This window comes from Nicotiana tabacum, chromosome 9 (genome assembly GCF_000715075.1).
Source record: "Nicotiana tabacum cultivar K326 chromosome 9, ASM71507v2, whole genome shotgun sequence".
Taxonomy (NCBI): Eukaryota; Viridiplantae; Streptophyta; class Magnoliopsida; order Solanales; family Solanaceae; genus Nicotiana; species Nicotiana tabacum.
Window position 1 is genome coordinate 64,260,094 of NC_134088.1, and position 72,089 is coordinate 64,332,182.

The 72,089-nt window shown below is 39.2% G+C and overlaps 2 protein-coding genes and 1 long non-coding RNA gene across 3 annotated transcripts in view; 1 reads left to right on the plus strand and 2 right to left on the minus strand.

Annotated features, from left to right (window-relative positions):
• The window catches only part of LOC107772530 (ALA-interacting subunit 3), an 8,885-nt gene extending 7,903 nt beyond the window's left edge, over window positions 1-982 (plus strand). The window contains exon 8 of the mRNA XM_016592033.2: window positions 666-982. Within this exon, the coding sequence (XP_016447519.1) occupies window positions 666-720 (55 nt within the window). The 3' untranslated portion in view covers window positions 721-982. The remainder of the gene's footprint in view (window positions 1-665) is intronic.
• A 13,360-nt stretch (window positions 983-14,342) lies between these two features.
• LOC107760018 (uncharacterized) lies at window positions 14,343-34,748 on the minus strand. The gene is made up of 8 exons (XM_016578038.2): window positions 34,258-34,748; window positions 33,890-34,115; window positions 33,654-33,788; window positions 31,814-32,036; window positions 26,602-26,788; window positions 17,128-17,312; window positions 16,295-16,432; window positions 14,343-14,555 (listed from the first exon to the last, which is right to left on the minus strand). The coding sequence occupies exons 1-8, from the start codon at window positions 34,352-34,354 to the stop codon at window positions 14,427-14,429; spliced, it is 1,320 nt and encodes a 439-aa protein (XP_016433524.1). The 5' UTR covers window positions 34,355-34,748; the 3' UTR covers window positions 14,343-14,426.
• A 27,912-nt stretch (window positions 34,749-62,660) lies between these two features.
• LOC142164371 (uncharacterized) lies at window positions 62,661-63,743 on the minus strand. The gene is made up of 3 exons (XR_012695151.1): window positions 63,063-63,743; window positions 62,883-62,972; window positions 62,661-62,799 (listed from the first exon to the last, which is right to left on the minus strand). It is a non-coding gene; the product is annotated as an uncharacterized LOC142164371 (long non-coding RNA).
• Between the last annotated feature and the right edge of the window lie 8,346 nt (window positions 63,744-72,089).

The window sequence follows — 72,089 nt, forward strand, 5'->3', positions numbered from 1 at the left end:
ATATTTTATTTTATTTTATTTATTTTATTTTTTGTAATTAAAGCATATACCTATTACATGTTCCTTCCTAACAACTCCAAAAACTCCATATATTGCTCCATATTTTCTGGTTACTCTCCATATGAGTATGTGTATCATTCACAATTAAGTGGGGGAACATACATAGGCTATAGGTTATTAACATTTCAGGATTAGCTGAAGGAAAGACTTGTATTGAGAAGAGGGACAATTGGGCTCCCTGCTCTCTCTCTCATTATGCTAGCATACTTCTTGTTAACTTGTGTTTCCACATTGTCAAAAGATAGACACATACGACCACCTTTGAACAAATAAAATGTCAGATGTTAACATTACATCCGCTTTTGGACCCATCTCCATAAAATAAAATAATTTTTTTTCCTTTTGCTGTAATGCCTAGGGAGATGGAGTATACATGTAGTATTCTTTGAGCATTTTGCGAGAAGACGGTTTAATTTTTTCCGGGGAAACTTTACATTTTGTGGGATGTTAGAAAGAGAAAGCTGGATATGAAAACTGCAATTCATCCATAATACTAAATATTTTTCTGCTAGTTGATTGATATGCACGAGAAACAAGGAAATCCGACTCGAAATCCAATTTCTTTGGAGGATACAAGGTTTAGCTGATAAGTTCTTATTTTCCAGGCAACTTGGAGATCCATCTTATTTGTCGTGGAACCGAAACCCAGGAGGTCACTAGGAAAGCCCATGAGGGCTGGTTTGGCTCGAGCACCTTACAGTCTGGGTGGGCAAGAGACACAGGTTGTGCATTGTAAGAACTATCTGTACAAGTTCATTTTTCATTGTTTGCATGTGGAATTAGACTCGTTTGCTTAGCAGAGGATATATGTAATGAAGTATTTCTATGATAACAATAGTCAAATTTACCTCTGGTTGATTGGCTGAAGCCTCTCTGTAAGAGTTCATTTAAACATGAAAGGTACTGTACGCTTTTCCTAAAATACAGGCTCTACTTCTGAGGGTTGCCACGAAGGAGCAAAATGAAAGACCAAAGCTTTTTTTTTTAATTGAGAGGCTAGAAAAGAATATTACTTCCTGATCGGTTCAGTTTTGGATTTTGTTGGAGTTCTAATAGTTTGGTTCAGAATGTTTCTTCGTACTTTGTGTTCGGAACCCTGTGTTGGGACCAAACACACTCACGCAAGTATACGTGGTCGTCAAGTAATAGAGTAGTGAATAGAGTATCGTTCCCACGAGGACTTATGATTAACTTTTGACTAATTCAAACTCAAATAGCTTATCAATTCAATCGATTCCTTATAAAATAGATAATTGTCTAATTTACTACCTAAAGACTATCAAGTAATGGAATACCAGAAATCAACACAACACTTAAATAGTTTTAAATAACAATCAATGGGAGATAATATTCCAGGGTCACGGGTTATTTAACAATCATGTTGCATTCTTAGCTTAAAATAACTAATTGATTTATCTGGATTGTTGGTTGACAGGGTTGATATTACTCATAAGAATCTGTCGAGCCCTTACTCGCCTATTCAAGCTAACTTAATACCTATATGTCTATGGAATTAAATTTAACAAGAACGCATGTACAATTACTGTATTGCAACCGAGCAAGGCAATTAGGTATATGTCTATCCCAATTGCGAATCATTTTCCCTATGTCCGGGTTTAAGAACTTGCTCTATTTAATTCTATATGCAATCTAGAGTTCCCACTTTCGAGTTCAACTCTAGATTCGTAGATAGTGTTTCACTGTTAGCTACTCAGCAAAATAATTGAAAACAGAATTAAATAAACAACCCGATATGATAAAATCAATTTCGTCAATTTACACTTCAAACATCAACATTCATGTATACCCATGACCCGAGAACAATAGGGTTCTTAGCCACTCATATTCAGGCAATCATCAAAAATTCACAAGAGTGCATACAAATCAATAAAAGAAAGAGAGAATAGGAACTCAAGACGAATTCTGTGGTTTTAGAACTTTGTTGTGCCTTTTTCCTCTTCTCCAATATGTTAGATAACCTAAAGGAGGCGTTTTTGGCTTATATATTGCGTACAAAAGTCGTGGGCCAAAGCTCTCCTATTCCTAGTCCAAATCGGCTTCAGGGATTGATGCTAAGGTGGATGCGACACATCCACCTCGTCCTCCATTTCAGTTTTGCCTGCGAAGGTGGATGCGACGCATCCACCTTGTCCTCTATTTCTCAGCTTTGCATGTGAGGGTGGATGCGTCGCATCCACCCCTAGTTCCTTCATCTCAGCTTTGCCCAGGTGCAGATGCTATGGCGGATGCTATGGGCTGACTTCACTGCTAAGGGTGCGCAAAATCTGATCTTTTTTCTAGATTGGATGCGACGTATCCAATCTCTCTTCCTCTACCTAGAGCACCTTTTCTTCATATTTTTGCACTCCAAACACCCTAATTCACCACACACAACTCAATTAGTCATAAAACCAATAATTAAACCATGTTGGGCATTTTGAAGATCAAATAACATCAAGAAGCGGTTAAAACATGGGTAAAGTAATACCAACACATATCGAAATATGCCAAACATCACTACCCCACACTTAAACCTTTGTTCGTCCTCGAACAAACCATTCTATAGTAGACGAAACAAAATTAAGCTCTTATCATTCAAAGCACATTGCACCTATGACCATGGTTATTTGCAATAATTAGGCTCTAGACTATGCATCACACACACTTCCCTTTACTTATGCCCTTCTTTAAACATATTCGAACAAAGACAACATGCTCACAACAATCCTAACCTCAAAAACCGACTCAATATCACAATGCACTCATGGCTTGAACAACCAACATCATAGAGAAGTCTAATAACGTTACCTATCCCTCGTGAAACCATGTGCCCTCACAACAAGAACAAGAGAGCGAGTTCAATCCACACATTCGAATCTCATGATCAAATATTTTAATGACTCACATATATCAAAGAAAATCGCTCACTCTCACAGAGAAGTCACATGCATGCAATTGGTACCATAGGCTTGCCCTTAATGTAAATCTCTACTAATGTAAGCTCGCTCGATCTAAAATCAATTAGGACTTTTTCATGGTTGTAATGTGGGCTAAGGGACGGGTAGGATATATTTAAGGAATAGTGACTCAACCTCCTAAGCACTTTAACACATCATCAAATAACTTAAGCGCAAATTCTTCAACACCACTTCAATTTCACAAATAATATCATCCCCAACAATATTTCCTCTTTCTTTAAGCACTACTTTAATTCATACCCACTAGCAAGAACAAGACAATAATTTATTTATCTATATTTTTTTTTTTTTTTTTAATTTCCGCTAGTGGTGTATTATTTTACAAAATAAGTGCACCCTTCTTTCTTTCATTGGTTCCACTCAAAAGTCACCCCACACTTAGTCCCTTCTTACTTCTTTTAGCGCTCATCTAACAATTAAAGTGCTTTAAGAGGTAAAAGGATCAAAACAATGTCAATTAAGAATAAAAAGGGTATAGGCTTGTAATGTGAGTACCAAATAAAAGGTCTACAGGCTCAAAAGGGTTAACTAGGGATAGATTTTATTTGTGATAAGCAATAAGTTCAAAAAGATCAAAGAAAGCCTAAAATTATTTTTCAAACCGAGCATCACCTAAAATTTCGCTTCAACTCACATACCGGACAAGTTCTAGATACAAGTACAATACATGGACAACACAAAAACCTCACCACACATGGCACATGACTCACTAAGGCCGATCACATTCCGACTCTCAAGCAATGCAAGTATTCACGGAGCCACGAGATATTGAGCATTAAGCGCAAAGTGAACACAAGTCAAGAAAACGAGAAATAGGTGCCACAAAACATGTTATCCAATTTATAAAGGCTTCATGATCAATTTTAAAACATAGGAAAGGCACTACACATGCCAAAGCCTGAACATGCTATTATCAAACAAGTCAAGAGCCCCAATGAATCTCATATTTCTTCCTCTATTTATTTTCTAAACTATAATCTATTCTCAAAGGAAAGGACAAAAAAAAAAAAATTTACTACCCGGTTCAAAATACATCCCATGGAAAAGAACCGATGCACAAAAAAAAAAATCACAGGGGATTATTACTACCTACACAAAAATTTTACTAATTACTCAAGGCTACTACTCTAATTTTTTTTTTTTTTTTTTACATTCATCCATACAGAAAAATATGAATAACCTCCACCCCACACTTAGAACTGTGCGTTGTCCCCAATGCACACAAATAAGGTAAAGTAGGGTGAGAAGAAACTCCCTCAAGTCAAGGTGGAAGGCGCATCCGCAGTCTGTGGAAGAGCATCGGCATCCATGGCATTCATCAAGACCCCCTCCGACCTTTCAATATCATCCTCACGCATAGGGAGAGCTATCATTGTCCTATCATCACCAACTGGAGCTGATTCTGTAGCAGGTGGTACATCGACCTCAGTAGGCCTGGTGTGTGGAGCCTCAGGGACTATAGGAGGAACAGGAGTGGATGGTCCGGCAGTGGACGATGTAATCAGCTGTGAGATGTCTATATCTGCACATTGAACCAGAGCTCTGAGGAGTAATGATATCTCCCTCATCATCATTGCCTGCTCAGTCTGGACTCGGCTTAGATCCGCACGAGTCTGACTCAACTCATCCCTAGTGGCACTCAACTCGACACGAGTCGCTATCAACTCAGCCCTGTTCTCTTGCATATCTGCTTGCATCTGCTCAAATAACTGTTGAATGGTGAGCTTAGAAGAACTTCCCTTGTTCGGCTCTAGAACATGAGTGACATCGTATGGTCCTGGAGCTTTAGCCTCAATGTCGTCATTCTCCTTGTCCCATAGTACTCCCATCTCTGTCAAGAAAGCCGATAGGGTATTTGCAAAGAACAGCCTCCACTTGTAATTCATCCTGGTGCGCTGCATTTGATCATGCATGATGGCTCCTAAGTTGAGCGGTATCCCCTCCAATAAAGCATACAATACTAGTGCGCGGTGACGAGGGACATCAGTTTTGTGTTGGCATGGCATCAGGCAGTTGCATATGAAATTTAGAGCCACACGTGCTAACGCACTCATGAATTCCTTGACTATAGAATGGTACTCCATACTCCCATGCTTCCAATTTGCATCCTTTACAACTAACAAGAATGACAGCCCTAAACCTCAGGCTTTTTTAGTCCCTCTCTTAATCACATGTGTGATATTTGAAATTGGCAAAACCTAACTTGTTGCTACCATTGAGAGAGGGAAGAGAGGAGAATTAGGAGAGAAGAAAAAGAAAGAACGAAGAAGATGATGCGTATCAGTCGCGTTTGGATGCGTCGCAATTGGGATTAAAGAAAGAACGAGGAAGACGGGCTTTTTTATGTTAGGGTGTCGTGTTTGTTTTTATGTTTGAATTTTGTTTTTGGCCTAAGATGTGTTAAAATATAGCACTTACCTGTGCGTGCGAGCTTGGACGCGACGCATCCCCTCTGCTTTCTCCAAAAATTGGTTGGACGCGACGCGGACGCGATAGACAGACTTCACTGCCTTGAGCAATTGGTCCGTCAATTCTTTTTTCATGCTGAGGGGGATGCGACGCATCCCCTCTGCTTTCCCATATCTGGATCCCCCACCTTTTTTTTGAGGACGCGACGCGTCCTAAGTGACTTCTCTGGACGGAACCATTTTTTAATTTTTTTTTTTATATACATACAAGATCTAATTCCTACAAAACAATGAACTAACTAACTTGGGTGGCCTCCCAAGAAGCGCCTGATTTAACGTCGCGGCATGACGCAACACGTTCTTCATGTCTCCACTAAATCCATCGAGGTCTTGTGACGTGCAATGTCACCACCCCAATAGTGTTTTACTCTCTGGCCATTTACCAAGAATGTCGCATTGGAACCTGTATCACGCAATTCTACCGCACCATGAGGTTTCACACTAACCACTTCAAACGGACCCGACCATCGAGATTTAAGCTTTCCTGGAAAAAGCTTTAGCCTTGAATTAAACAAGAGAACTTCTTGACCTGGCTCAAACTCACGATGTTGGATGTGCTTATCATGCCACCTTTTGGTCTTTTCTTTATACAATTTGGCATTTTCATACGCATGCAATCGAAACTCATCAAGCTCGTTGAGTTGTAGCAATCTCTTCTCACCGGCCAAGTCCATCTCCATATTTAGCTTTTTAATCGCCCAATATGCTTTGTGTTCAAGCTCGACGGGCAAATGGCATGCCTTCCCATAAACCAACCTGTACGGAGAAGTACCTATGGGGGTCTTGTATGCAGTGCGATACGCCCATAATGCGTCATCTAGCTTCCCGGCCCAGTCCTTTCTATTCCCACTTACTGTTTTTTCCAAAATCTGCTTTACCTCTCTGTTGGAAACTTCTACTTGACCACTCATTTGGGGATGATAGGCAGTGGAAACCTTGTGCTTAACTCCATATTTTGCAAGAATATTGTTCAACAATTTGTTACAAAAGTGAGTTCCCCCATCGTTTATCAACACTATTGGAGTCCCAAAGCGTGTGAAGATGTGCTTCCTTACAAAGCTTACCACTACCTTTGCGTCATTAGTAGGAAGAGCAATGGCCTCCACCTACTTAGAAACATAGTCGACTGCCACCAAGATGTACCTGTGCCCATTAGAATATGGGAATGGTCCCATGAAATCAATCCCCCAAACATCAAAAAGCTCTACTGCCAGAATGTTTTGCAAGGGCATCTCGTGTTTCCTTGTGATAGTTCCGATTCTTTGGCATCTATCACAATTTTTAACAAAGGCATGTGCATCCTTAAACAATTTTGGCCAATAAAAACCTGATTGTAGCACTTTTTGGGCGGTTCTATCCCTGCCATGATGACCTCTATATGGCGAAGCATGGCAGTCATGCAGTATGGCGTTCATCTCTTCCTCAGGAATACACCTTCTCACCAACTGATCTGCGCACTGCCTATATAAGAATGGCTCATCCCACATGTAGCACCTTACATCATGTAAGAATCTTCTTCTATTGTCAGGTGTCAATTCTAGTGGTGTCACCCTACTTGCAATAAAATTCACATAATCTGCATACCATGGGGCTTCACCTGAGGTGACTGCTAATAATTGCTCATCAGGAAATGTTTCTTTGATTGACCCTCCTTCAGTTACATGGTTCCGACTTTCTAATCTGGACAAATGATCAGCCACTTGATTTTCTGTCCCTTTTCGATCTCGGATCTCTAAGTCAAATTCTTGCAAGAGGAGGACCCACCGAATCAGCCTCGGCTTGGCGTCTTTCTTTTCAAACAAGTATCTGATAGCTGAATGATCTGTGTAGACGATGACTTTGGTTCCCACTAGATAGGATCTGAACTTGTCAAACGCCCACACCACTGCAAGCAACTCCTTTTCAGTAACTGTATAATTCATCTGAGCTGGATTCATAGTTTTGCTCGCATAATAAATGGAGTGAAAGATTTTATCCCTCCTTTGCCCCAAAACCGCCCCGATTGCTATGTCACTTGCATCGCACATCAACTCAAATGGTTGTGCCCAATCTGGGCCAATGATAATTGGTGCAGTCACCAATCTTCCCTTCAGCTCCTCAAATGCTTTCAGACATGCATTATCCAACTTGAAGGTGACATCTTTCTCTAGAAGCCTGCACAAAGGAGAAGAAATTTTCGAAAAATCTTTAATGAAACGACGATAAAAACCTGCATGACCCAAGAAACTGCGAATGCCTTTGATGGATGTCGGTGGGGGCAATTTCTCAATCGTCTCCACCTTTGCTTTATCCACCTGTAGACCATCTTTTGACACCTTGTGCCCCAAAACTATACCTTCACGTACCATGAAATGGCACTTTTCCCAGTTTAACACCAAGTTCGTCTCTTCACACCTAGCAAGCACTTTATCAAGGTTCATCAAGCAATTATCAAAAGAACATCCAAACACAGAAAAATCGTCCATGAATACTTCTACAAATCTTTCAACCATGTCAGTAAAAATAGCCATCATACACCTTTGAAAAGTCGCATGTGCATTACAAAGATCGAAGGGCATTCTCTTGAACGCATACGTGCCATAAGGACATGTAAATGTAGTTTTCTCTTGGTCCTCTAGGGCTATAGCAATCTGATTATACCCCGAATAACCGTCCAGGAAATAGTAGTATTCCTGGCCAGCTAACCTATCAAGCATTTGGTCAATAAAGGGAAGGGGAAAGTGGTCTTTCCGGGTGGCATTGTTCAATTTTCTATAATCTATGCAAATTCTCCATCCAGTGACAGTTCTTGTAGGAATTAAGTCATTATTTTCATTAACTACTACAGTCATCCCCCCTTTCTTCGGCACACATTGAACGGGGCTTACCCATTTACTATCAGAGATTGGAAATATAATACCTGCATCAAGCCACTTAATCACTTCTTTTCTTACCACTTCTTTCATGATTGGATTTAGTCGGCGTTGATGCTCTACACTTGGCTTGTCTCCGTCCTCCATGAGGATTTTGTGCATGCAGAAAGCTGGACTAATGCCTTTAATGTCAGACATTGTCCACCCAATTGCTCGCTTGTGCTCACGTAGCACCCTTAATATCTTTTCTTCCTACAATTTAGACAAGTGAGAAGAAACGATAATAGGTAAAGTGTCAGAACTACCCAAATAAGCATATTGAAGGTGAGGGGGTAGGGGTTTAAGCTCCAATTTTGGAGCTTCTTCAATTGACGGCTTTGGAGGGGGGCCACTTGGCCTATTCAGGGGCTCAAACGGGTTTATTCCTTGCATGTAAGCACATGATGCATCTAGGATATGCATCATTTTTTCAACTTCATCATCAATCATCAAGCTATCAAACAACATGATTGCTTTTTCTAGAGAGTCCTCTAGATATACACTCGTGTCGAGAAGTTGCGCATCCACCTCCACAACAGATATCATAGAGAGCTCCTCATAGTGGCGGGGAAGTTGGATTACTTTGTAGACATTGAAGACTGCTTCCTCATTGTCCACCCTCATAATCATTTTCCCTTCCCTCACTTTAATTATTGCATCACCAGTAGCCAAGAGAGGTCGTCCCAATATGATTGGAACTTGTTCATTAGCCTCGAAATCTAGAATAATTAAGTCAGCTGGGAAGATAAATTTCCCAATTTGCAGCAGCACATCTTCAATCACTCCTTCGGGGTGGGCTATGGACCTATCAGCTAATTGCAATATCACCGTGGTTGGTCTCGGAGCTCCCAAACCCAATTGCTTAAACAAGGACAAAGGCATCAGATTTATGCTTGCACCCAAATCACAAAGAGCATGACCCACATCAATATTACCGATTCGCACTGGAATGGTGAAGCTGCCAGGATCCTTAAGCTTTTGGGGAAGCTTGTTTTGGACCCTTGATGTGCACTCCTCAGTAAGCGCAACCGTCTCGAACTCAGTCAATTTCCTCTTGTGAGCCACTATATCTTTAATGTACTTAGCATACTTTGGAATTTCACGAAGTACATCCACTAATGGAATATTTAATTGAACCTGACTCAACATAGAAAGAAATTTGTTGAACATGCGATCGTCATTCTTTTTCTGCAATCTCTGGGGGAAAGGTGGTGGTGGCCTTGTAGCCTCCATTCGCTCTGAACTTGCATCATTTTCCTTTGACTCGTGTATTGTCTTAGGTGTCAGCTCCCCCTCAGGTATAGGTTTTTCCTTTCTCTTATTTGGCACTTCCTCTAGTTCCCTCCCGTTTCTAAGAGTAACTACATTAACTTGAGGGTTCTTCTCTGTATCACTGGGAAGAGAGCCTGTAGGTCTAGTATTTTGATTTGCTGCTAACTGTCCCATTTGCCTCTCAAGATTTCTGAAATCGGTCCTGAGCTATTGATTGTCTAGCAACAACTTTTTCAGCAAGTCATTCGTACTCTCTTCTATTTGTTGGGGTGGCTTCTGAGGCTGATTAAAATTTCCTTGAGGCCTATACTGATTCTGATTCTGTTGATTTCCGCCCCATGAGAAGTTAGGATGATTCCTCCAATTTGGATTGTAAGTGTTCCCATATTGTGCATGTTGATTCATAGAGCCTCTATTTTGTTGCCCCACATAGTATATAGATTCAGGATTCGTGGGGCACATGTCACTCATATGATTGTCACCACATATTTCGCAACAAATAGACATCTGTTGTACATGTTGCATTTGTTGTGTTGTCATTCGGTTCATCTGATTTGCCAGCTTTGCAATATCTGCTCTCATGGCTGAGAAGTCATCAAGCTCAATCAACCCGGCTAACTTCCGTTTAATTACTCCTCTTGCATCCCCATCTCCTTGTCAATTATGGTCATTGGCAGTGAAGTTATTTAGCAAGAGTTGTATTTCACTATACGGCCTCGCCATGCAACTACCCCCACAAGCTGAGTCAAGATTCATCTTTGATGCTTCATCTAACCCATCAACAAAAGTGTGGCCCAATACCTCATCAGTCTGACAATGATGCGGGCAGTCTCTGAGTAGCTTCTTGTATCTTTCCCAAGCTTGACGAAGTGTCTCGCCATCCCGTTGTTGGAACCCAAGAATTTGGCTTCTCAGTGATTTTGTCTTCTTAGTAGGGAAAAACTTGATTAGAAATTTCCTTGCTAAATCATCCCAAGTGTGGATTGAGTTTGCGGGCTCCTTTTGCAACCATTCCTTAGCTTCCCCCAACAGTGAAAAGGGAAATAGTGTCAGCCTGACATAGTCCTTGGAAACGTTCGGATAATTGTAAGTGTCCGTAATTTCCAAGAAGTTCTGAATGTGCCTCTGCGAGTCCTCATAAGATAGACCCACATATTGTCCTGTGGACTAAATCAGCTGTACCATGTACTGTTTGAGTTCAAAATGCCCAGTGATATCAGGCTTCACAATAGCCTGAGTCATATTCGCAAGATTGGGCCTTGCGGCTTCAATCACCGGACGCTCTTCATTACCTGCCATCTTTATTGGCTGTGGTTGAACTACGATGTCCAACTCTTTTTCTATTCTCGTTCTAGCTTCGACTTCCTTTCTCACTCTATGAAGTGTTCGTTCAATTTCTGGATCAAAAGGAAGTAGGTTGTTTGCACTTCTGCTCCTCCGCATTCAAGAGAAGAGCCTGTGAATACAAACAAGGCAAACTGAAAATTAAAACTTGAACAAATAAGTAATAACAGCTTAACTCAGTCAAGTAGCTAATTTCTAGGTCCCCGGCAACGGCGCCAAAAACTTGTTGGGACCAAACATACTCACGCAAGTATACGTGGTCGTCAAGTAATAGAGTAGTGAATAGAGTATCGTTCCCACGAGGACTTATGATTAACTTTTGACTAATTCAAACTCAAATAGCTTATCAATTCAATCGATTCCTTATAAAATAGATAATTGTCTAATTTACTACCTAAAGACTATCAAGTAATGGAATACCAGAAATCAACACAACACTTAAATAGTTTTAAATAACAATCAATGGGAGATTATATTCCAGGGTCACGGGTTATTTAACAATCATGTTGCATTCTTAGCTTAAAATAACTAATTGATTTATCTGGATTGTTGGTTCACAGGGTTGATATTACTCATAAGAGTTTGTCGAGCCCTTACTAGCCTATTCAAGCTAACTTAATACCTATATGTCTATGGAATTAAACTTAACAAGAACGCATGTACAATTCCTGTATTGCAATCGAGCAAGGCAATTAGGTATATGTCTATCCCAATTGCGAATCCTTTTCCCTATGCCCGGGTTTAAGAACTTGCTCTATTTAATTCTATATGCAATCTAGAGTTTTCACTTTCGAGTTCAACTCTAGATTCGTAGATAGTGTTTCACTGTTAGCTACTCAGCAAAATAATTGAAAACAGAATTAAATAAACAACCCGATATGATAAAATCAATTTCGTCAATTTACACTTCAAACATCAACATTCATGTATACCCATGACCCGAGAACAATAGGGTTCTTAGCCACTCATATTCAGGCAATCATCAAAAATTCACAAGAGTGCATAAGAATCAATAAAAGAAAGAGAGAATAGGAACTCAAGACGAATTTTGTGGTTTTAGAACTTTGTTGTGCCTTTTTCCTCTTCTCCAATATGTTAGATAACCTAAAGGAGGCGTTTTTGGCTTATATATTGCGTACAAAAGTCGTGGGCCAAAGCTCTCCTATTCCTAGTCCAAATCGGCTTCAGAGATTGATGCTAAGGTGGATGCGACGCATCCACCTCGTCCTCTATTTCAGTTTTGCCTGCGAAGGTGGATGCGACGCATCCACCTTGTCCTCTATTTCTCAGCTTTGCATGCGAGGGTGGATGCGACGCATCCACCCCTAGTTCCTCCATCTCAGCTTTGTCCAGGTGCGGATGCTATGGCGGATGCTATGGGCTGACTTCACTGCTAAGGGTGCGCGAAATCTGATCTTTTTTCTAGATTGGATGCGACGCATCCAATCTCTCTTCCTCTACCTAGAGCACCTTTTCTTCATATTTTTGCACTCCAAACACCCTAATTCACCACACACAACTCAATTAGTCATAAAACCAATAATTAAACCATGTTGGGTATTTTGAAGATCAAATAACATCAAGAAGTGGTTAAAATATGGGTAAAGTAACATCAACACATATCGAAATATGCCAAACATCACTTGTTATCTGGATAATTGGATTATTAGCTATCGCACTTGTGATAACTTTGATACACTTGTGTTACCTGTGTCTCGAATAAATGGAGGTTTTTCTCTTTTGGTCCCAAATAGACGATGTAAATTGGCCTTTTGACGTCTCAAATTAGAAATATTTTTCAACGTCTTTATCGTGAAATACGCAGTTGGACTCCATATGACAGCCATGTTACCCTTAAGGGCAGGCTATAAGGATTTAGGACGAAGTAGGGACTAAGGAGAAGCACATTAAAGCAAAAAAGATAAAATAGTAATGATAATTGTGAGAATGAAGTGCTAAAGAAAATGCTTTTCTTTCCGGTCAAGCTCTTATTTCTTAATTTTGAAAAAAATAAAAGGGATTTTTTTCGTTCCTATACAAATGTTTGTAACTTATTTACCAAAAATTTCAAATTTTGTATATTACCTGCCCTAAACAAGTTTTTCTTATAATTTATATACAATATATTATTAGTGTCTTAAACTAGGAAATTCTTTGCTGGGAAAATGGCGTAAATGAAGGGAACGAAGTTCAAATTGTCCTTCATCTAAATAATTAAAAATAAATTCCATACAACTAATTATATAGCATACAACTTATCTATAACTTTCATACATCATTCTTACCCAGTTAAATACAACTACAATATCATACAACTTAAATACAATTTTCATACAAATATGTTTTTTGTATGTATTTTGTATATGATTTGTATATATTTTATGTGGTGTGTTCTTCTGCTTCTTCGAATTTCAATATGAAATTCAGCCAAATCCAATCTAATCTTCATCAAATACCCTCAAAATCGAGATATTAACTCCATAGAATATTCCAAATCGTTTGCAATAACACCCAATCCAAACAAATAATATTTTTTGAATAATCTGAACTCGAAATCAAGGCTTCGAAGCTTTTTTAATGGTTATCAACGGTGGAGAGTTAAACACCTTCAAAATTTATTGATTGACAATTTCAATTCGAACATTCGAGCCAAATAATTAATATTCATCTGTTGCTAGCCCGCAATCAAAACGTCAACAAGAAAAGGGGAAGCCCAGAATAAATCCAAACTCCAGCCATGGCAAAATTCAGATCGATAAAAAATCAATCCCGTCCTTCACCATTGTTAGAGAAAAGTAGGAGCTTTAAAAGAAAAAACCTTAATAGAATCGGTGTAGAAATAGGTGATTTCAAAGAGAGAACAAATACTGTGATTGGAGGATTTACTAAATTAATGGGCTACAATCAAGACTCATTTAAAACTAATTTGTATATAATTGATAAATTGTATATAACCATGTAATTAAATTGAAACTTGATTAGGGAGTTATAAGTAAATAGGTAAAAATCCAACAAAAAAAGAAGTGCTAAAAAAGAGGCAATTCAGACAAGCTACACACATACTTAGATGTCTACATTTTCATTCCCTTGGTCGTAATGTCTTATAATTATAAGTTTAGAATGTTACCGAGTGGAAAGTGAGTTCGATTTCGATCACCCGTATTTCACTCTAGAAATCTTGTCTCTTGCTCAACTCACTCAACAAGCAAGTCAACGCGTCAGGGCACAAACCAACTTCGACCGTCAACAAGTAATACAACAAGTATGAAGGGAGTTAATACTAAGATAGGACTCCGAAAGAGGGAAAAAGAAAAAGAAATCTCAAAACGGAAAAAAAATGGCATTTTAACTTACACCTTGAACTTGCTGTATTCCATTAGTAAACAAGGGGTTCATTCGATATACAAAAAGATCTACAACACTCTAAGCAAGATATTCGTGAGATATGTTCCCTCTGGATAGGCAGGATCAATTGGATGATCACATGCTGCTCCTGCCTGACGTACAACAGTGATTTTCCTCCCAGCCATTGATGCAGCACCCTAAGTGCAAGCAAATCAGTCAAGCTATGTTTCTTGAAGGACTGGAGCAAGATATTAACATACAGTTCAGCTCGAAATAATAACCAAATTAAAATTGGCAAGTTCTCTTTTGAAAAGAGGCTGCATTTAAATACCACAAAGAATAGATCTTGTTGCCAAAAATGTGCTCATGCAGGCACAACTTGCACAATGGGTGAGGATGCTTCATTCAGTGACATGGTTATCAGTATTGTAACGGTCGTCATCAAAGAAAAACCTGTTTTCATCAACAAACTTCTGTCTATCCACAGCTATATAAAGAGCATCGAGTTATTAATTGCCCTTGTCCATAGACATTGTAAAACCACATAGGAGCAGAGCAAGAATTGACAAAGTTAAAATGGACTACCTTACAAAAGAAAAAAAGAAAAAAAACTAAAGCCTACTTTATACATTATATCATGGTGTTCCATTAGATAACATTGTCTTTTAACAAACCTGTTAATCAAACATCAAGTTTCAGGGCATCAAATGGATTTTGGGTGCTAAAACTATGCTGTATGTGGAAAACAAATGCAACTCACAAAGTGCCTTCTTTCACTGGGTAGCCCGAGAAGCTTGTTTAACACAGGAAAATCTCTAACAAGGAGGATTTCTGTTCTGCTCCAGATGTTATCTATGTGGAGACAAGGCTGAGAGTATCAAACATTTATTTTGCACTATCATCTTATGGACCAGCTATGGCAACTCTTTCTGAATATGGTGGGACTAAAACGGAGCATCTGAGGGTGTACTTGGGAGCTACTGAAATATTGGAGCATCAGAGGCAAGAATTCCAATCAAAGGAAATGCTGGCAAACCGTTCCCGCTTGCATATGGTGGACAGTTTGGAGGGAGTGAAACACTAGGTGATTTGACGATAAAGGAAACTCTATTCAGAAGATCAACCAGGAGCGGATCTAGAGCGTTGGTTATGGGTTCACATGAACCCAGTAACTTTTGCCCAGACCATGTATATATTATTAAGAAATCCACTAATTATATATAAGTATTTGACTGTGATTCGTAGTTATTATTGTAATATTGACTTGAAGTTGCTATAGGAATCCAGAATCTTCACATCCTAGATCCCTTTGAGGATGAACTGTTTACTTTTATTTCATTTTTGGCGTAAATAGAATTTCGTAAATGATGTTGAAGCAGTGAGAGAACTCATGAGTAGGAAGGGATATTCTGTTGGCATCTTGTAAATATTTTTACAGCACCTCTTTGGTGCCATGTTAATAAAGGAAAAAACTATGCAGTATGGAGTAGTCACTAAGTTTGGGTTCCTTTTTCTTGTAGGATTGGTACTAGAGCTAAAGGCGGATTTAGGATTTTAACTTGATAGGTTCGACCTTTAAAATTCTTAACATTGAACTCATTGTACTTTTAAAATTCTGGGTTCAGATCTAATATTTGTTAAAATTTTAGTGGATATTCACATATAAATATGTACTCCGAGTCAAAATACTAGGCCTGAACGGGCCCAGTAGTAAAATACGGAATCCGCCTCTAAAAAGAACCATAGTCATTCCTCCGCAAATCAAAAAAAAAATTGCAAATATTAGGGAAGGACAATTTCCAAAACTTTTTTTCAGAACAAGTTACTCAAACACAACATTCTTTTTACAGAAAACTTTTTCATAATATCGGCAAAGATTCCAACGGTGTTTGATATATCTTTTTACTAGTCCTTGAATAAAGCTAATCTAACTTGCCTGAAGAATGCGGAAGAACAGTCCACTTTGGGTCATAGCTCCAGAACATGAGCAGGTCATTAGGAGACCACCTCTTTTTGTCAACTGCATGGCCAAATAGTTCAAATTCCTATACATGCCAGACGCACTCTTTAAGACCTGTATTAAGTAACGAACAAGTGAAAAATGATTACAAAATGAAAGAGGTCTGAAACAAATAACACGATGTCATAGAAAAGCATTTTCCTGCCAATTAGTTGAAATGACTAAGATGGAATAAAAGCGATGAATCAAAGACACGACAGAGGCAAATATGACTTATCCTCACAAATGAGGAAGTTAGTAACCAGGAATGCTCTTTCCAAGCATATTCAAAAAGAACAGATGCTCTACGGCATCCTTCTCCTCTCACCATCCCGTTGGATAAAACAGATGTTCTATGGCATCATCCTCCGCTCACCATCTCATTGGGAATTTTTCCGCGTAGTTTCTTGGGAAGTGACTTTCATGTCATATTCTGTAATTTCATGAGAAGTTACTTAAAATGGTTAATGTATTGCATGCACTGGTCCTGGGATATATAAGTTGATCACCATTTTCTATCAGAAATATTCTAGAAGCAATATTCTTTCAAATCCATTAGCCATGTGATCCAACAACCAATACTTGAGATACCACATCAGTAAATCACTTTCCACCAAACGCGTCACAAAATAATTCATTTACCATAACTCAGAAATTGAGCGATGCCTACACTCCATACAGCAAATGCAAATCTTTTTAGATTCAGAACAAAGTACAGTTTCTCACCAAGATATCAACACTGAAATCCACATACAAAACATTTTAATTACCTTTTTCCGAGGCGCCAATTTAGGAGGATCCAATATAACTATGTCCCACGATTCGTTTCTAGAAACAGCAGCCTTCATGAACTCAGTTGCGTCTTCTCGCAGAAAAGATATCCTTTGGGAATCCAAGCCATTTAATGCAACATTTTCTTTGGCAAGTTCCAATGCAGGCAAAGATGAATCAACACCTTCAAAACACGGAGTATTCACAACACTAGAAAACCAGACGCAAACTTATAAAGTAGTACCAAGATAAGAAAAAAATAGCACGTCGGATTAACTACGAAAGTGTTCTGATACACCGCGAGGAATAAGATAAATATTGCTCGCATTCTTGAACGACTCCACAAACTTTACCGACTTGAACTACAGCTGTGAGAATCTACCAGGCCAATATTAGCCCTGTGCATTGCTTCAGGGAGGCTAATGAAGTAGCAGATTCTCTAGCAAAATTGGCAACTACTAACTCTGAAGCCAAAGTATACCTTTCTTTCCAACAACTCCCAAAAGGAGCTAAAGGTTCTTTTGTGCTTGACAAACACCAGATGCCTACTGTTAGGCTTAAGTATGACAAAACAAATTTTTTTGTTAGCTAAGTAGTAAATGTCTTGTACTTTAATAGAGGCGCAAACTAATGTAACAACCTCTGTTGGATGTATATCAGTGTGTTGTAATCCTTGGAGGTAAGGCTCACATCCCCCTCCTATCTTTTGGAAATAAATACCCCCCAGGAAGCCTGGGAAATTCTATATAAAAAAAAAAAACTTCTTGCACATGCTTAAGTTTTCTTGGATTATCAATTTAATAATTGTACTAGTTGTTCTGCTCTTGTTCTGAAAGAATGAAGCAAGTGCATAGCGCACATAAGAGCGAGGCGGTGGGGAAGCGAGAAGCAAGTGTTTCTTTCAAATCTATTACCCATGTATTAGTTATTATTGGGTGTATTATCCTCCTGCATGTGACTAAACCAATACCAGAGAAAAAAGAAAACAGAGAAAACAGCAAATGGAATAAGCCAATGTCTTTCTCTGCCTCTTTATTGCATTCTAGGTATATACCTTTCTCTCACCACCTGTAACTACAGATATGCTCTCATTGTGTCTTCTGCAGTGTTCTTCTCTGCACCATTTATCAACATGTAATGATAGCAATTTGCTAGAGGCACGTGAGCTGGTTGAATGTCACATGGGCAACGTCTTTGCACATCATCTCTCTGTTATCAATATAAACAAGAGAGGAAATGTGAATGAAGGCAGTGAAGAATCATTACAGAAATATCATTCTCTCAATCTACTCTGTTCTTCTTCTCAACTTTCCTTTCTCCTCCTTCACTATCTGTCTATTTCTCTCTCTATCTCTTAATGCTATAGCTCTTCCTCTCTCTTCCCTATTCTTCTTCTAAAGACTGTTAAATCATACGAAAGTTCATCATTGTTGAGGTTTCAGCCTTGACTTACTTTGTTGGTTCAGATTAGCAATTTAGACCTGTTGAGAATATAATTAACTAAATAAAAGTGTCTTCTCTCTAACAGCTTAAAATTTTAGATGAGATGGCCAGACCTTCAACATGGTACTTAGGCAGGCAAACATCTTAAGCTCGAGTCTCACCGCCACCCATTTTCAAAAAGAAAATTCCCATGTGCTTGGCCCATGAAAAAGAATCAGGCCTGCACGTGAGGGGGCGTGTTTAGAATATAATGAAGTAAATCAAATGTTCTCTCTAATAGCTTAAGCTTTTAGATGAGATGGTCACATACTTAATAAGATCCACTTTCTTGTAATTCACACTTCATTTCATTGAGAACTGCTGTACTTCTACTTTGAGTTGAAATCAATGGAATACCCTTTTGCTTATGTAATGATCCTTGAGGTTAGACTGTTACAAAATAGTACCAGAGCCATTTTCATGGCACAGCTCTGATTAACAACCATGGCGGAAAATATGGAGTTGAAGCTTAATTTTGCATCTACATCAGAGTGAAAGTTCTGGAGTTGATGAAGAAATTGACATCAAATGAGGCAGCACAAGGAGTGATAAACGAGCATGGGCTACAATGAGTAAATATGCAATGCCAAGGATTTAGGACCTAGGAAAACCAGATGAAGAGGTTGCTATAATTGACGTGCTTATGATTATTGATTCTAAGGTGAAGAAGGTAGAGGGTGAGGCAACACGAAGGAGCCTAACTATAATCAAGTGTTTGATCGGGTTCCTCACTTAAACCTCTTCTCTTTGGATGTGATATATTTGGTTAACTAGAATATGCAGCCAAATGGTATGAAATGGCACCAGTTTCAATTGAGCCAGCATTAGTGGCGTTCTCAGGAAGATGCTGTCCTTTTGAGAGGTCTGAGAGATGTCCAGTCTATTGATTTGGGAATTTTGCTCTTCCAATGAAATTAACTGAGTCGTTTAAAATCCTATTATTCGGGGTCGGGCAACTCATGGACATGGTGATAAAGCTCTAAAATGTTATACAGATATGGAACTGGATGGAACCAAACACGATGGAGTTTCTTCTTGTTGTTTTAACTGAAAGCTCTCACATGCTGGACAGGTGGATCAGGGTCTTCAGATATTTGATAGCATGAAGCGCGAGTATTCAATTGAGCCCACTATGAAACATTATGCTGTTGTTGTCAATTGCTTGGCAGCACTGGTCGATTGGACGAGGCTTTTAAATTTACTGAAAGCATGCCCTTGGAGTCAGATTGTGATCTGGGATGCAGTATTCTCTACTTGCAGAGCTCACAAGAACCTTGAAATAGCAAAAGTTGTATCAGAGAAGCTCCTGCAGCTTGAATTATAGCATGCTAGAGGCTATGTCATTATGTCTAATGCTTATGCAAGAGCAGAGAGGTAGGATGATGTAGAAAGAGTTAGAAGTTCAATGAAGAACAAAAATGTTGAAAAGGCAATGGAGTTCAATGAAGGTGGATGGTGTACTGCATTCATAACTTGCTGGTGATAATGCTCATACAACTAAGCAGGAGATATAGTTGAAATTGAAAGAAATGATAAGAGAAGCTAAACAACATTACATGCCAGAAACTAGTTGGTATGCAATTCAACTTGAAGACCTATTGATATTGTGGGATGAAATATTTTTTTGTGACAACAGGAAGTTGGAGAAACCTTCCGAAAGTGATGCCGGGTATGATTTAGTTACAATAATGTTAAGCTGGATCGGCAGGTCAGCATCATACAGAGAAATCCATTTTGAACTCAAGGATATGGTCCGACTCATTTTCTAACAACCTTGAGGACAAGGTTGGACAAGAGTGGGTTGCTCTAGTGGTGAGCACCCTCCACTTCCAACCAAGAGGTTGTGAGTTCGAGTCACCCCAAGAGTAAGGTGGGAAGTTCTTGGAGGGAAGGAGCCGAGGGTCTATCGGAAACAGCCTCTCTACCCAGGGTAGGGGTAAGGTCTGGGTACACACTACCCTACCCAGACCCCACTAGTGGGATTATACTGGGTTGTTGTTGTTGTTGTTGTTGTTTGTTGTTGAGGACAAGGTTGAATTCAAAGAGAAGGGAATGTAATGACCTCAATTTGTTAGAGGCACGTGAACTGGTTGAATGTCACATGGGCAGCGACTTGGCACATCATCTCTCTGTTGTCAATATAAACAAAGAGGAAATGAGAAGGTAGTGAAGAATCGACACAGAAATCTCATTCTCTCTATCTGTTGTTCTTCTTCTCAATCCTCCTTTCTGCTTCTCCCCGACCTCTCTATCTCTTATCTCTATCACTCTTCCTCTCTCTTCCTTATTCTTCTCCTTCTAAAGTCTGTTAAATCACTGCCAAAGATCATCGTTGTTGAGGTTACAGCCTTGACTTAGTTTGTTGGTTTTGATTAGCATATTAGATCCAATATCTTGTAACTTTGCACTTCATTTTGTTAAGAACTACTGATATTCTACTTTGAGTTGAAAACTTGAAATCAATGGAACACTCTTTTGCTTATGTAATGATCCTAGATGGAATGGCATGGGCTCCAGCATCATCGAAGTGATTAGATTATATACTTATATCAAGGATTATTGAGATTTCAACTGCCTTATACACCATGGATTCAGAAATAGAAGGATAGCTGGAATCCTTGAAGAAAGAGAGAATGAACCATCGCCTGATGTTTCAGTTGGGCAATATGGAGGTGAATAGTTTGAAGAGATCTAGAGTGGAATAAGAGAGAATTCAAAATCGAAGAGAAGGCAAAGAGCCAAGGGGGTGAAGAGGACACACAATGACTGCAAAACCTTCCAATTTGTTTGAACCTAACCCTAAATTATGAGGAAGGAGGTTACCTCCCTATAGAGCTGTCAATACGGGCTGGTCAAGCCCAACCCACGTGGGCTTTGGCATTTGACGGGCTGGGCAGGGCTAGCCCACTGTTTCGATGGGCGTTAAAATGGTCAGTCCAACCTAGCCCTACGCGGGTCACGGGCCCCCACAGGCTGGCCTACCATTTTTAAAAATTATTTTTCATACTTGTTGGATAAAAAACTTCGGCAAAACTTAATAATTTTGACATTGTTCCAATAGATTACAATAAAACACAAAAAATGAGGATAATATTTTATTCATTAAAAGTCAAAACTCAAAACAAACTACTCAACAATATTTTCAAGGTGCTCATGGCATATCCAACACCAACAGATCATCTTCATCAAGCACATTTGAATCCTCTTATGAAATAAAGATGTATTTCATCTAAATATATAACTATATGCAATGTTAATTTATTTTTTTTCGAGATGGTACCATATTGTATATTATAATAAAATCAGTACATAGGTTGTACTGAAACCATATTTACAAGTAAGTAGCCAAAAGCAAAAAACTTGGTCCTCAGGCCTAACAAGATTCTAGGACATCTAGGATTGAAACAGTATCTTCTGCGTAGATCTGTTTACACCAAAAGCAAAAAAGCAAAACACAATTAAGCTTGATCTTCTGCACAAAGTTTCTTCTATCCTCAAAACATCTGGAATTCCTTTCTTTCCAGATTGTCCACCAAATACATGCTGGGATAGTTCTCTATCTATCTCTGTCTCTTGCTCCAGTTCCAGTTTCATCCCAACTGAAAGGAACTTCAGCAATCTTACTAGGCATTGTCCAAGCTATGCCCCTGAGATTAATAAAGATATTCCATAACTGGTCAGTTATCTTGCAATGTAAAAATAGATGGCTAACTGTCTCAACATCTTCTCCACATAAGTGACATCTTGAGCACAATTGAATCCCTCTCTTTATAAGATTGTCTTGTGTCAGAACAACCTCATTTGCTAGTAACCAAGAAAAACATGCTACCTTATAGGGAATCTTGATTTTCCATATATGCTTCCAAGGCCAGTTGTTAATCTGCTGGTTAGCTTGATTCAGGATCTTGTATGCTACATTCACCTTATAGATGCCATTGTTATGTTCCGGCCACCTTATTGTGTCCACCCCACTCTGTAAACCTATGAATCTTACCAGATGTTTGATGAAGTCAGTCATTCTGGCCACCTCCCAATCATTCAACCTTCTTCTAAAAACAAGTGTCCATCCTTGGGGGGACCACATTTCAGCTACTGTGTTGTGTTGGTGTTGTGCCAGAACATACATATTAGGGTAGAGGTCCTTTAAGCATCCATCTCCCAACCAGTTATCTTTCCAGAAGGAGGTTTTATTACCATCTTGCACTTTGATGGATGAGTTGTTCTTTAGAATAGGCCAGAGTGACCTGATGGATCTCCATAAGCTAACTCCATATGCTGTATTTACTTCCTTTGTTATCCACTTGTCTTCCTCACCATATTTGGCTTTGATCACATTACCCCATAAGGTTTGGGGTTCTTGAGAATACCTCCATAGCCATTTCATCTTGAGAGCCTTGCTATGGTCCTTCAAATTCCCGATGCCTAGTCCACCATGAGCTCTGCCAACTATAAGAGATTTCCACTTGACTAAGTGAAAAACTTTTTTTTCTCTGTTCCCTTGCCATAAAAAAGTTCTTCTTAGTTTGTTCAATCTCTGTATGACTCCTGCAGGAATAGGGAAGAGTGACATCATATATGTTGGGAGTGCATCTAAAACTGAGTTGATGAGGGTGAGTCTTCCTCCCATTGATAGGTACTGGGATTTCCATCTGGACAGCTTCTTCTCACACTTTTCCATAACATAGTTCCATATCTCTTTGGATTTAGATTTGGCACCCAAAGGCATGCCAAGATAGACAGTAGATAGAGTTTCTACTTCATCTCCCAAGATTAGTGCCAATTGTTCCATATTAGGTACTTCATTTATTGGGTAAAGATGGCTCTTTTTCAAATTAACATGAAGTCCTGAAATCCATTCAAACAGTACTAGAATAACTCTTAGAAACCTCAGCTGCTCCTTTTCTATGTCGCAGAAGATTAATGTGTCATCAACATATTGAAGGTGTGTGATCTCCAGACTATTGTTTCCACTTCTAGCTACCTCAAACCCTTTGATCCACCAATTATTTTTTGCTTTTTTAACCATGTTATTCAGACCTTCCATGACTATTATGAAGAGAAAGGGAGATAAAGGATCACCCTGCCTTAAACCTCTATGGGCAGGGAAAAAACCCTCAGGAGATTCATTTATGATGATTGAAAATCTGATAGTGGAGATACAATATTTAACCCAGTTGATCCATTTTACCCCAAAACCCATTTGGCATAGCATATTTAACAAGAAGTTCCTGTTTACATGATCATATGCTTTTTCGATGTCTAGTTTACAAAAAATTCTCGGCTTCTTCTGTTTAGTTCTTGAATCCACAGCTTCATTGGCAATCAGAACAACATCCATTATTTGCCTTCCTTTGATGAAAGCCATCTGTTGTGAATCCACCAATTTCTCCATCACTCCTTTAAGTCTCTCTGTCAAAACTTTTGAAATTAGCTTATATACACTTCCTATCAAGCTTATAGGCCTGAAATCTCTCAGTTCCTTTGCACCTACCTTCTTGGGGATCAGGGCTATATATGATGCATTTAAACTTTTTTCAAAGATTTCGTGGGAGTGAAAATTGTGGAAAACCTCCATAATGTCCTGCTTCAATACATCCCAGCACTTGATAAAAAAGCCCATTGTGTAACCATCAGGTCCAAGAGCCTTGTCCACTGCACACATCTTTAAACACCCCAACACCTCTTGTTCATCAAAGCTTCTTTGTAAGAACTCCTTTTCTTCTTCAGATATTTTAGGACATATATCATAGTTGCACACAGGTCTCCACTCTTCATTCTCTGTATATAACTCTTTGTAAAAGTCAATGATCTCAGCCTTGATTCTTTGTGGCTCTACAATTGTTTCTTCCTGGATAACTAATTGATCAATGTTATTGCTTCTCTTATGTGCATTAGCAGTTTTATGGAAGAAACTTGTATTCATGTCCCCTTCCTTAAGCCAAAGAGCTCTGGATCTCTGCCTCCATGCAATTTCTTCATTTTTCAGGTGTTCCTCATATTCCATGAGAAGAGAGGCCTTCTTCACTGATTCCTCTTCTGTTAGGGCTCTATATTCCAGAGTAGAGTCCAACATTGCTAACAGATTTAGCATGTTGGTCTTTTGCAATCCCAAATTCCCCTGGCTACTTCTTACTCCATTCCTTCAGCTTGCCTTTGAGTGCTTTCATTTTACAAGTTAAGATGCCTCCCTGAAAATTCAAAAGATGTCCACCATTCTTTGATTATATCTACGAAGCCTTCTGTGTTCAGCAACCAGTTATCAAACTTGAAGTATGACTTGGTGTGCTCCCAAGAACCACATTGTAAAGGCACATGAACATGGTCTGAGATTAGTCGTTGGAGGAGGGATTGCTTGATGTTCCTGGAAGTGTCATCCCATTCTGCAGAGATCAGGATTCTATCAATTCTGGAGGAGGTTATTTGATTATCCCCTTTGAACCAGGTGTAGACACCTCCTTCTAGTGGGAGATCAATCAGATTCATATCATCTATAAAATCTGAAAATTCCACCATAGCTCTGGATCTCCTAAGGCAGTTCCTTTTCTCAGAAGGAAATCTGGTAACGTTAAAATCACCACAAACAGCCCATGGGCCCTCCACCAAATTATATGCAATGTTAATTAGTTAAACATTAAGAAATAATAAAAATTTTAAGAACAAAAAATATTTATATTCGCATAAAAAATATTACCAGTTTGAGATTAGGCTACTTTTCTTGTCATTTTTACTCACTCCGTTTCAATTTAGATGAGATAGTTTGACCCGGCACGGAGTTTAAAAAAAAAAAAAAGACTTTTGAAATTTGTGATCTTAAAAGCTTAAGGGGCAAAAGCTTTGTGGGGCCATGACATTTGTGTGGTTATAAAAGCTTCTCATTAAGGGTAAAATGGGTAAAATGAAGAGTTTAAAGTTGAATTATTTCCAATTGTAGAAATGTGTCATTCTTTTTGGAACGGACTAATAAGGAAAGTGTGTCATCTAATTGAAACAGAGGGAGTAGTTTCCTATATTTTTTTATATTTCTAATTAAATACGTTATTAAGCCCACGGGTCGGCCTAGCCTATCCTCGGTCAAGCCTCAGGGGCCACGGGCTTACTTGGGCCGGGCTTAAAAGCCTCGTTTTTAAATAGGCTCCAAAAATCTTAGCCCAACCCTATTAAATCACGGGCTTGGTTGGGCCGGCGAAACCCATATTGACGGCTCTACCTCCCTATGGGATTGGTGGTAGGACATTGATCAACATAAATGTTCTAACTTTATAAGGCATGGGATTGAGCTCTGAAGCATTTGCCTAGAAACAGGAAAATGGCCAAAAAAGCATATACTAAAGACAACCTAATAAAAGAACTCTACATCAACATCACAAAACATAGTAACTTTTAGCTTTTTTGGCATTTCAAGCTTTTGTTTATGATTACTTCTAATAATTATCATAGTAATATGTCATTATCATTTTACTTATTTATCTAGGAAAAGATCAGGTATTACAACTTTTTATTTTCTATATTAAAGTATGAAATGCGAGCAATGAACAAGAAAGAAAAAGAGAAAGAAGCTATTGATATGTTAGTCAGAAGAACATATATCGGTTGTACATTATTGTAATCGTACATTTTTATTTTCATTAAACACAATAATCATGTATCTTTTTTCTCCAACTTGCTTGGAATTGAGGTGTAGTAGTAGGTGATGTTGTTGCTGTTATCTAACTGCATGAGTTACACATGCAAAATAGTAACTTATAAAAAAGGGAAGCCCGGTGCAATAAGCTCCCGTTATGCGCGGGGTCCGGGGAAATACCGGACCACAAGGGTCTATTGTACGCAGCCTTATCCTACATTTTTGCAAGAGGCTGTTTCCATAGCTCGAACCCGTGACCTCCTGGTCACATGGCAACAACTTTAACAGTTACGCCAAGGCTCCTCTTCATGCAAAATAGTAACTTATATTTGCAGATAAGAATTGACAAGACAATGAAAATAATTAATACCGATAACATCCAAAGCACCGCCAGATGCTGCATTCAGAGAAAAACCTCCGGTGTAGCAACATATGTCAAGAACTCTACGACCCTCTGAAATGGTAGATAAGAAGCAACGGTTTTCACGTTGATCGGCATAAAACCCTGTCTTTTGGCCATCCAAGGATATCCAATATGAAATTCCATTCTCCATAACCTCAACAAAAAAAAAAGATTAAACCATGTCAACAAATCTTTCAGGCTTTCAGCAGCGTAGATTAATACTTAACACCATGGCTTAAACCTTTAGCATACAGCATTACAGTGTTCTTTATTTCCAATCATCTTTATTCCAATGCAAGCATAGTTCACATGTTAAATGTAGATATAGAACAAGTCATAGAGTAGTTGCCAAACTATTGCAGAAGTTGTGATTTGGTCAGTTCTAATAATGCGTGTAACACTAGCTCGTATAAATTTGCTTCAAAATGCACTCTGACCCAGCTGCCAATGCAATTGAATTGAATTTCTGGAAACATTTGGAGAGGTATATTGCATTTTAAAAGGGTGAGATCTGGGAAAGCAAATATAAGATATTAAACTTTGATACAAAAAGTAGAAAAAAGGAAGTAAAATCCTCCCATCTAGCCTTTGCTCCTCTCCTCCTTTTCCTTTCCCGTTGCACAACTTGTGTTAGAGCCTCTATCTAGAGAAGATATTCTCTCTATCCCAACTTCAGAGAAAGAGGTACGAAATGAACCTGGAAAAGGGTACTTGACCGAAAGTAATCCCGGTGCACTAAGCGCACGCTATGCGCGGGGTCAGGGGAAGGGCCAGACCACAAGAGTCTATTATACGCAGTCTTACCCTGCATTTCTGCAAGAGGCTGTTTCCACGGCTTGAACCCGTGACCTCCTGGTCACATGGCAGCAACTTTACCAGTTACCCAGACTGAATGTTGAATAAAAGATTTGATACCATTAGCAAAAACAAGGGGTAGATGACCAAACTAATGAGAGAGACAACCAAGACTTGGAATAATGGAGAAGCACTCTAGAGAGCAAAGGTTTTAGGATACGTAAAACCAAGACCCAAAAAAAATGCATTCCAAGTTTATCTCCCACAAGAGAATAAGATTAGACGGAATTGTGGTGTCTAAATGCAAACAATTTCAGAAATCTAGACTCATTCTTTCAAGAGAATGACATGATAAATGAAATAAACACGGGATTAAAATAAGATGACAGAAATGAAATAGTGCTATGAAGGTACAATGTGATAGGAAGATACCTAGCAAAAAGAGCAAGTTATATAGAACAGTTTTGGAACCAGCAATATTATATGTGAGCGACTGTTGGACCTTAGATGGAGGAGAGTCGTGGCGGTATTAAATGATCAAGATACATAACAAAGTGAAAAACAAGTTCTACATGAAGGTTGTGAAACCAGCAATGTGAAATGTGGGTGAATATTTTTGTAAGAATGCACGGGAGAAAAATCTGGTTTTTAACAATGATACAATGAGCCCTATATATAATACATATTCTACTCCTACTACATATGGGACTAGGACTATTTACACATAACTATCTAACACTCCCTCTCAAGCCGGTGCATACAAACCACATGTACCGAGCTTGTTACATATGTAACTAATACGAGGACCAGTGAACTTGGTGAAAATATCTGATCATTCGACACACAAGGCCACTAGACTCCCCCTGAGCAACAAAACCAGGCGGTTGTTGATAAATAGAAGTTTGCCGAAAGGTCGCCGGAAAAATTTAAAAATAGTGAAACTAAGCCGAATTCCACACTACAAAATAGGTTTTAAAACATCACCAGAAAACAGAAACTTTTCTGGAAATTACTGTTCACGCCGGAAAAAATAAAAGTTGTCAGAATTTGATGTAATTTATATGGGTAGGCTCGGAATCACTGGACGAGTAAGTTGTCCTGAAGTTGTCAAAAAGTGGCCGGAATGGCTCACACGCGCCGGAAAAGTTATTGTAGCTCGTCGGAACCCTAGTTCTGGCGGCGCGTGGGGGCGTGTGGAGACGCGTGAGGGACTTTCTGCCGGGGTGATTGACTGTTTTCGAACAAGATAGTAGTATTGATTTTCGCACAACACTTACTGATGAGGAGATAACACAAATCAATCTTGAGTCGTCAACCGGAAAGACGCACGATGACGGACTTTTCTGTTCCGATGGAACTGGAATTTTTGGGGTTTTGGTTGCACCAGGGTTTTGGATATGATGGTGGTACTGGTATATGCACAGTACCACTGTAGCAGTGATGAACCCTGGGAACAAGACAAAGTTGCCGGAAAATTACACGGCAATGAGATCTTTCTTCCCGGACGTCGTTGGAATGACGCACAACGATGATTTTCTCACTGAAGCTCTGATACCATGTGAGAATGCACAGGAGAAAAATCTAGTTTTTAACAATGATACAATGAGCCCTATATATAATACATATTCTACTCCTACTACATATGGGAGTAGGACATATTCTACTCCTACTACATATGGGACTAGGACTATTTACACATAACTATCTAACAGCTGCTAAGGAGCAACATATCAACAAGATAAGTGTAGTAAAAATATATATGTTAAGATGGATATGGGTCATACAATATTGAACAAAACCATGATCACATTCAAAATAGGGTGCAAGTTGCACACATAGAGGAGACGATGAGAGAAAGTCATTTGAGCTCTAAAACCCCAACAATCTCTGGAAAAAAATACTACAACTTTGGGAGAAAAAACAAAGAGACCTATGAGCTCCTACGGACTTAGTTAAAGACATAAAAAATGGACGCGAAGGATCTAGATGCGTGATACCAATCAGTTGAAATTAAGGTTTAGTTTTTCTTGTCCGTATGAGCGATACGAATCAATTAGATTAAGGTTTAGTTATTATTTCTACACTTACATTTTTTAATAAAGTAAATATCATTAGGGTTTGGGCAAACAACACTCGCAATATTCTATACCAAAAAGTAGAAAACTTACAAAAATATATGGCTTTCTAAGAATGATACACCATCTTCTATACAACAGAGGACCTCATGAGTGCACCAACAAGAAAGAAGGAATGAGAGGCTACTCGCCTACTCCTCAAATGTACAAATTTCAACCCTAAACCTTCGAAAGCTCTCTCATTTCTTTCTCTCCAAACAATCTACATAAGTGCTAGTAGAGCAACGTCTACCACAATTCTTGCTAAAGATTACCTCTTTCACAATGGATGGCATCACCCAAAGAATTCCAATTAGTTCAAGGTTTCCCACCATATCCTCGAAGCAGCCTGAGAATGTAGAAGGTGATGGTCGACATTTTCACCCGATTCCTTAGACATAAAGCACCAATTGACATAAATGACCTACCTTTTCTTCAGATTTTCGGCCATCAAGATCACCCCTCCTGCTGCACGCCAAGTGAAAAAAATACACCTTTCTCGGAACCTTACTGATCCAAATCGAGCTATATCGGAAGGCAACCACCTCCCTAATCAAAAGCTTCTCATAGAGTGACCTAACAGAAAAGACTCCCTTGTTACCCACTCCCACCTCCATACTCATGCTACCCTGTGAAGTGCTTTCTTTGTGACGCAGATCGACCACATTTTGGAACTCCGTCACCTCCTAATCTTGGAAATTCCTCCTAAATCTTAACCGCAGAAGACTTCACAATCTTACAGCCTCCAAACTTATTGGACTATCAGCTCCGTTTGGCACGAAATTATGTAAATGTTGGGGAAAGAAATTTTTCAAAGTACTGTCCCGGCACCACCTGTGGCCCCAAAAGTTACCCTCATCCGTTCCCTACCCTAAATGACATGTTGTCGCCAGTGTTATCAAAGGCGAAAAGCGCAAAAAAGCTCTAAGGTCCGTTGGGGCTTTAAGCGCAAAGTGCAAATAAAGCGTGGGCTTTAATGATAAAAGGCGCAACTGGAAAAGTAAAAATATGTATATGTAGTTCAAGACTAATAATTACAATCATGAATAACAAATATATGGACAAAGAAATTGAAAAAACAAAATACGATAAAGTGAAATAACAAATGTTTAATGTCGCATTTTCAGGATTACACTCATTGGCAAGGAAAAATATGCCTTAGAGCCTTGATGCGATACTAAAGCGCCCACAAAGCGAGGCGAAGCGCTCAACATGTTTTGAGCCTCGATTCAGGGCTTAAGCGCGCCTTTGACAACACTGGTTGTCGCTAACCCTTCCCAGATCCGGAGTTTGCCATGATGTGGTTAAAGATTTGTATGTCAGCCGGGAGACTTAGAGAACTTTAGTTTTAGAGAGCTCCTAGTTTGCCTTAAGAGACGAATTAAATAATATTGAAATGAAAAGGACCCTCGTAGAGCATAAAAATGGATACGGGGGATTCACATAGCCAACCCCAGATGTTTGAGATTAAGGCGTCATTGATTGATGATTGGCCCTTACTTTACTTCCAGCCTGTCATCTGTGTGCCAGAAATATGTCTCAATTTGAACTATTGGCTGGGCCAGGGACCAAATCAGAAAATTTCATGGTTTAGGTTTGAATTACAACCTTTTAAACTTGAGAAGAATTTAACTTCAGCAGTAGTTTGGCTACTGATTCTGCAACTCAAACAACAAAGATAAAAATCAAAAGTGAGAACAGAGAGAACATTAAAAAAGTCGGCCAGAGAATTTTGACAGGATTAGGCCAAAATATAAACTTCAAGATAACTGAATCAACACTCCACAATATTATTATCTAATAACTAGATCAGTTTTCTGATGCTAATGATAGGCCAGTATAGCATACTTATTTCAAATCTACAGGCAGAAAGCTCACTGGATATTTAGCATCTAAACTGCTTCTAAAGCATTGCTGCGTGCAACATAAGCACCTGTCCACATATCACACTACGGAAGATGATTGTAATTACTTACGATTATGCATCTACGATTTTGCGTTCAGTTTCTGAAACCGACAATAATAGCTTAATGAAAAGGAGATGCCTCCTTAACAACAAATATACCCTCTAAAAGTTAAAAGTCGGATTTAGCATTGTACTTTTGCAAATCCTAGCATCTAACATTTATATGTTAACAGGATTCCATGTCAGATCACACTCTTGGCTTAGTTTCTTATTACCTCCATGCGAGCAAACAACTCTTCGTATCGGTTTTAGCTCAAAACAAATTCTGAATGGCACAACATATCCATATGAATACAGATCTCACCTTTACCCTAGTTTGAGGTATGATTAGATCTGTTTTTTTCAAATCAGAAAGATCTAAGCCTTCTTCTTTCAAGATTTCAACAGTTGGCCTCCAGCTTATCTGTTTGATATTATTTAATCTACTCAAACAATCCGTTATCTGATGCTGGTATATCTGCACCCAAGCAGCTGATGAAGCTATTACAGCTAAATCTCCAAAGATATCAACAATAAGGCCTGATAGTCTGTCATGCAGTAATTTTTGCAATAAGTAAATATCAGATTTCTTGCAATTGAAGTAACTGAATGACAAATTCGAGAGCACGTAAAATCACCAAAATCACCCTTGCAAAAAATGCAAGATGTTAACAGCCTCTGAAAAAACTTGACATATGTATTTCTAATATACATCATAAATTACACATTTGCCCTAAAAAACAACTGCCTACATCTATCTGCATGCTCCTGCCTCTATGAATTTTACTAGGTGAAAGAAAAGGATGACCACTGTCACCCCCGGGTTGGGTGAAACTGCATCCCATGTCCCATATGAATTTTAGAAGCTTGACGAACTTCTTCCATAGTGAATATGAACCACTTGAAGTTGTCACTATGCCAAAAACTGACTGAACCAACTAGCAGCAACAAACAAAGATTAACTGGACAGAATCCTTTGTCCTTTTTTATTTTATAAGTAGAATGCAGCCACTAATGCTTGCATTACGGAAAGGTAGGATGTCTACATCACACCCCTTGGGGTGCGCCCCTTCCCCGGACCTTGCGTGAACGCACGATGCTTTCTGCACCGGGCTGCCCAAAATAGAGTTTCATTACTTGCACCAAGAAGGTACTAATATGTACACATAAGACCTCTGATTCCTTTAAATACGGGGGAAATCCAAAAAGTCAGCAATTGTATTTACATCTCTCTTCACAAAAAGCTTGTTGGACCAGAATTCTGTAACTTCTCTCTTCACAAAAAGCTCCTCGAAAATTAAATACATATTACCTATGCTAAACAAGAAATCCTAATGAACTGAAGCACGAGCTGCTAGCGGACATCATTTCTAAACTTAAGCACTAATAAGCAAAATACTTTTCAATAATAAGACAGTACATCGATTCAAGTCTCTTCAGCTATAACATTTGCCTTCTAGCAAACTTCGCTCTCAAAAAGAAATATAGAAAGAAAAAGGTCTTATTTTTAACACATTGCTAAATCTTCTTCATTCTGTAATGTAAACAGCATAATATTCACAATCACGCATATTATTTGGAGTACATGTAACTAACTAGCGAAATGAGAAGTAGAACACCTCCCATAGGGAATCAGTCAAAAGCTGCAATTAGTAGATATGAGAAGGAGAAATAATTTGAGGAAAATGTCTTATGGATCCTATCAAAGAAGGCTTTACATGTTTTCATCTTAGAAGATACAGAGCATAATAGCATGAGTTAAATTACAGCTATAGCTAACCTATACCTAAATTTTACTAATTTAAAAGGGTCGACTGATTCTTTCCGTGTAAGAAACGGCTATGACAATCATTTACTAGTTGTCCATCTAGCATTGACAGCTAGCAGTCCTCCATCTGTTCCCCATTTCCTCCCTCACTTTTTTTAATCTTATTTTGTTTTGTTTTATTTGGAATTGTCCCTCTTTTTTCATAAAATAGTTGCACAGACTGAGTACCTAAAATCCATAATCAGGAACGACTCAACGGTAATGCACCTGACAATGCCATTTAAGTTGCTTGAGTAATTATCTAGAAACTTCATCGCCATAGACATGATCAAATGATTCTTAGTGCCAATAAGGCTCCATACATGAGAAATAGGGATGAATTTTTCAGGAAATATACCTATCGCCTTCGCTATTAACAAGACGATATGCATTTGTGTGAGCAGACGGAAGCCCTAGATTCTTACGCAACTCTGCAGCAGCTGCAATTCTTGTTTCCAGTAGCTTTTCCGCATTAAGCGCACAAGAAGGGTCTCTGCACCGATTTTTCACAGAGCATACCAGTCAAGGTGGTGAATATTTAAATGATGCAACGAAAATAAGAGGGGGAAAAAGGATAAAAGAGACAGATAGTACAGTGTTGTTTCCTCTTCTTGCTGCATGAGGCGGACACGGAACATAGAAGTAGAATTGTAAAATCCCCAGCCAATTGGTTTCTCAGTGCCATCAGCAACAAGGACAATATCCCCAGTGGTGGGCGGTGGTCTACCAATTACTCTATCAATAGCACCACTGTAAACCATTGGACTTCCATCCTTAAATAGTTGTGTCTTGCCCTTTTTAAGCACTACTTTTGCAACACCTGCACAACCAATTCAATCAGATTGGGGCCAGAGGCGGATTCAGGAAGTCTATGGGTTCTTACAGCAACTGCAAATAAGTAAAGAAGACGTCCGATAGATGCACATATTGCAAGTAGGGATAATAATTGAATGGGTACAAACCTGCAGGGTGGTTAGAGGCAATTTCTTGAAGGGAAGGGGTTGCCGGTGATGACGCAAGAGATAGAGACCTGAGCATGAGGCGGCCACTGAGAAGCATAACCGACGTTGTGGACGGTCGATAGCTGCAATTGCTATCTTCTGTCACTGTGTGTGTTACTTATCAAATATGGGCTCTGAATTCAATTGAGCTCTTTTCGTTTAACCTAAGACTGTGAGTCTGTGAGTGACAGATAAAATGACTCCCGAATCTTTCTTGAAAACAGAAAGAACAAAATTTCAAAGGAACATACAGGGATTGTTATGGTGAATTGCAGTGAAGGCTGCTTGGTTTGTTAGCTCGTTGATGAAATAGTTCAAATCTAGATTACAATAGTTTGGTTTAACTTCTTACTAATTTGTTACTAATTTGTTAGTGCTTTTGCTTAATACAATTAGTTAGTGGGATCCTATGTTCGAGCGCAAGATATATTTTGTATGCAGAATTGTACTCATTTTTTGACTATGGTTGAACCAAATAACCTCCTATATTTTCTGGTCTCTTTTCTTCTTTTTCTCTCTTCTTTCTTAGGAGTACTTTTTACTCTCTGTTAAATTACTATGGTAGACGACTGAATTTTATTGAGTTTAGGTCTATTAAATTATTTGGACCATATTTTAAATTTAAAGATGTGTTAGTCCAAACAAGCATTATCGGTTTGGATTGGTTCGGTTTTGTCGGATGTTTTGGGGTTTTCGATTTTTTTTGTTATATGAATACTATGTCAATCTTACTTTGTTATATTTTTTCTAAGTAATTATATGTTTAATAAAAATTAAAAAAATTGACAAACATATGATCTATTAAAAAATTCTTATGAAATTTTTTTTTAGTAACACATGATAGTTATTTTTTAGTTATCTCACAATAATTTTTCGTTGATGTACACTTTCAAGATTAACCGAATTTAATAATTAAATATAAAAATCAATATGATACCTAAATAATGATATGTTCTTTTAATTTTCAATTATCAAAATACCACTTCAAATTGAAAAAAGATATAAGAATTTAGTAGATCTTGACATATAAATATGAAAGAACAAAGAGATTGTCACATTTTAATAACACTTGATAAGAACGATTATACAACACATTATTTAAAGTTAATAAAAATGGAGCCCTTCATATTCTATTAAATATTACATCCCATAAGAGAATCCAAATATTTTTAGATAATTTTTAAAGAAAATTCTATATAAGTTTTTAAAAGTATATATAAAAATTATATATTTATATATCGGTTTGGTTCGGAATTTTTTACTCAATACCAATCAAATCAAACAAAACCTCGTCGAATTTTTTAATCGGTTTGGTTTGACTTTTCGGTTTGGTGTGATTTTCTGGTTCGGTTTGTACACCCATAGCTAGTATAATTAAATTTAGGGAATCTTATATAAATGTCCAAAATAAGTCATAATTTATCAACCTCTAGTCATTAATCATAGACTTACAAAAACTAGTCAAGCACATACAAAAGTTTGAAAATCCAAATAAATAAGGATTATTTATCTCCAAGAATCACATGCAAAGATCTCCTTCTATATTTTTAAGTATGATCAACAACATTAGATACAACAACAACAACAGACCTTACCCCTACCCTGGGGTAGAGAGGCTGTTTCCGATAGACCCTCGGCTCCCTCCCTCCAAAAACTCCCCACCTTGCTCTTGGGGTGACTCAAACTCACAACCTCTTGGTTGGAAGTGGAAGGTGCTTACCACTAGAGCAACCCACTCTTGTCGAACTCATAAATATATATTTAATACATTTATGTATTAAATATATCTAAAATGTCTATATATGTAATGCCGGGTTGGTTTGGTTGCGGTTTGACTTTTTTAGTTAAAACCAAACCAAACTAAGCAAAAAAGAACCTTTTTTCAATGGGTATGGTTGAAATTCATTGAAAACATATAGATGAGTCAATATACAAAATTTGAGAAAGATTGAAGGTGATTTGGTATCAAAATTCGTAGTTAAAATCGAGTTCAAGAAATTCTTCTGCGACACATGTATCTCACACACAGGTATAAATGGATATACATGTGATACACATTTGATAAAAAAGATACATATGTGATACACAAATGATACACAGTGTGATATACATATTATCTTTTTCTATGTTCGCCTTCAACTTCAAATATTCAATTCAAACTACCTCAAAACTCTACCAAATCATCCCAAAACTAAGATTCAAACTCCTTAAGATGTATCCAATCTATTCCAACAACACTCACTCAAAAGAAAATAAAATTTAATATTTTGTTGACTACAAATAGCTAACTGCTAATATTGGTAATATTTTATTAATTGGCTAATTTTTGTACTAACTCACTTATAAACTGACATTACTGGTAGTTTCCCTTAAATCTATTACTTAAACACAATATATATAGATTTAATTAAGACCCCAATTTAATTGGGCTAGTCCATCTTGCCGGGCATCATATGATAAGCCCAAGGTCCATGTCATGTGTCAAATGACATGGCACACCAAGTCAATTCAAGGACCACTAAGATCATGCCTCGCAAGAAGTGATGTATCATGTCAAGTCACATACAAGGACCAATTAAATATCGCAAAGCATTCAAATGACATAGTTCAACCAATTATATGCAAGCTTATCATATAACTTTAGTGATAGGTTTGATGACTCAAGTTGGCCAATCAAAATGGAGGAAAAAGATATGTATTTTATCACAAGTTTCCTCCTCTGGAACTATAAATAGAGGTCTCCATAATGTAAAAAACGAACAAGAAAAATACATAGAAAAGCTCTCCTCTCTAGTGGTAATTCGTAAGTCTTCCACATAACAAGAAGTCGTCGTCTCCAAGTGGTGAGCCGCAAGTTTCCATCATCTGCGCTTGTGATCAATGCTTGGCTATGCATTCGTGATCAAATCCCAACAACAAGTGCTCCATCAATTCTAGAACAAGTGAAGCTCTCGAATTGACGGTTGTGAGAAGAAGAATCAGAGGATTACATCTTTTAACTTAAGATTGTTCAAAGATTGTAACCCGCATAAATTATTAAAATATAAATACTTTTATTTGCTACTATATTTATTGTCTTGATTTTTGAGGAATAAAATTTTAGTTGTTACAACTATTAAAGAGCTCATGCGAGCTTCCATTTTGTTACAATGACACTAAAGCCGACTGAATTCGTGTGGGAATTACCACCATGTCTCGAAATTTGGAAATTCAGGGTTTAACAGAGAGCATTGATAAGCTCCGAGCTCAGCTGATCAAATCCTTCATGGCAGATACAATGAAACAATTAGAAGCTCTGGAAACTAGTCTCAGTTTTCCTTGCAGCTACAAGAGTCTCAGGAGATAAGAGGTTGGAAATGGACACAAATCGAAAAGCAACTCACCCTTATGATCTTAAATGCTAACAAGATGTTAGATTCAATACCACCCTCTCCATAATCACATGCATCTAAAGCTCTTTCAATCAAGAGCTATTTCAATGATTCTCATGTTTGTAGTTAGAAAGGAAGAGGATTATTTGAACCTAATTCTTTCAAAATTTTCTATTCCAATCAACGACTTCTTACCAGGTTGTTAGGATCGGGAACCCGGGTAGTGCTGAATTTAGCCAAACAATGGTATAATGACAATAACAAAGACAATGAAAGTTGATAATAACGGCAATTAAAGAATAAAAATAAGACACAAATTTAACGTGGTTCGGTCAAGGTGACCTACGTCCACAAGCGGAGAGGAGCAATTTCACTATACCAATAAGAGTACAAAAGAGAGTACAAAATTAGAGTAAATACACTAATTAATCCCAAATACCCCAAGAGAATAACCTCACAAGATCACTCCAAAGAAAGGGTTCACACAAGTATTTCCCAACACTCACTCTCTTACAAAATACTCTATAATGAAATAAAGGAGGAGAAAGAAAGATAAGAGTGAAAAGCTCTTGAATTGGTATGTTTGCAAATGAGGAGAAACTCCTCTATTTATAGCAAGAAATCCCTGGCCTAATAATGAATATTATGTCATGGCAAATGTCATGATCCACAAATTTGTTATAATGGATATTATGTCATGGCAAATGTCATGAACCATAAATTTGTTATAATGGATATTATGTCATGACAAATGTCATGAAAAATTGGCCATATTACAAATCTTCACCTTGGCCTAATTTCAGCTTATATATAGTAAATTTGCTCTACCTTCTCCGCAAAAATCCCAATGGGAAAAATCATTCTTCATAAATGCCAATCAAGTTCAGGCAAAGCTTGAACTTGGACACTAGAAGAGGTTTTGTGAACATGTCAGCAGGATTGTCTCTAGTGTTGATCTTCTGAACAGAGACTTTTCTTTCAACAATGGTTTCTCAGATGAAATGATATTTTATATCAATATGCTTCGTCCTCTCATGATACATTTGATCTTTAGTCAAGTGAATGGCACTTTGACTATCATAGAAAATGGTAATACCACTTTGGTGTAAACTGAGTTCCGCAAATAGACCCTTCAACCATAAAGCTTCTTTGATCGCCTCGGTCACTGCCATATATTCTTCTTCGGTAGTAGATAAAACTACTACATGTTGTAATGTAGCTTTCCAACTAATAGCGCAACCACCGATGCAAAATACATAGCCTGTCAGTGATCTTCTTTTGTCAAGATCACATGCATAAACTGAGTCTACAAAACCTACCAAAGTGTTAGTATTTCTCCCAAACTCCAAACATGTGTTTGGAGTACCTCGCAAGTATCTGAGAATCCATTTCACAGCATGCCAATGTGCTTTACCAGGGCAAGCCATATACCGGCTTCCCACGCCCATTGCTTGTGAAATGTCTGGATGTGTACAAACCATTGCATACATAATACTGCCGACTGCACTGGAATAAGGAACCTGTGCCATGTACCTCTCTTCTTCCTCTGACTGTGGGGACTGAGCAGCTGATAACTTAAAATGAGCAGCAAGAGGGGTACTAACTGGTTTAGCATCTTTCATGCCAAACCTCTCCAAGACTTTCTCCAAGTACTTCTTCTGGGTCAGAAATAGCCTGTTGGCTTTTCGATCTCTTTTGATCTCTATGCCAAGGATTTTTTTAGCTGCTCCCAAATCTTTCATCTCAAATTCACATTTCAGCTAACTTTTCAAGTTGTAAATTTCTGTTAAATTCTTAGCAGCAATGAGCATGTCATCAACATATAATAATAGGTACACAAATAAACCATCATTTAACTTCCGGAAGTAAACACAACTATCATACATGCTCCTCGAATAACCATGACCCAACATAAAGGAATCAAACCTTTTATACCATTGTCTTGGAGACTGCTTTAATCCATACAAGGATTTCTTCAACAAGCAAACATGATCTTCTTTTCCTTCAAATTCAAATCCTTCGGGTTGATGCATGTATATTTGTTCCTCAAGTTCGCCATGTAAGAAAGCTGTCTTAACATCAAATTGTTCTAATTCCAAATCATACATGGCAACGAAGGCAAGCAAGACACGAATAGAGCTATGTTTAACAACAGGTGAGAAAATATCATTAAAATCAACTCCTTGTACCTGACTATAGCCATTTGCAACTAATCATGCCTTATGCCTCGCATCTTCAACCCCTGGAATGCCATCCTTTTTCTTGAAGACCCATTTGCAACCAATAATTCTTTTTCCTGATGGCGGCTTCACAAGAGACCAAGTACCATTCTTGTGGAGAGACTCAATTTCTTCATTCATTGTAATTTGCCACTTGGCTGAGTCAGCACCAGAAATTGCTTCTACATATTTTGATGGTTCTCCTGTGCAACTGAAAAAGCAAATGCAACATAATCTCCAAACCTTAATGGTTGTTTACCTTCTCTTCTTGGTCTATGTTTGACTATATAATACTTCTCTTCTTCTGGTTCAACTTCAGGAGTCTCAACTTCAGGAGTTTCAACTGTATTTTGCTCCAAAGTTGATGAGCTTGGCTCAGAAGGAATGCCAATCTCAATCTCCACATGGTTCTGTGTACTCTTTCCTTTATATGTATTACAAGAACTAGAAGACTCTTTTCTAGAATGTAACATAGAGGATTCATCAAAGGTTACATCTCTGCTAATTATAAATTTTGGTGCCATGAGATCAGGATACCATAGTCGGTATCCTTTCACCCCAGATGCATACCTAAGGAAAATTTACTTTTTAGCCCTTGGCTCTAATTTTCCATCATTTACATGCATGTATGCAGGGCAACCAAATATCTTTAAATCAGAATAATTAGCAGGAGTACCTGACCACACTTCCTCTGGAGTCTTAAAGTTCAAAGGTGCAGAAGGAGCTCGGTTGACAATATAACAAGATGTAGAGATAGCTTCTGCCCAAAAGCCGTTTGTCAACCCAGTATTTGAAATCATGCAACGAGCCCTTTCCAAAAGAGTTCTATTCATCCTTTCTGCCACACCATTTTGCTGAGGTGTCATTCTCACAGTACGATATCGAGCAATTCCTTCATTCTTGCAAAATTCGTTGAATTCATCATTACAAAATTCCAAGCCATTATCTGTTCTAAGCCGCTTAACCTGTTTTCCTGTTTGCTTCTCAATCAAAACTTTCCATTGTTTGAAATTTAAGAAAACATCACTTTTATTTTTCAGGAAATAAACCCAAACTTTCCTTGAATAATCATCAATGAAAGTTAACATATACCTGGCACCACCTTTTGATGGGGTACGTGAAGGACCCCAAAGATCTGAATGAATATAATCCAAAGTACCTTTTGTTCTATGAATCGCTGGAGATTTGAAGCTGACTCTTTTCTGCTTCCCGAACACACAATGTTCACAGAACTCCATATTTCCGGTACTTTGGCCACATAAGAGACCTCTTTTAGTGAGGATGGAAAGACCCTTTTTACTCATATGCCCCAATCGCATATGCCACAATTTGGTGATGTCAGAATCTGATTTATCTGATATTGAAACTGCAGCAGCACCTGTAACAGTAAATCCCAAAAGAGTATACAACGTGCCAGATCTGCGTGCTTTCATGATCACAAGAGCACTATGAGAAATTTTCAGAACTCCACCTTCACCTGTGTACTTGTGCACCCAAGAGATTCTAGAGTGCCCAAAGAGATGAGATTTTTCTTCAAGTCAGGAACATGTCTAACATCGGCGAGAGTTCTCACCACATCATCGTGCATTTTGATTCGGACTGTACCTTTTCCAATAACTTTGCAGGCAGCATTGTTGCCCATCAAGACAACTCTATCTCCAATAGATTCATATGTGGTAAATAAATCCTGACTGGGACATATATGATAAGAACAACCCGAATCTAAAATCCACTCGTTGTTAGATTTGAAACTATTATTAGTTGCTAAAAAAAAATAGTTCCCTCAGTCTCATCAGCAGCTACACTTGCTTCGGCAGTGTCAGTATTTTTGTGCTCATTTTTCTTTTCTGTATGCTTTTCTTTATTTTTCAATTTAAAGCATTCAGAAATAATGTGACCTTTCTTATGACAATATTTGCACATGACATTTCTGTATCTGAATTTTGACCTTGATTTAGGTTTCTTACTACTTGAATCTTTCTTATTGGATCTACCTCTTATAAATAAGCCTTCCCCTTGGTTCCCACAAGTTTCCCCAGTAATATCTCTATCTATTTGTTCTTTTGATTTCGAAATAGATTTGATATCTTTATAAGAGATATTATCCTTTCCATAAAGTATAGTATCTCTTATATATTTAAACGACTGGGGTAAGGAAACAAGCAATAACACAACTTGATCCTCATCTTTGATTTCAGCATCTATGTTACTTAAATCCATAAGAAGAGAATCAAAAGTATCAAGATGAGTAAGTATAGAGGTACCTTCAGCCATACGAAAAGTGTAGAGTTTTTGCTTTAGGTAGAGCCTGTTTTCTACTGTTCTTTTCATATATAGGGTTTTAAGCTTTTCTCATATGCCTTTGGCTGAGCTTTCTGCTGCAACTTCACGCAAAACCTCATTTGAAAGATTTAAAATAATACCTGCTTTTGCCTTTTTGTCTATGACGGCAAACTCCTCGTCCGTCATTTTATCCAGCATCTTCTCCTTTCCTTGCAGTGCCAAATCTAAGCCATCCTGAATTAGGATAGCTTCTATCTTTAATTGCCACATTCCGAAGTTTGCACTTCGATCAAATTTCTCAACATAAGACTTTGTTAGAGTCATTTTGGCTATTTAAAATAATCCGGTTAGATCTGGCTCTGATACCAATTTGTTAGGATCGGGAACCCGGGTAGTGCAAAATTTAGCCAAACAACGGTATAATGACAATAACAAAGACAATAGAAGTTGATAATAATGGCAATTAAAGAATATCAAGAAGACATAAATTTAACGTGGTTCGGTCAAGATGACCTACGTCCACAAGCGGAGAGGAGCAATTTTACTATATCAACAAGAGTACAAAAGAGAGTACAAAATTAGAGCAGTATTTTAAAAGGCATTTCTGGGACTCGCCTAGGGCTCGCCTGGGGCTCGCCCTTGGGCGGGGCACTTGCAAAACGCCCTGGGGCTCATGTATGGGGCTTAGTTCTGTGAGGCTTACACCCCAAACGCCCGACCGTGCGCCCTAAATATGCCTAACGCCCAATGCTTGGGGCTCGCCTAACAGTTCTAACGCAAATCACATGTCGAATTTTCTAATTAATATCGTTGACCTACAAAATTCTTTAACAAATTAATGATAAAAGTTCTATTCATCGATAGAAATATGAATATTGAGCATAACTCTAATAATGAGACATAGTATTGCGAATTTATATCTTCTCTTGTTATTAGTCGTGTCTTAGTTCATTTGTCCCTCCTTGTTATACACTTTTATTAATTTGATATCTTAAACTAATTTGTATTTATTCATAAAGGAGTAATAATTTAATTAGCGAACTAATAAAATTTTATTAATTATTTACTTTTAGAAAGGTAAAATGTGGAGTTTGATCATTTTTTTAAAGAAATTGTAAGTTTTTAATTATTTGAAAGTTAAAGACGTTATACGTGATTTGTATGCATTAGTTATACTTAAGAATTATGCTAGATATTTTTTTTTCTATGAGTTCCTTTAATTTTTTTTTATGTTATTATGTTATTTTATTAATTTATAAATTAAAATTTTTAAAGATCCATGGGGCTTACGCCCCCCTCCCCCAGGCTTACGCCTCGCCCCATGTCAAGTAAAACGCCCCACCTCAAGCTCCCGCCTTTTAAAACATTGCTTGTAAGTAGCGTATAATAGATTGTTTGACTAGTTTTTTGTGGGGCGCGCGCGCGCGCACACACACACACACATATATATTTCATATATTTATAGTTTTTTTTTAATTTTTATGCAATTTTACCTGTTTATAAATATTTACTATCATTATATTATTTTATAAAATATTAAAAATTAAATACCTATGGGGCTTATGTCCCGTGCCTCGGGGCTTACGCCTCGTTGAGGCATATGTAAAACTCCCCGCCTTACGCCCCACGCCTTTTAAAATACTAAATTAGAGTAAATACTCTAATTAATCCCAAATACCCCAAAAGAATAACCTCACAAGATCACTCCAAAGAAAGGATTCACACAAGTGTTTCCCAACACTCACTCTCTTACAAAATACTCTATAATGAAATAAAGGAGGAGAAAGAAAGACAAGAGTGAAAAGCTCTTGAATTGGTGTGTTTGCAAATGAGGAGAAACTCCTCTATTTATAGCAAGAAATCCTTGGCCTAATAATGGATATTATGTCATGGAAAATGTCATGATCCACAAATTTGTTATAATGGATATTACGTCATGGCAAATATCATGAACCACAAATTTATTAAAATGGATATTATATCATGACAAATATTATGAAAATTTGACCACATTACACAGGTGATACTGAGGACGGCCGGACTCACACGCTCAAGAATGGACATAAGTAGAACAATCCCACAATGACAACTTTCTTAAAGTCAATATTAATTTTTCTAAGTTTGATTGCAACAATCTGAGTGGGTGGCTAAAGAAATGAAAACTTTTTTTAGATTTATAATATTCATGAATCGGAGAAGTTGAAATATACAAGATTACAAAAGCGCTTCTAGATTAAAGCTACCTTTTCAACTTCTAAAGGCAAAATATATAGTTTACCCCGTAATTATGGACCAAATTATTGTGACACAATTTTTGACTATCGAAATTATTTTACATATACAACCTTTCTAAGGTATAACTAAGACACACTATTCTTGCTAGATAGCACACGCGTGTTTAACCTATAAATATTTTATCCAAATCCTTAATTAAATACTAAGTGTAAAAAATTTAGTTTATTTCCATATATTTTATTTTCTTACAAATAATAAGAAAAAAAGAATTGCAGCAAATCTCTCTTCGGCCCTGCCAAGACCCCTGTCGCCACCTGCCTGGACCCCATATTGTAGCAACTCCCCCAAAATCTTCGATGAGGCAATGCAACAAGAAGGAGGAGAGAGTGCGGCTAGAGTTGTGTTCTTCTTTGCAGAGAGGGTCCGCAAATGGTGGTTTATGTGATTTTGATGGTGGCTAGGATAGATCTATAACTGGTTTTACATGGCTGTGATGGTGGTTAAAATTTGCATGGTGAAGAGACGCTGAGTTATGTTTTTAACTAAACTGAGGATAAAGAATTAGGGACGACGGTCTTATGGTGGTAAAGAGAGTTTTATGTTTGTGTAATTTATTAGTATTAGTGAAATTGAAAAAGTTCAAAGAGTCAATGATGAAGGAAAATATGCAGGTGCCCCGAGGGATTGCTTGACATTTATTCATGGCAAAAATTAAAGGAAATGAAAATATCAATGTGAATGAACATGCTCTATTTCAGAATTTTTTTTACAAGTTAACAAAATGAAAGAATATTTATCATGAGATTGAAGTAGTGGTGGCTGTGATGGTGCTTTTTAGGTGTTTATTTATTTGGTGGTTGAAAATGGAGGCGTTGTTGAGTTAAAAATAGAGGAGCTTCTGGGGCTTTGGGAAGATGAAGAAGATGGACTATTCTATTAAGTTTTTAAGAACTAGTTTTTAGACACGTGTTGCACGCGAACCACTTAGTTAGAACCTATTTAGATTAGCTGATAATTGTACATAGATAAGTTTTAGGTGCCAGAAGCTTCTTTTTTTTTTTTTGTGCTGAAATTCACTTATAATAAATAGCTACTTGTTTGGATAGAAATATTAAAACGGGTAATACATAATTGATATATTTAGTAAAATAATTACTTATAAGTTGTTCCTTTATTAAAATAATTGAAATACCCTTAATGTTTTTATGAAAATTATATATTTAAAAGTATATTAAGAAAAAAAAGAATGATAAATATGGACCAGAGAGGAATTTTTATTTGTGGAAAGGTAATTTGAGAATTTAAAAGAAATAAAAGGATAACATAGTTTACTATGACTTTTGGCTGATATAAGGTTATAAAGACTTAGGCTCACTGGGAGTGTACAGACTCCGGAGGGGCTCCTTCAACCCAAGCGCTATATAAAGCTAATATGGCCTACTGCAGGCGGGCAATCCCGATCCGTATAATAATAAAGCCTATAAGGCCTGCTGCAGGCGGGCAATCCCGATCCGTATAAATAAAGCCTATAAGGCCTGCTGCAGGCGGGCAACCCCGATCCATAAAATAGTAAAGCCTATAAGGCCTGCTGCAGGCGGGCAACCCCGTTCCATATAATAATAATATATAAAGTCATTATGGCCTGCTACGTTGTGCAGCTCAATCTCATAAATATCCTCACAATGGACAAATATTATTGAGTGTGAAATGTATATTTTTGAACAATTAATTCAATATTAACACGACCCCATGAGTCCTAAAATATTGGCACGTAGCCTAAACATGATCTTTAATAGGAGCCTCAACTCAATTTCTCTAACACGTGGAGAATGTTCAGATATATACATGATTAATTAATCTTACAACTGCACAGGATTTATTCAAGACACAATTTATATGGTGTATGTCCACATGCTCGTCATCTATCGTGTGTGTCACCTCCAAACAATTTATATCATACCAAATTCGGGGATTCATACCCTCATAACCAAGTTTAGAAGTGTTACTTACCTCAAACTGTGTAATTCTTTACTCCGGTATGCCCTTACCTCGTGAATTGGCCTCCAAAAACCTCGAATCTAGCCACAATTAATTCGATTCGGTCAATAAAATTTATTGGAATTAATTCCATAAGAAAATACTAATTTCCATAAAAATCCTAAAATTAGCTCAAAAATTGACCGTGGGGCCCACGTATCGGAACTCGACAAAAGTTATAAAATCCGAGAGCTCATTCAACCACGAGTCTAACCATACTAATTTTACCAAAATCCGACCTCAACTCGACCCTCGAATCTTCAATTTAAACCAAGAGGCTTTTTCTAAATTTTTCAACTTAATTCACCAATTAAATGATGGATTCAAAGACATAATCATGAAAATTAATCAAAACTGGATAAGAATCACTTACCCCAAACACCCACACAAGAATCTCTCCAAGAATCGCCTTCTACCGAGCTCCCAATTTGATTTTTGTGTTATGAACTCAAAACCCCCGTTTTGGAACTTTTAATTCTGCCTAGAAATTCCTTCATCGCGTTCGCGACCATAGCTTCGCGTTCGCGAAGCACAAAAATGTGCTGCCAAGATTCCTTTGTCGCGTTCGCGATATCTTCATTGCGTTCGCGATGTCCTCTGACCTCAGCCCTTCGCGTTCGCGAGACACGAGCCGCGTTCGCGAAGGCTTAACGCCAGGCAGGCCCCAGCTCCCTTTCCTCTTCGCGTTCGCGCAAGCCCACTCGCATTCACGTAGGCTTCCCTAGTCTCTTTTTCGCGTTCGCGTCTCCTTGCTCGCATTCCCGATGGATAAATCCCAGTAGCCCAAAATTCCTTCTTCGCGAACGCGTGAGACCCTTCGCGTTCGCGAAGAACAGTACCAAATATCAGTTCTAGCAGTTGCAAAACAAGGAAAAATAATCTGAAACCATCCCGGAACTCACCCGAGCCCTCCGGGACCTCAACCAAATATACCAACAAGTCCTAAAACATCATACGAACTTAGTCGAACCCTCAAATCACCTTAAACAACGCTAAAACCATGAATTACACCCCAATTCAAGCTTAATGAACTTTGAAATTTCTAATTTCTACAAACGACTCCAGAACCTATCAAATCACGTACGATTGACCTCAAATTTTGCACACAAGTCATAAATAATATAACAGATGTATTCAAATTTTCAGAATCAGATTCCGACCCTGATATCAAAAAGTCAACCTCTGATCAAACTTCCCCAAAATTCAACTTTCGGCATTTCAAGCCTAATTCCACTACGGACCTCCAATTAATTTTTCGACACGCTCATAAGTCCAAAATCACCATACGGAGCTATTGGAATCATCAGAATTCAATTCTGAGGTCGTTTACTCATCAATATCCGGTCAACTTTTCTAACTTAAGTTTTCAATTATGAGATTAAGTATCTCATTTCACTCCGAAATCCTTTCGGTCCCGAACCAACTAACCCGATAAGTCATAAATAAATTATAAGGCATAAATTGAGCAGTAAATTGGATAACGGGGTTATAATACTCAAAACGACCGGCTGGGTCGTTACATTCTCCCCCACTTAAACGTACGTTCGTCATCAAACGTGCCATGAGTTATTTCCAAGCCACAACATCACTATTCCATCTTACCATGCACGTACCCAGGGGTGATCTCACATCACTCTATTCTATATAGGCCTGACCACACAACATAACTGAAAATTACTAATTTAGCATTAGCACATAAACCTTGGAATCCAATTTTCAACATCCAAAAATTTCTTTCGAACACCCGAATCTCACATCTACACTCTGTATGAGTCTTAACAAGCTGTATCCTGCCATAACCATAATCCCAAATATAATCACATAACATACTACACAACTCGCATACTCGTAGCACCATTTCTGATCACACTAACTACTCAAAACCAACCAAGTACTAGTATAAATCCCCGCATTCAACAGAACCTCATTCCAAAACCTTCATACACTGCCAATGATAAAAGAAACAATCAAAAACTCATAACCACTCATCAGATCAACTAGCCATGGAGCTCTCTCGCCCCAACCAAAACCACAATCCTCTCTTAAGCCGACTTTCAATATTATCCCCCCATTATACCGGAATCAAACTTGATAGTATTCATTCTAGGTCCAATGACCTTATATTATTAAACATAACTATCCCATTAACATGCCACACCAATGCAACTCAATCCACAACTATGTAACCTTGTACCCGAAATGGAAGATGTCTCAAAGTAGAGAACGTATTGTAAGTTCAACAAGCACCACCACAACTGTAATGCTATAAGCTCATTATATATAGTAGAACCAAGCCACCCAAATTTAATAACAATAACCAGCTCTTCTAGAGCTCACATTTACATCGCTCGCATGGACAACTCATGTGCTATAGTATCAATAATTTGAATATCAACAGTCTATCAACCAGGAGAGTACCGTAATACCAATGAACATCCGTAAATCAAAATACAATGCCTCTTTCAACCGCACACCCTTCTCAGGGATTACTGAGTAACTATAACATTCATCTAAATATATAACACTGACCATTCCGTCCAGAATTCATGATCTTTCTTTCAAGAATGAACTGCCACCTCGTACATATAAATCTAAATCCCGCACAACACACCACATCTATCACGTGAAAAGCACGAGAATTTCATTATAAACTCAGGGTCACCAGAAAATTACATACCCTATTAGTTGGAAACTTTTCTCTTGCTTCTTTCCAGGAGGAAATCACAAGGCACAGCACGTTCCCCACACCGGTAGAAAATATCCGGTTCAACCCATGGTAGAAACCATTAAGAACACTTTGAAATTTATTTTCACCTAATCAAGTTATCAGAACTAATTTCCTATATATCGTCCAAGCCACGCTGGTCACCAAAACCCAAAAATATTGCCACCAAAACATCTGTAAAGCCTCCATATCATTATTACCCAAAAGAACTGAGCATGCCATTACCACACTGGTCTAGCCTACTACCCAGTAATCCTATTTTTCTCCGAGGTTCTCCTGAATTACCCTCAAGTTGACGTTTCTCCTTATCAGAACACTACTACCCTTACCCAAAGCTCGCTATAAGATATCCCAGCATAAAACCACACCGCCCTAAGGTCCATAAGTCATCGTATTCTTCTTAAGCACCACAAACGTACCACAACCGTAACACTCACTCTAAAAATACCTTATGTAATTTAAAATTGTTCTTTTTCCCTTCTTATACTGGAATGTGGAATCCATAGTCATACAGAATTACTGCAAGTCCCGCACCATCTAGTGTAATAACCGATTCTGGCGATATACTAATTCCGAAAAATTTTCAATTGACACATATACATTTTGAATCCATTATATCCCTTTTGAAAGTTACCCACTATGCTCAAATCTAAATTGCACCATCCGAACGGGCCACAAGATACAAGCTCCCATTAGCACAATAGCCCCCAAAGAAGTAACCCTGTCTTAACACCACCAATCAAATTCATACTCCGTGCACACTACATCCTTCAAAATAACAATTTAATCATCTCATAAAGTGCAATATAACCTGCATTCAAGAAATTTTCTTACTCAAGTCATCCCTAATCTCAACCTCTGTAAGTCATAACTAATCCACAAGTGTACCTCGGAACGAAACCAATACCGCACATAGTCGCGCAATCAAATCGTAGATAGAAGACTCCCCCACTTGGTCCAAAGCCATATAACAAAACATCTGATATCTCACCATACCCAGATAATATCTAAATTGACCATACTAAGCAATAAAAGATCAACTCTGGTCTCGTCCCCCAATAATTTCCACACACGACCGATACACTCGGTACACAATTATAGTATCGCCCACCGGCATAGATACATGAACATGTGAAACTAAGGACTCACGGGACATATCCAAAAAATGAACAAAATATGATGAAACATACGAATATGTGGAACACAGGGTCAAATAATATAGATGCCTCCCTATGGCACACTGAGACAATACCTGTGATATATGCATCTGAAGCAAAAATATCTGGTCTAGCAGGAAAAGTATAGAATCGGCCCTGACCGCCACCGGATCGGCCTTCCCCTCTTCGGCGACCCCTAGCTGACTGAGTTCCACCCTGAGCTGGCTGAGCGGGTGGTGGGGCAACTGGTGCAGAAGTAGTAGCATGACTCCTCTGCTGAACTGGACCTCGTATATGGCGGGGACAATATTTCCTCACATGGCCCAGCTCTCCACACTCATAGCACTCCATCTTGAAGAATGGTGGCGAGTTCTGAGGCGGACCTCGGGAACCAGAATAACTACCAGAAGGACCTGGTACATATGATCCCTGAACTGATGGTGCACAGAGCGTACTCTAGGCTGGAAGGGCACTAAGAGCTCACTGACTTTGATGAGAGTTGTATGAACCACGACTGGATGATGCACCACGGTGAACTGGACGACCCCTGTTGTGGTAGAACTGCCCTCCAGAAGGTACCCCACCAAAATTACCCGAACCTCAAGTCCTCTTAGCCTCCCTGCCACCACGCTCCTGGCTACGGACCACCTCTATCTATCAAGCAATGTCAACCACCTCGTCAAAAGTGGCACCAGATACCCTCTCCCTAGTCATAAGTAACTGCAGCTGATAAGTGAGGCAATCAATGGACCTCCTAATCCTCTCCCTATTAGTGGGAACCAACCAAACTGCGTGACGAGCCAACTCAAAAAATCTCATCTCGTACTGCATCACGAATATGCCATCCTGATGTAACTTCTCAAACTGTTTGCGCAGCTCCTCTCTGTGAGACTGTGGCACAAACTTCTCCAAAAAGAGAACGGAGAACTCCTGCCATGTAAGTGGTACTACACCAACCGGCCTACACCTCTCATAAGCCTCCCACCATCTGAAGGCAGCCCTAGAAAATTGAAAAGTAGTGAACGAGACTCCACTGGTTTCCAGAATAGCTGCTGTTCGAAGTATAATTGATGGAGGTCGAAGCCTCCCAAATCTCTCAAGTCTTCTCTGCTCATCATCTGCCATAACAGGGACTACCGGGGCCTGAGCAGCTGCAACTGGCTGGGATGGTAGTCCCCCCGGTATCTGAAGTCCCTGTACTACCTGGTCTGGAGTACGGGCAACAGGGGTATGAGTACCTCCCCTGGCCTGAGAAGTGGTAGGTGAGGCCTGAGCCGAAACCACCTGAGCAAGACCAGTACAAACTGTCAATATATGGGCCAGCGCCTCCTGAAGGCCTGGAATCACAATAGGTGTAGCTGGTGCCTGAGCTGGTCCCGCCGGCTCAACTGTATCCAGAATCTGCTCCTGAACTGGAGCAACTGGTGGTACTACAGGTGCTGCTCTAACTGCTGCATGAGCTATACCTCGACCTCTACCTCGGCCCCCGCCTCTACCACGGCCCCAGCCTCTCGCGACCCTAATTGGTGGCACTAGTGGCTGACTGTCCGATCTGGTAGTATGTGTCCTCACCATCTGTGTGAGAATAGAATAACAAGACTTTTAGTTTTCGGAATCAACAAGTTCGCACGACTGAATACAACAAAGTAAAATTTCCTAAGGGTTCGACAGCCTCTCGAAAATAAGTACAGACGTCTCTGTACTGATCCGCAAGACCCTACTAAACCTGCTCATGACTGGTGAGACCTATGTAACTTAGGCTCTGATACCAACTTGTCACGACCCAAAATCTCACCTGTCGTGATGGCACCTATCTCAATACTAGGCAAGCCAAAAATTTCAATAAACTACCATATCTTTAAATTTGAAAACATAATAATTAAATTCAGTTGAAGAAACTCACAATTTCAAATATAACACTCCCAAAACCCGGTGTTGAGTACATGAGAATCTAACATGAATACAAAGTCTGGGTGATAAAATCACTGTCTGAAGATATAGAACAGTACAATAATTAAACAGGAAGGAAATCAAGTCTGCGGACGTCAAGCAGCTACCTTGATAGTCCCCAACAGAATTAACTTCGAAATCTAGTAGTCGCCGTATCCGGGAGCACCTGGATCTGCACACGAGGTGGAGAGTGTAGTATGAGTACAACTAACTCAATAAGTAACAATACTAACCTCTGGGCTGAAATCAATGACGAGCTCCGCAGGTACAGTCCAATGTAAATAATGGTACAAAAATATAGGCATGCTTTCAAGTTTAGTAGTTAAATTCAGTACGAGTGAAATAGATCAATATTCCATGATATGAGGTATATGACATCTCAATAGAAAGACCTCATGTAAATACTGGTCACAAATTATCCGTCACTCGGTACTGTTTATGGCCAATCCAGCCCAGGGGTATTCCAACCGGTATATAAATACACATCGACTAACAGTCAGTCACCCAGTAATGTATAAGTCCAATCCAGCCCTAGGATAATTTTATCCCCAAATATAACTGATACGGACAAGATCCATGTCCAGGTAAACTCATTACAATACAAATAAGTAAGGCAAATCCATGCCCTGGGAAATCCATCCCGAATATATATAATCATCTATGCTCACTGGGGGTGTACAGACTCCGGAGGGGCTCCTTCAACCCAAGCGCTATATAAAGCCAATATGGCCTACTGCAGGCGGGCAATACCGATCCGTATAATAATAAAGCCTATAAGATTTGCTGCAGGCGGGCAACCCCGATCCATAATATAGTAAAGCCTATAAGGCCTGCTGCAGGCGGGCAGCCCCGATCCATATAATAATAATGTATAAAGCCATTATGGTCTGCTGCGTTACGCAACTCAATCCCATAAATATCCTTACAATGGACAAATATTACTGAGTGTGAAATGTATATTTTTGAACAATTAATTCAACAGCAACACGACCCCCTGGGTCCCAAAATATTGGCACCTAGCCTAAACATGATCTTTAATAGGAGCCTCAGCTCAATTTCTCTAACACGTGGAGAATGTTCAGATAATAACATGATTAATTAATCTTACAACTGCACAGGATTTATTCAAGACACAATTTATATGGTGCACGTCCACATGCTTGTCACCTATCGTGTGTGTCACCTCCAAACAATTTATATCATACCAAATTCGGGAATTCATACCCTCATAACCAAGTTTAGAAGTGTTACTTACCTCAAAGCGTGTAATTCTTTACTCCGGTATGCATTTGCCTCGTGAATTAGCCTCCAAACGCCTCGAATCTAGCCACAATTAATTCGATTCGGTCAATAAAATTTATTGGAATTAATTCCATAAGAAAATATTAATTTCCATAAAAATCCAAAAATTAGCTCAAAAATTGACCGTGGGGCCCACTTCTCGGAACTCGTCAAAAGTTACAAAATCCCAAAGCTCTAACCATACCAATTTTACTAAAATCTGACCTCAACTCGACCCTCGAATCTTCAATTTAAACCAAGAGGGTTTTCTGAAGTTTTCAATTTAATTCACCCATTAAATGATGGATTCAAAGACATAATCATGGAAATTAATCAAAACTGAATAAGAATCACTTAACCCAAATACTCACGCAAGAATCTCTCCTAAAATCGACTTCTACCGAGCTCCCAATTTGATTTTTGTGTTATGAACTAAGAACCCCCATTTTGGAACTTTTAATTCTGCCTAGAAATTCCTTCATCGCATTCGCGAAGCACAAAAATGTGCTGCCAAGATTCCTTCTTCGCGTTCACGATATCCTCATCGCATTCGCGATGCCTTCCGACTTCTGCCCTTCGCGTTCGCGAGACACGAGCCGCGTTCACGAAGGCTTAACGCCAGCCAGGCCCCATCCCCCTTTCCTCTTCGCGTTCGCGTCAGCCCACTTGCATTCGCGTAGGCTTCCCCAGTCTCTTCTTCGCGTTCGCGCTTCCTTACTCGTATTCGCGATAGGTAAATCCCAGCAGCCCAAAATTCCTTCTTCGCGAACGCATGAGACCCTTCGCGTTCGCGAAGAACAGTACCAAATATCAGTTCCAGCAGTTACAAAATAAGGAAAAATAATCTGAAACCATCCCGGAACTCACCCGAGCCCTCCGGGACCTCAACCAAATATACCAACAAGTCCTGAAACATCATACGAACTTAGTCGAACCCGTAAATCACCTCAAACAACGCTAAAATCATGAATTACACCCCAATTCAAGCCTAATGAACTTTGAAATTTCTAATTTCTACAAATGACTCCAGAACCTATCAAATCACGTCCGATTGACCTCAAATTTTGCACATAAGTTATAAATGACATAACAGAGGTATTCAAATTTTCAGAATTGGATTCCGACCCCGATATCAAAAAGTCAGCCCCCAATCAAACTTCCCAAAAATTTAACTTTCGGCATTTCAAGCCTAATTCCACTACGGACCTCCAATTAATTTTTCGGACACGCTCCTAAGTCCAAAATCACCATACGGAGCTATTGGAATCATCAGAATACAATTCCGAGGTCGTTTACTCATAAATCAATATCCTATCAACTTTTCCAACTTAAGTTTTCAATTATGAGACTAAGTGTCTCATTTTATTCCGAAATCCTTCCGGGCCCAAACCAACTAATCTGATAAGTCATAAATAAATTGTAAGGCATAAATTGAGTAGTAAATTGAGGAACGTGGTTATAATACTCAAAACGACCGGCCGGGTCGTTACACTCATTAAGAAATTATCTTTACGGAAGATGAACGAATTAATGGAACAAATTATCTTGACATAAGTAAAACAATGGATGAATCAGAATTTTTTGGTTGTGCTTTAAAAAGGATCTAAACTTGTGAGTGAGGAAAAGTTACAATCCTGTGAAGAGCCTCCGTACATGCATCTTTTGAATGTGAAGCGTTGTGATTGTTCGGTCGAGTTCTTAGGTTCTTAATTGGGACTCTTAGGGTATTCAGGTAAACAAAAAGGATATTTTAACATTGCATTTAAAAGGAGTTATGCATCTAATAGTTGTGGCTTGTAACCCTTTATGAAGGGGTACGTAGATTATTTTCCCTTAGTTGTTTTTAAATTTTTATTAATAGGGTATTTAAGTTAATTAGAAGGGTATCTTAGTAATTTAACTTTTGTCTTAAGGGATTCCCACATTTAATATAATATAGATTAGTCAAAAAAAAAGTATTGTGTCCTAACTACACTTTAGAAAGATTAAGTGTGTAAAATAATTCTCGTGGTCAAAAGGCATATCACTGCAATTTGATCCATAGTTCAGAAGGTAAACTATGTATTTGACAACTTCTAAATAATAGCTTCTACTGTTACTACACAAAATTATTTATTTTATTTTTAAAAGTTTGGTCAAACACATCAACTTTCTAAAATAAGTACTTTTTTAAATATTAAATCGGCATTACTTCCTTATCAATGCACAAATACCAATAAGAAGAATTCTACTAGATATAATTTCATAGATTTTTTAGAACTCGAATTAGAACCTAGTGCTCTAATACTAAATTTGTCATGATTCAAATTTACACGGCATGCACATGGCATACTATCCGACCAGAGTGAGTGAACCCATACAATAACATCCATCTATATCCCTCTTAAATCATGCGGAAGCCTTTTTAAGATATAATCATTTTAAATAAACCTAATGCACGAATAAATAACACTTTTTAATTAATAAAATGTATATAAAGACAATGAGTTTCATACATGCATGCCATATGAGTAATCGTAGAGTTACATCTCAGACATAAATAAACTATTACTATCTATGGAATCTCAAGCCGATTGAAACATGTCCCAGTAACTCAAAAGAATAATACTATCAAAACATAAAGGTAATGAGTTTCATTGATACATGTCATATAAGTAATCATAGAGTTACAACCCAAACATAAATGGATTATTACTATCTACAGAATCTCTAATCGATCAAGATAGGACCAGTGATTCAAAAGAATAATACTTTCAATACCCCATTGAGTACAAGTGTGAAGTGTCCCCAAAAGTATCAACACAAGATGTTGATCGCTTCTATCCATGAAGCTCGTGCTGCTTTGGTCCATTTTTTGAAAAAAAAAAATAGAATTGGCTTATGCGAGCAACTAATTTTTGACCATATTTAAATGTTTATTATTTTTAGCATTTAAATATCTTTTAAGTTTAATCTTGATATTTTATCTTTTGTTTCACCTTTTTAGTAGGTTTATTTAAGAAAATTAAAAGCTACAAAATAATCACATATTTACATATTAGTTGTGTTTTCATTTGCAATAGAAAGAGAAAGTTTCAAAAAATATATTCTTTCATCTAGTCTAGTTTAATTTTCAAGTTAGAGGTTTTAATAATGTGAATATTGAGTAATTAGTATTTTATCTTGCTTCTTTAATCTAATAGTAGCAGTAGTATTTTTAAATTATTATTTGAAAGATTTGAAAGAAAATGCAATACAAAAATAAAATAAAAATAAAGCAGCAATTAGATATTTCCACATTACCAAAGATTCCCCGTCATCCCTAACTAACAAACTCACATGATCTCACTCAAAACTCACGAGCACACACACACTCCTTTTGGGAGTCCGGAATAAAAGTATTACTTTTTTGGACTCAAAGCACAAAAATAGTAAAAAAACCAACCGATGACCAATTTATATAACGCATGGGTTGAATACGCTATACCTTAACGACACGTTTGTCCGTTAAAGTATAGTGCATGCCACTCATGCACTATATTTGAATTTTATTGACCCACCAATAATTGAGGCTATAGCGCATGCATTTATAGCGCTACATATATAACGCGTATTATGAATGCGCTATACCCTCAATTATTGTACCCCCGCATTAGTTTTTTTGCTTATTTAAGGAGTTTTATTATTTTGTTAAAAATCCATTCAGGATCCTACAGGTCTTCTGCATCCCTTTTTATTTTCTTTTACTCATTCCAAAATATTTGTTTGCTTTACTTTTTTTTGCATTTTGTCATAATGTCCGAAGAGCAAAAAATTAGGATTGCATTATATTGGGGGGAGGGGGAGAGGTAAGGTTGTCGTGGAGAATAACTCAGTACGTTATAGTTATTCTCCATAGTGTATTGTTAAGTTGCCACTTACAATGGAGTACGATAGATTGGTTTCGTTGTTATGTAAAAAATATGAGTGAGAGGAAACGTTCGATTAATATTAAAGTAACCAAAATATATCCGTATTCTGTTACTCCGCAAGGGGTTGCTTGTTATGCTGAGTTTAACATCGAAGATAATGAAACTATGATAGATTTCTTAAGGACTCCGGATGAATACCAGGAACTTCTTGTGATAAAAATACTGGAAATGTACGTCAAGTCTGAAGACGTTCGCAATATTGAGGTTCCGCAAAATATGGATAACTCTCAATCATCGAGTGGTTTTTTTGGAGCTGTTTTATCCGAACAAGTTTCATTTGAAAGAAGTTGTCCAGATCTAAACTTATCTCCACGGGCGAATAAGGAGCGAGGATATAATTTCTCCCAAAGTTTACATAATCCACAAGTCGAGTGGTAAATTTCAATTTTTCTTTGTATTACTATATTTTTTTTATGTATTATATTTGTATTAACACTCATAATATTTTAAAGGGGGTACCGACCAGCTATGAACCAACAGACGGTTGGAATATACCCAGTTTTGGTGTGTTAGATCATGGTGATCTATCAGGGAGTCATCAGCAACAGGATAATGTGCATCATGGGGTATCAACAAATTATGATTTATAAGTTAAATAATAAAGTTTATATATAATGTTTGGATGAATTTGAGAAACCCATTATTTTATTGGTTATGAAGTGAAAACGAGCAACTTAAAGGTCATGTCCTTACTCAATTGCCCGAAGACGATATATTTAATCAGGATCTGGTAGATGCACATAGTTAGGTAGATGATAGTGATTATGACAACAATGATGATGAGTCTGAAGATGACACACCCTTCCCTGATGAGGGTGATGATGATGATGATGAGAATGATCAACCTGATTTACCGAGGGATTATGATGCCACCAATGAGCATACTCCATATATGCATACTCCACCTCTAGTTAGACCCAGAGTGTACGAGTCACATGTGCCTTTTCATTCAAGGGGGATTCCGTACCTTAATCAGTTGCCCAGTATGCCGGATATGGATGCCATCACAAGGGATCTTGACGATATTCGGATAGCAATGTGGGATGAATCTAGACCAATGATGTTGTCAAAGAATATGCTTTTTGCTGATAAAGGGCGCCTAAGCAGGGCGGTATGAATGTACAACATAAAAGAGTGTCGTGAGATCGCGGTTCAAGAGTCATCTCCAGAAGTATACAAGGTTATTTTTCGTAGATGGTTTCAAGGTTGTACATGGATGCTGCGTGCGAGAAAGTTGAAAACAAATATGTGGATTATGGGAAAATACATTGGCACCCACACTTGTGATATGGACACATTCAGTGGGAATTATTATAACTTGAATGTTGACTTGATTTATCTTGTTTTGATTCCACATATTGAATCGTCCATAAGGTACAAGATTAAAGAGTGTATAACATCTGTCCACTAGGTATATGGATGTACCATTACCAAAAGAAAGGTATTTCTCGAGCGTAAACATGCGTTTGAGATTGTTTATGGTAACTGGGATAAGTCCTTTGCCACTCTACCCAAGTACATGGCTGCATTGCAACACTTTAACCCCGGACTATTGTTGAATGGAAACTTGAGCGGAGTCCGGGAATACAAGAATTCATATTCAGATATGTGTGGGCATTTAAACCAACTATTGATGGTTTTGTGCATTGTCAGCCGGTAATATCCATAGACAACACTCATGTCTATGGAAAGTATAATATTAACCTGTTGATCGCTGTTGTAGCAGATGCTAATGGAAGCATATTTTCCCTCGCATTTGCTATTTGTGCCAATGAAAGCCAAGAGACCTGGACATTATTTTTGAACCACTTGAAGGAGCACGTTGTCAGACAACGTTCAAGTATTTGTCTAATATCTGATCGGCATGGTGGTATTTTAAGTTTTGTACAGAATTTGCATGTATGGAAGGAACCATATGCCTACCACCGTTACTGTGTTAGGCAGTTGAAGGCTAACTTCCAGAGCGCTCATCCGAACAAGAACTTATATGATTTAATGTGGATGGTTGCAACAGATCACCAAGAGTGTAAATTCAGGAGGCGAATGGAATTGATTAGGCAGGAAGACCCAGAAGCCTATCGTTGGTTGATGCGTCATGAGCTTGACAAGTGAACTTTGCATAAGGATGGTGGTAGAAGATGGAGAATTTTGACTACAAACGTGTTAGAGTCTTTCAACGGGTTGTTGAAGTCTGCATGTGAATTGCCTGTCACTGCCATGGTGCGGATGGCATTCAAGCAGATGGCGGAGAGGTTTGTTGAAATATCCAGAGGTGCATCGTCATTGATGGAAATGGGTGTTGAATTTATGCCACAACCGATGAAACGATTTGAGAAATATAGGAAGCGAGCACAGTGGCATATAGTTTTGTAGTATTGCAGCGAGCGAAATATTTTTGAAGTTCGCACTGGTCTACATCAAAACCGCGGTAATAATACCCACACCATCAATGAATCTAGAAGATTATGTTCGTGTGGGAAATGGTTGATCTATCACTTGCCATGCTCGCATGCCATGAAGTACTTTCTACATACAGGTTTTGCGGTGACAAGGTACGTTGATAAAGAATATAGTGTTGCTGCATACGTAAACACCTATAATGGCCACCTCCAACTAGTGGGTGCTGAGCATTATTGGTCACTGGAACCATTTAAAATATTGTGTAACAAGGATTATGTGCGTCAATGACAAGTTCAAAAAAGAACGCAGATACGAAACCAAATAGATGTTGGTGATACCGTTTATGCACGTAAATGTGGCATATGTTCCCAAACAGGACACGATCGCCATAAATGTCCTTCAGTTGGTTTGGGAAGCAGTGGTAATTCAGTTCCCGATAGCAGTTCATCCAATGTGCCTAATTATCAAGGATAAACTTAGTGTTTTGTTGCAGTATTTTTGTTGTACTAAGTGTCTATAAAGGTTCAGTTTGCAATATTTCTGAAATAAATTTATGTTTCCTATAAGGTTAAATCTAATTGACATTTAGCATATTCAATATAACAATTTAAAATATTCCCCAAAAATAAATAACATTTTTCATTCGCCATTATCGTCACCGTCTAGCACTATTTCATTGTCATCGTCTTCATCTTTTCGTCAACATCTTGTATGCATTCGTCCGGACCGAGGGCATCGTAATCTAGGCCCCAATTGACACACATTTCTCGTATTTCATTGCTATCATCAATAAGACCACTTGCTTGATTTCTACAGCAATATGGGACTCCTACGTCCAACATTTGCGGTAGAAAGTTAGGTAGTCCCTCCCACTCGACAACTGTTGGAAAAACAAGATAATCAATGTCTCTATGCAATTGTTCATTTTCTAATAAATTCCAATACTGATTCTCCGTTCCTTATAGATAGTTAAGATCATCCAGTACATGATGAACAACTAGTGCCTTTTCCATCTCTAAAATCTCCTTAATCAAATGCCAAATCACTTCTGGTTCATCTTTGTATGTGTTTGTTTGGAAGGTTGTAGACAGTTCTTGTAGGACAACTAGCCCATGCAAGTGGCATAATACTTCATAATCACGCCTTTTTAAGTAAAGGGGAACCCATTGTAGTTTTTTTCCTAAATTCGCATACCTTCAGACTTTGTAGAATGAGCTTCGCCCTTAATAATGTGCCCTGTAACTTTGAGATCAGTGTGTATATTGATAGGTTTATTTTCTAAGGGATGTAGAACACCATACCACTTGTCATCAACCAAATCGATATAGCAACCTAGCATATTATTTTTAAGGTAGGGATCGATTGTGTTATGATGTATTCCATATAAATATGTTGAACTACCTTCACCTTTTTGCCTCTTCTTAAACCACTTATTAAATGTTAGTGGCATTTCTTAAATGGATTTTGTATTGGTTCTTGAAATGGTTTTTGAATACTGGAATGTTGGTTCAACTTAAGAAGAAGTAAACTGCACGAACTTGTATGTTAAACGTAGCGCATCAGCAATATGTGTTATGTGTATTGTCATGTCGACCTGAAAAAATTGTTGACCTAAAAAGCTGCACCCACTTGTACCCTAAAGAATCATTAGCACGTGAAATGTAGCGCATCACCAATATGCGTTATGTGTATTGTCATGTCGACTTGAAAAAGATATCGACCTGAAAAGCTGCACCCACTTGTACCCTAAAGAATCATTAGCACGCAAAACGTAGCGCATCATCAATATGAGTTATATGTATTGTCATGCCGACCTGAAAAAACTGTCGACCTGAAAAGCTGCACCCACTTGTACCCTAAAGAATCATTAGCACGCGAAAGAATCATTAGCACGTGATACGTATGGCATCACCAATATGCGTTATGTAACCTAAAATCACTCTTAGCTGCCTATAAAAACTCCACGCATTTTGCATTATTATTTGCGTTGTAACCAAACGAAGAAAACAACTTTTCATTAATTTTTCATTTTCGAGCATTACGACATGTCTGGACGCAATAATGTACCAAGGTATTACTATGGCAAACGTGCGATTTTGAAGCCATGTTGGTCAAATTGCAATATAGGGCACATGCGTTGGATGTGTAAACAAGTTGTAAGTTATTATTATTGAAAGTTATGTTTGTTAATAGTTTTTATATAACATGTTAGTTAATAGTCTTTTGTTATCATCCCCATTGGTAGGACGAAAATCAATGTGATTTTGAAAAATGGTATGATGAACCCATTAACCAGGAATACTACAAATCATGTTTGCTAAACATTTGGAATCTAACCGGTGAGTAAGAACTCCAGATCTTGAAACTGCATGAATAACTTGCGGACGTGAAGGAGAAACTGAAAGAGGCAGAAGAAGAAAATAATCGGTTGGAAGAAAAATTTAAGTGGCTGAAGCATAGAATAATGAGCGATAGTGACTAAACAAACACATGGATGCATTAAGTGTAGTTTTTTATTTTTATGTTGTACGTGTTACGTATTATCTTTAATTTCTAACGAATTTAAATTTATGTTAAGCTGTCTTATTTTTTTGTGTTCTAGTGTTAAACTAATAAATAACCCGAAAAATAAAAACACATGCGCAAATTATGTAAAATATCAATAATTTTGCTATTATGTATTTAATGTCATATATACAACTCGTAATACATATCAATGAGTTCCACAACCTGTATTCTTTAAAGCATTGGCTGAACTGAGGCACATTCCATCTCGCCCGGCTACTCTATCAGGATCATCCTCATCACGTCGCCTCTTTATCGGAGGATGCACTGCAACATAATCGTCAGTAAGGCTGGTAGGCTTGGTAGAAGCAGTCGTTGGGCCATCAGTAACTTACAAAGTAATAAGATATTTTAGTATATGAAATATAGAATACTAACGTACGTGTTAGCAAAAAAAAAATCAATGGTCATACCGTGGTCTCAGTGGGCTCCTGAATAAGATCATCATTCTCCGGCAAGCGAGTTTCGCACAATGTGGTCTCCGTGATGGGTGATGACGAAATCTTTTAAAAAATATAAACACTTTAGATATTACTGACTACTCTATAAGGTAAAAACAAATTGAAATAATAGTAATACAAACAAACCTGCACCTGAGTAGCCACACAATGCTCTGTCAGAACATCAAAGTGCACTGGAGTAGATAAAGGCTGTGACTTCTCGCCCTGATGTGATGTATCCCTATATGTGCCTGAAAGATCCTCAGCAGCCTTTGGTGATGAGCCATAACTCAGTCATCGCCCACTATGCACCTCTCATATCAAACGATCAGCAGCAACCCTCGATGGCTCTGGACGATCAGGAAAATACTGATCCCATTCATGCTGCGTAATGGCCGTGCCCGCGATCAACGCTGGAGCTGACATGGTCAACTGTGAAGTCCCTGGTGACAGTTGAATGCTGAGTGATGACATATAATGAGGAGCATCGTGTGGCTCAGGGTAGTCACGAGGTTGATCATCTCTAATATCCTCCACAAGTGCCTCGACGCCCCCTTGATGGGGACCCCGTCCTCGCCGACCACCACGACTATGTGGGCCATCCATCCTTCTCTGGCCATGCCTGCCACATCTACCACGTTCAGGGGCCACTTGTGGCCCATGATGGTACTCCTAGGGCGGCATATAAGTAGCCTTGTATCTTAAGAGCCCATCCTCTCGGACACGTCTCAATGTGTCAGCAGCAAGATTAGTAACCCGACGACTAAGCCCGCACACAACTGCCGTTCCCGCGCTTGTATGCTGCAGAATATCCAGTCCCAACTCGTAGAACTTGTGTAAGCCAATAGCCTGCATAGCATATAAAATATTAATTAAGGAATGATGTTAAAGTAATGTAACATTATAAGTAAGTATAACAAATAACATACCAGTGCCTCATGCCTCCCGGCATATGGAACGTGCCGACCACCAGCACGATGAACAAGATTCCCGATAAGAAGTCGGGTAACACTATGATACTAACCCATATACTCATGCTCGCCATCCAAACGGTCAGGTGGAGGGTGTGGCAGAATTAGGCCATACCTCTGGTCCCAATCCTCTATTTGGGCCTCTAGCCAGGCCAAGTATGTCTGGTCGACCTTGCGGAGATCATTCCGCTGGTAATGTGTGGAATGCCAAGTGGGCGAAATAGGTACAAGCTGGGGTCGACCAAACTGTCGAAGGACTCACTCGGTGGCATGATTCTCTACTATATCGAGACATATAAATGGGACGGAAGAGCTCCACATAGCTCGACCGCGGGGGCAATAATCTAGATATCGAGCTATGAGTGCGTCACTGTATGGCCTCCATATGAACTATTTATTAAAACACAAGAATCGTGAGTAAACGCAACACATATCAAGCCAGGCCAAGTAAACTTAAGTATATATGTACCTGAGTGCCTTCAAGTAAATCCAACAAATCCCTGTAATAAGGGAGATGATGTCGAGCCTCGACCTTGCGGGCGTGTCCTCGCATATCTACCCACCTCCTAGCTAGTGAGAGAAATGGTGGAGGTGGTGCATCCGGAGCTATCAGTGGCAGAGGTGACTGGAACTGCAGGAACCGCTCCCAGGCCCAAACCTAATATAGATTGTAGAAACCTAATATAGATTGTAGACGTAAAGTTTAAGGCATTTTTTACTATGTATGTTTTAATCATGAAAAGAATTGACTATGTTTTCACCTGCAACATCTGTATAAAATCGGTAACGTCTCTCGTGGTGCCCATGCACGCCCGACACATCTGCCTATACAAGTAAGCTAGAACAACTCCACCCCAACTATAACCAGGTAAATCATCTAGCAGCTCCAGATATGTACAAAGCAAGCTGACTAGGTTTCCCGAAGTGTTCGGGAACAATATACCACCAAACATCATCAACAACAACAGCCTCGTCTACCAGTCAATATCCTCTGGCGGTGAGTCATCAGTAATCTCCGCGTGCAGCGTCACCAGATGCTGCCTGAAGGGCGTCAGCTACAATCGACTAGCCCCACTCAATGGAGTCGGCTCCACAGGATGGAAACCGGTAAGCCTCTGCAACACATGAAGGTAGTCCTCTCACGTATAGTCTCTAAGAGCATGTGGGTAAGCTACATGTATACCATCAACTGGCAACCCGAAAAGAACCTCCACGTCCTCTAGCGTGATGGTACCCTCGCCGATAGGTAGATTAAATGTGTGCGTCTCCAGTCGCTATTGCTCTATCATAGCCGTGATCAGCGCCCAGTCGAACTACAACTGGTCGATCTCTATAATCCTATAAAACCCCATCCACTGAAGGCGTCTAACTGTACGGGGATGCAGTGGGTGGTCTCTAATGAACTCCCACAGATTGTCTATACGTCTGGGGTGGAAAGTCTGGGATAGACAGTGCCCATCCCAGATGTGTGAAGACATATGGTTGCCCTGGAGCACCAGTAGCTCTAGAGACGCAGGTCCGGGATGCATATGGGGAAGCTCCATAACGATATCTATAAATTGAACAATATTAATGTAACGACCTGGCCAGTCGTTTCGGGAGTTATAGCCCCGCTTTCCCCATTTCTACTTTTTTTATATTATTCAGTTATATTATAATATACCGGGTTAGTTGGTTTGGGTCCGGAGTGGTTTCAGAGTGGAATGAGACACTTAATCTCCTATTTAGAAGTTTAAGTTGGAAAAGTCAACCGGATGTTGACCTATATGTAAACAATCTCGGATTTAAATTTTAACAGTTTTGTTAGCTCCGTAAGGTATTTTGGACTTAGGAGCGCGTCCGAAATAAAATTTGAAGGTTCGTGGTAGAATTAGGCTTGATTTGGCGAAATTGAAAATTTGGCGATTTTCGGTCGGCAGTGGAAAATTTGATATCGGGGTCGGAATAGAATTACGAAAGTTGGAGTACGTTTGTAGTGTCATTTATGACGTGTGTGCCAAATTTGAGGTCATTCGGACGGGGTTTGGTTGGTTTCGGCATCGGTTGCCGAATTTGAAAATTTAGAAGTTCTTAGGCTTGAATCCGAGGGTAATTTGGTGTTTTGATGTTGTTTTGAGTGATTCAAAGGCTCGACTAAGTTTGTATGTTGATATATGACTTGTTGGTATTTTTGGTTGAGGTCCCGAGGGCGTCGGGGTGATTCCGGGTGGTAAACGGATTTGTCAAAGTTGGAAAATGCAGTTGAAGCTGCTGCTACTGATATTTTCGCACCTTCGGAAAGGGAGTCGCAGGTGCGGGGCTGCTGGTGCGCATGGGGGTTCGCAGGTGCGGGCAGTGCTGAGATAGGCAGGATGCGCAGGTGCGAGAAGGCGCATCTGCGAGCCCGTAGGTGCGAGACCTGGGGCACAGATGCGGAAGGAAGGAAGAAGGCTGGCTTCGCAGATGCGGCATGTCACGCGCAAGTGCGCAAGAATAGGTGCGACAGGTTGGCCATAGATGCGGAACCTGGGCTCATAAGTGAGTTCCGCACCTGCGATGGATTTTTCCGCAGGTGCGGTTGCGCAGAAGCGAGAAATGGTCCGCATGTGCGAAAAAGCCTGGGCAGAAACCATAAATAGAACCCTTTGCGAATTTGGTTCATTTCCACCATTTTCAAGTCGGTTTTTGGAGTTTTTGGAGCGGTGTTTGAAAGGTGATTCAAGGTCTATCAGTGAGGTTGAGCCCTAATACTCGTATATATGGTGATTTCCCGTTGTTTAATAATGTAATTAGTGAAAATAAGGGGTTAGGGCTTGGAATTTTCGGAGAATAATTTAAGGATTTGAAGGAGCAAACGATGTCGGATTTTGATGAATTTCATATGGTTAGACTCGTGAGTGAATGGGCTTTCTAGTTTTGTAAATTTTGTCGGATTTCAAGACGTGGGCCCGGGGGCAGGGTTTTGAGCCAATTTCGGATTTTTGGTCTAAATTGGTAGTTTTTCTTGCGGAATTCATTCCATTAGCGTATATTTATGGTATTGCACTGATTATGAATATATTTGGAGCATTTGGAGGCCGAGTCCAGAGGTAAGAGCATTGCGGGGTAGAGATTTGACTGGTTTGAGGTAAGTAACGATTGTAAATCTAGTCCTGAGGGTATGAAACCCCGGATGTTGTATCATTTTACTATTTTGAAGTGACGCACATGCTAGGTGACGAGCGTGTGGGCATGCACTGTTGGGGATTGTGACTTGGTCTGTCCCGTAGCAACTGTGAAGTTGCAATATTTGTTGAAACTATATGATACTTATATGTTTTAGAAAGAGTTTCTGTAAATTGGGCTGAATGCCATGTTTTGGGGCCTTGTGCCAGTGCTGTTTGGACCCTTAGGGGCCTTTTCTTACTATCCTCTCATTGTTTTTGATTGAAAATCTATACTCAGTCATGGTTATACTTGTTTACTACATAACTCAGTTGTATGACTCTATTTTGATGCATATAAATATTGTTTTGGGCCGAATGCCCTGTTTGTACTGAAATGCCCGCGTGGCTTGAGAGGTTTATGACTGAGTGAGGCCGAGGGCCTGATTTGTGAGGATATTTATGGGATCGAGATGCACGCCGCAACATGTTCGATATAGGCCGAGGGCTTGAGTGATTTATGCCATGATTTGGCTTGATATAGAGCTTGGGCTGAAGGAGCCCCTCCGGAGTCTGTACACACCCCCAGTGAGCGCATGTACCTACTGAGTGCGAGTGCCGAGTGCCGAGTGCTGAGTGCCGAGTGCCGAGTGTTGAGTGCTGAGTGACTGGGAGGCATGAGTGATTGTGAGGTATGTCCGAGTGTCATGAGTGACTGTGAGGTTTGCCCGAGGGGCTGTATACGAGTGATTGTGAGGTATGCCCGAAGGGCTGTTGTTCATAATTTCATCATTTTTGCTCACCTTTGCATTGAACCTCTGTTTGAAACTGTTGAAAAATATATTTAAATGATATTTACTGGAACTGGGTTTTAAACGAGATGATTTGATTCAAACACTGATTTTTAAAGCATGTTGTATTTTACCGAGATTTCATGATATGAACTTTATATGCTTATTGCTCGTCACTACTGCTCAGTCTTTAGTTATTGTTGTTACTTACTGAGTTGGCGTACTCATGTTACTCCCTGCACCTTGTGTGCAAATCCAGGTGTAGCTGGGCATGGTAGCGGTTGTTGATTATTCTGGTTGCAGATTTTCTCGGGGATAGCAAGGTAGCTGCTTGGCGATTGCAGCCCCTGCTCTTATCCCTCTTATCTTCCTTTAGTTGTAGTTAGCTACTTTCCAAGCTGAGTTATGCTTGATATTGTTAGACAGATTATAGTAGATGCTCATGACTAGTGACATCCCGATGTCGGACTTTTCTTTTCTGCACTTTTGTTTTGATTTGAACTCCTTTACGAAGGTTTTTATGTTAAATAGCATTGAAATTATCTTTGAAATGAAAATATCGGATTGTTTTGGAAATGAATCGGCCTGCCTAGTCCCAGATATGCGCCATCACGACATGGGTTAGTTTGGGTCGTGACAGATTGGTATCAGAGCCTAGGTTACATAGGTCTCACGAGTCATGAGCGGGTTAGTAAAGTCTTGCGGATCGGTATGGAGATGTCTGTACTTATCTTCGAGAGGTTGCAGAACCTTTAAGAAAATTCCACATTCTTGAATTCTTATCGTGCGAATCTGTTGATTCTAGTAACTAAATATCTGTTGTTTCATTCTCTCACAGATGGTGAGGACTCGTGCTACCGGTCAGGAGGGTCAACCACCAGTACCACCAGCCAGGGCCGCGAGAGGCCGAGGCCACGGTAGAGGTCATGGTAGGGGCAGAGGTGCAACCCATACAACAGCTGGGGCAATACCTGCAGATCCACCGGTTGTCCCAGATCAGGACCGGGTTCCAGTTGTTGATGCACTAGCTCATGCGCCACCTGTGCCTATTGTGATTTCAGGCCTTCAGGAGGCCCTAGCTCAGATTCTGACAGCGTGTACCGGCCTTGCTTAGGCGGTCACTATCTCGACAGCCGCAACCACTTCTCAGGCCAGGAGAGGCACTCAGACTCCCGTCGCTCGCACACCCGAGCGGGTTGTTCAGGGACTTCAGACACCGGAGGCACCACTAACCCATCCGATTATAGCTGCATAGGATTATGTGGTTCCTGCTTTGCCTGAGGATGATCAGCATAGGTTGGAGAGGTTTGGGAGACTCCAGCCACCACCTTTCAGTGGCACAGAGAGAGAGGATGCTCAGGAATTTTTGGACAGGTGTCAGAGGATACTCCGTACTGCTGGTATTCTGGAGACTTGTGGGGTCTCATTCACTACTTTTAAGTTCTCCGGGGTTGCACTCAGATGGTGGGAGACTTACGAGAGGCGTTGGCCTGTTGGCGCAGCACCCCTTACTTGGCAGCAGTTCTCCGTGGTCTTTTTGGAGAAGTTCGTGCCTCGATCCTGCAGAGAGGAGTTGCGCAGGCAGTTTGAGCGGCTCCGCCAGGGTGATATGTCTGTGACACAGTATGAGAATTAGTTCTCTGAGTTGGTCCGTCATGCTATCTGGTTGGTTCCCACGGATAGGGAGAGGATCATGAGGTTTATTGATGGTCTCACTTATCAGCTACAGTTTCTCAATACAAGAGAGAGGGTTTCAGGTGCTACTTTTGATAAGGTTGTCGACATTGCTCGACAGATTGAGATGATTCACGGTCAGGAGAGGGTTGAGAGGGAGGCCAAGAGGCCTCGTGGTCTGGGTGGATTCAGCGGTGCTCCTTTTGAGGGTCAGCTTCAGCACGGTAAAGGTTATCATTTGAGGTAGGCTCAGTCAGCTCGGCCATTTCACCATGGTGCATCATCTGGCCATGGTTCTCACAGTTCTCATCAGGGCCACTCATCACTTAGTGCCCTTCTAGCTCAGAGTTCATCCCGTGCTCCACCTGTTCAGGGCTCTTCCATGCCAGGTTCTTCTACCAATTATCCCGGTGCTAGGGGTTCCCTTCAGTTCCAGCCACCAGCACCAGGGAGTTGTTTTGAGTGTAGGGAGTTTAGGCATATGTGGAGGCATTGTCCTCGTCATCATGGAGGTCTATCTCAGCAGAGGAGTCAGCCTCCGACTTCAGCCCTAGTTACCTCACCACCCGCCCAGTCAGCTCGGGGCGGAGGTCAGTCAGCTAGGGGTTGCCCTAGAGGGGGAGGTAGATCAGGGGGTGGCCAGTCCCATTTCTATGCCCTCCCTACTAGACCAGACGCTATTGCTTCAGATACCGTGATTACAGGTATTGTCTCAGTTTTTCACCGAGATGCCTCAATATTATTTGACCCTGGTTCCACGTATTCATATGTTTCCTCGTATTTTGCCCATTTTCTGGATATGCCCCGTGAGTCTCTAGTTTCTTCTGTTCATGTATCTACTCATGTGGGCGATACTATTATTGTGGATCGCGTATATCGGTTATGTGTTGTGACTATTGGGGGTCTGGAGACCCAAGTGGACTTTTTGCTGCTTAGTATGGTTGACTTTGATGTAATATTGGGTATGTATTGGTTATCTCCATGTCATGCTGTTCTAGATTGTCACGATAAGACGGTGACATTGGCTATGCCGAGATTTCCGAGAGTTGAGTGGAGCGGTTCTATAGACTATATACCTAGTAGGGTAATTTCATACCTGAAGGCTCAGCGTATGGTTGAGAAGGGTTGTCTATCCTATCTGGCCTTTGTGAGGGATGTTAGTGAAGAGACTCTTGCCATTGATTTTATTCCGATGGTACGCAATTTTTCGGATGTGTTTCCTGCAGACCTGTCGGGCATGCCGCTTGATAGAGATATTGACTTCGGTATTGATTTGGTGCCGGGCACTCAGCCCATTTCTATTCCACCGTATCGTATGGCACCGACGGAGTTGAAAGAATTAAAAGAACAGCTTCAGAAACTCCTTGATAAGGGGTTTATTCGGCCTAGTGTGTCACCTTGGGGTGCACCGGTTCTATTTGTGAAGAAGAAGGATGGTTCCATGAGAATGTGTATTGATTACAGGCAGTTGAACAAGGTCACAGTCAAGAACAAGTATCCTTTGCCTCGTATTAATGATTTATTCGACCAGCTTCAGGGAGCGAGGGTGTTCTCTAAGATTGATTTGAGGTCCGATTATCACCAGCTGAAGATTCGAGATTCAGATATTCTTAAGACAACTTTCAGGACCCGATATGGCCATTATGAGTTCTTAGTGATGTCTTTTGGGCTGACCAATGCCCCAGCAGCGTTCATGCATTTGATGAACAGTGTATTCCAGCCCTATTTGGACTTATTCATTGTTTTATTCATTGATGACATCCTTGTGTACTCTCGTAGCCAGGAGGAGCACGCTCAGCATTTGAGGATTGTATTACAGAGATTGAGGGAGGAGAAGCTTTATGCAAAGTTCTCCAAGTGTGAGTTTTGGCTAAGTTTAGTAGCATTCTTGGGACACGTGGTGTCTAGTGAGGGTATTCAGGTTGATCCGAAGAAGATAGAGGCGGTTCAGAGTTGGCCCAGACCGTCCTTAGCTACAAAGATTCAGAGCTTTCTTGGTTTTGTTGGTTATTAACATTGGTTCGTTTAGGGTTTCTCGTCTATTGCTTCGCCCTTAACCAGATTGACCCAAAAGGGTGCTCCATTCAGGTGGTCGGATGAGTGTGAGGAGAGCTTTCAAAAGCTCAAGACTGCTTTGACCACAGCTCCAGTGTTAGTTCTGCCATCAGCTTTAGGTTCTTACACCGTGTATTATGATGCCTCGAGTATAGGCATTGGTTGTGTTTTGATGCAGGAGGGTAGAGTGATTGCCTATGCCTCGTGCCAGTTAAAGACCCATGAGAAGAACTATCCTGTCCATGATCTTGAGTTAACATCTATTGTTCATGCCTTGAAGATTTGGCGCCATTATTTGTATAGGGTTCATTATGAGATCTATACTGATCATCGGAGTTTGCAGTATCTGTTGAAACAGAAGGATCTTAATTTGCGTCAGCAGAGATGGTTGGAGCTTCTTAAGGACTACGATATCACTATTCTGTACCATCCGGGGAAGGCCAATGTGGCGGCCGATGCTTTGAGTCGCCGGGCGGAGAGTTTGGGGAGTTTAGCATATCTTCCAGCAACAGAGAGACCTTTGGCATTGGATGTTTAGGCCTTAGCGGGCTAGCTTGTGAGATTGGA

What these genes read in the sequence shown, in the direction of transcription:
- LOC107760018 (XM_016578038.2), bottom strand. Translation starts at nt 34,354, where the DNA reads ATGCTTCTCAGTGGCCGCCTCATGCTCAGGTCTCTATCTCTTGCGTCA. An exon ending in CAAGAAGAGGAAACAACACT is followed by an intron (nt 33,789 to 33,889) that starts GTACTATCTGTC and finishes AAATCGGTGCAG; the next exon opens with AGACCCTTCTTGTGCGCTTA. An exon ending in AATTGGCGCCTCGGAAAAAG is followed by an intron (nt 16,433 to 17,127) that starts GTAATTAAAATG and finishes TACTTAATACAG; the next exon opens with GTCTTAAAGAGTGCGTCTGG.